Source organism: Bufo bufo, chromosome 2 (genome assembly GCF_905171765.1).
Source record: "Bufo bufo chromosome 2, aBufBuf1.1, whole genome shotgun sequence".
NCBI lineage: Eukaryota > Metazoa > Chordata > Amphibia > Anura > Bufonidae > Bufo > Bufo bufo.
In genome coordinates, this window is record NC_053390.1 from 510152808 (window position 1) to 510224896 (window position 72089).

The 72089-nt window shown below is 44.0% G+C and overlaps 1 protein-coding gene across 1 annotated transcript; it reads right to left on the bottom strand.

Moving 5' to 3' along the window:
* Nucleotides 1–24989: 24989 nt before the first annotated feature.
* Nucleotides 24990–43863, bottom strand: DUSP4 (dual specificity phosphatase 4). The gene is made up of 4 exons (XM_040417877.1): nt 43400–43863; nt 31869–32011; nt 28350–28569; nt 24990–27843 (listed from the first exon to the last, which is right to left on the bottom strand). The coding sequence occupies exons 1-4, from the start codon at nt 43797–43799 to the stop codon at nt 27467–27469; spliced, it is 1140 nt and encodes a 379-aa protein (XP_040273811.1). The 5' UTR covers nt 43800–43863; the 3' UTR covers nt 24990–27466.
* Nucleotides 43864–72089: the final 28226 nt, after the last annotated feature.

The following is a 72089-nucleotide window of genomic DNA, read 5'->3' on the forward strand; positions in this document are numbered from 1 at the left end:
AACGGAACAGATCAGGAAAGAAAAAACGGACGTGTGAATAGACCCTTAGAAGAGGAGACTCTGCCAAACTACTTCAGTGACCAGAAGAAGATGCTGAGACGGAGATACTCTGCCACAGACCTGGGTACCAGCCTTCTGAAAGAGCGGGACAGCTAGATCAGGCCTTTCCTCAGTGTCAAACTCTTCTTCTGCCAGGGAGGAGACTGGAGAAGCCAGCCCTATGCCTCGTCTGTATTGTTTTGCACCTGAATTCCTCCAGTAAACAAGCACACTGGTTTACAGCAGATCCTGACTTTCTAGACTTATTTCCCATTGGGGTGCACCACGACTTCCAGAGAGCAGCAACACGTGGTGATCCATCTGGTGTACAGTAGAACTGGTTTAGTTGCCCATAGCGACCAATCAGATTCCACCTTTCATTTTCCAAAGGAGCTGTGAAAAATGAAAGGTGGAATCTAATTGATTGGTTGCTATGGGCAACTAAGCCAGTTCTGCTTTATACCAGTTTGATAAATCTCCCCAATATATTTTTTTTAAGAATGTGAAGAAAAAAACTGCAGACCAGTTTACTTCTATTATTCATTTCTAGAAGTAGTGCTTCTTTAACGCAACAGACAGCACTGAGGACGGTGACCACATTTCCTCAATATAAACAATAAAGACACTAAATTATTCACAACTACATAAACATTGTCATTGTCACAAGCCCTAGCATTCAGTATTGATCTTGGGGAAAGTACATTTTCAGAACATGAAATCAGATGCATAAAAAGTGCTAGCCAAGTGAAATCTTGTACATAACGTCTTCTTTACAGTTAGAGGCCACATGACACACAATAAAAGCTTCTTTGTCATTCTGCAGCAGAGAATTTGTCGTCAGCTTGATCCCGGTTATGAAATAGCCCTGATTCTTTCTTATTTGAGTTACATAATTCCACATCTGCTGGCTCTGGTTAAGCACTACAGGCATGGTGTGATACAAGAGGGAGGAGGCTGAAGCAAGCAGATCATCCTAGCTTACACAAGAAATATCCCTCATGTCTACCACAATCACTTGTCTCACTCCAACCCAGTATCTACAGTTGCTTTAGGTTTATTGTACCATTTTCTACATACATAACTGCTAGAACATTATTAGTCTTTGTTAACAGCTGAATTACACAAGGTGCTTCACCCATAAGCATACACATCAAAAACGCATTTGCCTGTGCAAACAATCCAAATCCATAAAATTCAAACTTTTATTATTTCTTTAATTTTAATAAAATTAACGTGAAAGGATTAAAACATTTTATAATGTGTCTACTAGAGATGAGCGAATTTCATATTTTGAAATTCGTTCACGCTTCGTTTGGTGGTAAAAGGTGAACTGCGTTATGGAGTCCGTTACCACGGACCATAACGCAATTCTATACCTCTAAAGGCATTGCGTTATTCATTACGCCATAATAGAAGTCTACGGCCTACATAACAGATCTGTCCCGTTTCCGTTATGCAGGAGAGGACTCTCCTGCATAACGGAAATGGGACGGATCCGTTTTGCTGCCCATAGACTTGCGCTGACGGCAAATGTCAGCGCTAGAACTATACAGCTCTGTCCTCTGTGTAGTGGAAGTTGCTGATTACTACAGTACTGCTTCTATTTTCTTTAATAGAGGACCACTGAGGACAGTAATTACCTGCAGCGATCATGTGCCGTATCCCGTAACATCAACGCTGACAATTGAAACAGACCAGCACCACAAAGAATGGTGCAAGAGAAAGGGGTGAGTGTGAGTTGTTGTTTTTATGACAAGAAAGCCAGCAGAAGGAAGTAAACAATGTTTTGTACAGTGCCCAGGACCAGGGGTGCACCACCAATGAGGCCAGGTGAGGCGATCGCCTCCTGCAGCACCAGGTAGGGACAAGAGGAGGGGCAGTGAAAGGGCCATGGGCAATGAGCGCTTTCATTGTGGCATAGGGGTTAGGTTAAGAAATTGGCATGTGGGGGGGGGGCGCCGTTTCAGTTTTCGCCTCAGGCAGCAGAAAGGCTAGGTGTACCCCTGCCCATGACACAGTAATACCGAGAGTTATTTAGGTAAATCTTGTGGCTACTGTTTAGTTGAACTTGATACCTGGAATACGGTATATCTTAAATAATCATGGTTAAATTGTGAATTATCCATCATTAAGGCTACATTCACACAACTGTATGTGTTTTGTGGTCCGCAAATTGCAAAAAAAACTAATGACGTCAATATGGCATGCATTTTTTTGCGGATCCATTGTAACAATGCCTATCCTTGTCCGCAAAACAGACAAGAATAGGACATGTTCTTTTTTTTTGCGGGGCTACGGAACAGGCATACGAATGCGGATAGCACACAGTGTGCTGTCCGCATTTTTTTGCGGACCCTTTGAAAGGGTCTGTATCCTATCCGCAAAAAAAAACGGAATGGACAAGGAAACAAAATACGTTCGTGTGAATGTAGCCTCAGGCCTCATGCACACAAACGTATTTTCTTTCCATGTCGGTTCTGATTTTTTTGCGGACCGTATACGGAACCATTCATTTCAATGGGTCCGCAAAAATAACAGAAGTTACTCCGTGTGCATTTCGTTTCCGTATGGCCATGTTTCCGTTCTGCAAAAAAATAGAACATGTCCTATTATTGTCCACATTAGGATAGGATAGGACTGTTCTATAATGGGCCAGCCGTAAAATCCGAAATGCACACGGACGTCATCCCTTTTTTTTTGCGGATCTGTTTTTTTGCGGACAGCAAAATACATACGGTCCTTTGCATTAGGCCTAACAATGTAACAATAGGTAGTAGAACATGAGCTGTATGATAATCAAATACTTTCATTAATTTTCCTGCCTATGCTTGAGATTGAAATCTGCATTCTTTTTTCTATAATGCCCAGTGACCCTATAAGAAGACTGAGACTATTAAAGGGGTTGTGCCACTAATAACACAATACCTATCCACAGGACCTCCAGTGATCATGAGCATGGGGGGCCACAAGTGCAACCTAACTGCCCTATGAGAATACAGAGGTGTTAAGTCCACCACCCCATTCACTTCTATGGTACTTCCTGGTACAGTGCTCCTGGAAGTCCCAAAGAAGTGAGGGGATGTAGCAGTGCTGCATTTTCATGGGGCAGTTTTGTGCCACTTGAGGACCATCTCTCGTGATCAGTGAAGGGTCCCAGTGGTTGATCCTCCAGCACTTTTTCCATATTCTGTGTATAAGAAATAAGTGTTATTAGTGGAAGAACCCCTTTATGATTTCTCATGAGAACACAAAAAGCGTACTTGCTCACCAGGGATTGACTAGCGATGGAACCTACAGAAAATTCCTGGTGGGCCAATGCATATGGGCTACCAGAACCCTTCTCAGTTCCTTCCTGTTATTACTACTGTAATAGACCTTCCATGACTGCTGCCCAGGTACATAAGGACATGATCCTGCCAGCGCCATGACACGACAGGTCACAGGGTCCTGACATTGGTAGTGTATGGCAGTTGCAGTGCAGATGTGGAACTGATAAGGCTGACTAGTGACAATCCTTACTGTTTGCTTTGCCTCCCTCTACTATTGTGTTCCCAGTGCCTTGCGGGTCTCAGCTGCTTGGTGTGATACTATATGCTGTATAATACATATACTGTATGCAGAGTGAGTCACATCCAGAGACAAGACTACACTGACCTGACCTGACCTCATCTCTGATTTTGTCACACTCACAACCTGTGTCCAACCTGTGAAAATCCACATTGTATCTTGCTGAATTATGCTGGGACAAATCACGCAAACCGTGGATCCGCAAAAAAACAAAAGCCGCTCGTGTGCCTTCCGCAATTAACGGAATGGGCAGCCCATTGTAGACATGCCTATTCTTGTCCGCAAAACGGACCAGAATAGGAAATGCTATATTTTTTTTGCGGGGCCTCGGAACGGAGCAACAGATGCGGACAGCACATGGAGTGCTGCCTGCATCTTTTGCGGCCCCATTGAAGTGAATGGGTCCGCACCCAAGCTGCAAAAACTGCGGCTCGGATGCGGACCCGAAAAACGGTCGTGTGCATGAGGCCTTTTGCTGCAGATCATGACATTGAAATCCTTCTGATTTGCCATTGTATAGGGTGAAATCTGTGGTGGAAATCTGCAGCATGGTAATTTTATTTAAATCTGCGCCTTATATCAAGTTATCTGCAAACTGGATTTAGCAAACCTTCCGCGGTATGTGGATGAGCTATTTAAAATCTCATGCACATTGCTACTACTGTAAATACTGCAAAAATATGTATACATATATTTTTATTATTCATCTGAGGCAAAAAAAGCAAACAACAGGTATATAGCATTGATATTTTCCTTAATAAAATGAGACTGTTACACCACTTCAGTGCCTGTATACCTTTATGGGTATATTAGTTATCTTATTATCCTCACCCATAAAAACTGCTGCACACTGTTCCCACATTCTCTGGCAGAACACCCAGCCATATTTGTGAAACTAGCCTAAAAATAAGCTGCCAATAACTTCTAATTTCTTGGCATTTCCGCCAGAAGTGGATCTCTGTGCCTTCAGCTTTATTGCATCCCCACTAAACCATGGAATGCTCTGCAGATATTTTGTGAAGCTTTGAATGGGTCAGGTACAATCTTGTACTCATCCTATAATTTTCTTGTATTAATATACATTTTGCAGTTTTAGTTGGCATGTATTAATGGTGAGAGTTTATCCTCTGACCACTCCTTATCCATTTCTTCAGCCCACATTTTAATGTATGGAAATGTATCCAGAGGGAATGAGTAGATACGTCATGGATAGCTACTTCACCAGAAATCTTGGTTCCTTTATTCCCATAGCTAGTTTCTAGCCTAGTTTGGCAAATTCACTAACAGACTTAAATATGTTCTTGATTTTTAAGACCTTCTTTATGATTGTTTGGATAGTCCACATCATTCACGCATCAGTTCTGCGTTGCGTGAGAATTGCGGCATTTTCTATATTCTGCATTTTTCTCGCAGCCCCCTGACCTCATAGAAGTGAATGGGGCTTCAGTGAAAAACGCATTGCATCCGAATATAATCTGATGGTTGCTAGGAGATGTTGTTTGTAAACCTTCCGTTTTTTTTCACCCGTGTAAAAAAAAAAAATGCATCAAAACTGATTGCACCTGCGTGGAAAAAACTGAAACACTGAACGCAAATGCGGACAAAACTCTGTGAACTTGCGAAATGGTGCGAGTTTCATTGAACACATCCTGACACGATCCATATTGTCCATGTGAAAGAGGCTCAATACCTGACTGGGCGCCAAATAAATTAATAGCATTTTTAATACCATCAAATCTGGAATAGATAAATAGATATACGGAAGAAAAACTCCCTTACCAGGTCCAACCCAGGAATAAATCATATGTCAGTGGATGCGGCGTGTCACGGTGAGTGAAGACTCACAAAATGGAAAACAAGGATCCAGCACTGCCTTTCTCCGAACTGTAGACTTAAGAGATCCGTTTCAGAGCTCTCACAAGGGGCCCAAAACGGATCAGTTCAGCCCCAATGCATTCTGAATGGATAAGGATCATTTTGATTGGAGGTCGTTCCAACAGCTTCAATGGATGACACCTTTAAAAGAAGAGAATTACCGTTATGTGCGCATTCACGTAAGTACTTTACTTTAATTCAAGACATAATCCCGCATAGTAATCACATTCAAGTATTTATTAAGAAATCTAAAACCGACCAATTGGGCAAAGGAATCTGGATCAATTTGAATGAGTTTCAAGATTCGGTCCTTTGCCCAGTAAGGCTGCATTTACACGTCCGTGCTGTGTTGCGGATCCGCAACACACCCGCCCGGCACCCCTATAGAAATGCCTATTCTTGTCCGTAGCTGCGGACAAGAATAGGACATGCTCTATCTTTTTGCGGAGCTGCAGGCCCAAAGATCGGGGAGGCGCTCCGCAAATGCGGATGCGGACAGCACACTGTGTGCTGTCCGCATCCATTCTGTCCCCATAGAGAATGAATGGGTCCGCACCCGTTCCGCAAAATTGCGGAACGGATGCGGACCCATTTTGCGGACGTGTGGATGGAGCCTTAAGGCTATTTTGAAATGTTTAGCTATTAGGCCTATTTCATCTGGCCCCCTTTTCTTGCACGAGGATTTGTCCCCACTTACTAGATATCAGTTCAATTTTATTTAAAAAAATGTAAACAGCGTTTAGGTTATCTTTATTTTAAATTGTCCTCACACTCATTTTAAATCGGTGCAGCTACCCTAGCTGCTACAGCGGGTCTTTCAATTAATAAGATAAAGAATATAGGTAGATGGCAATCAGATAGATATAAACTTTACATCCACCCGGATCTATTATTATAATATATGTTGTTTCGATTCTTAGGTCATCTCAAGATAATTTGGATTTTGGGCGATTCATTGATTTCCCTCGCTCAACTGAGAGCATCAACCAGATTTAAGAATGATAAATTGGATCTGGAAGATAAAATTAGTATCTACTAGAAGGGCGTGGATGGACTCATGGTCAAGTATGTGTTATTAGAGTGTCAAAAAATGGAAAAGACTTGTCCTAGGCCAGATTTAATTATTTAGCATTTCGGGGTTCATGATGTAGGTATGTTAAGCACTCACATTTTGATTAATGAATTTAAGGTTAATATTAATCGTATTTTCAATCTGTTTGGTAATGTTAAGGTAATTTTTTCTGAGATAATCCGTAAGTTCTCTTGGGGTATGGCAAATATGAAATTTATGGATACAATTAGAAGGCGAGTTAATAAAAATATGGAAAAAAAATTGACCACAATACATAGTTTTTCGTATAGGCATGTCGAACTAAAGGATTTCCTAGTTGGGCTTTATGATAATAAAAAATCTGGTCTGTCACATATTGGTTATGATATTTTCTTGGTTGGTGTGCAAAACATGATTAAATATGGCTTGTGGTGGCCATTTTTCTTCGCTTATGGCGGTGGGGTTAAGTCGCTCATAATTGAGCGGACTGTTTATAATTTGTTTGTCATTATTGAGTTAGTTATATTGGTTGATAATAATTTTGGTAACATGTTAGCACCGCGGCCATATACTACCAAATATATAATTCAATGATTAATAAATAATGAAACTATTGAATAAAGTTGTTGTTGTTCTTATTTACTAAGATATAAGTTTATTGGTGTGTGAACATGGGGCCTATGATACCATGAATGCTAAGTGTCAAATCAAAAAAATTGACACTTGCTGCATCATAATTCAATATAAATTGCAAATTGCATTTATTATTATTTAGGTATGTTCCAAAAGTAAGGATATCATCCCGGCGACCTCCCCATATAATGAGGAGGTCGTCGATGAATCTCTCATACCAAATAATGGAAGTTGAAAATGGATTGTTTTCAGAAAAAAACAAAAAATTCTTCCCACCATGCAACGAAAAGATTCGCCCCGGAAGGGCGAGAATTTAGCCCCAATTGATGCCCCACGTACCTGGAGGTAAAAATCTTTATCAAAACTAAAATAATTATGTTTGAGTAGAAAATCCACTGCTAATAATGTGAATTGTTTAACTGCATCGCTGTAGGTACTATAACTGCTCAGATGATACGAGTGCTTGTAACGCTAAATTGTGTGGTATACTAGAAGATAGGTAAGTAACATCACAGGTAATCCAGGTGTAATCAGATTGCCATTGTAGGCCCTGTGAAGACTGTAAAACATGTTTACTGTCCTGCAGGTAACCTGGATGACGAGTGGCTGTAAAATTTTATCAACCCATTGCCCTAATCTTTCACTCAATGAACCAATGCCCGCAACTATTGGGCGCATAGGCGGGGGAAATATCACCTTGTGGACCTTGGGCAGTGAGTGAAAAATCTGAACAACTGGGTGCAAAACATGTAAAAATTCCCTCAATTTATCATCAAAAACCCCTAAGTATACACCTTCTGTCAATAACTCCACAAGTAAGGTCTTAAATTGAGAAGTAGGATCACACGATAGTTTGCGATAGGTGGAATCATCACTCAAAAGTTGTAAACTGAGTGTTTTATAGAGTCCCGAGTCTATAATTACAGTCGTGCCTCCCTTGGCGGCAGCACGTACTACCAGCCTATCATTCTTTTTTATATCATGTAATGCAGTTTTTTCATTTCTAGTTAAATTAGACTGAATTATTCCTCGACACATTCTTGTGTAAACGGACTAATTCTGCCTCAACCAAATCCTGAAAACTATCCATAACAGAGGTCCTAGATTGGATTGGATAGAAGTCAGGATTTGATATCTCCATTAATGGAGAGGGTGTATGATTTCTGCAGACTCCAACTGCCACAACATCGTGTTAGCTACTTCAACACTATAATATAGGGACTGTGCAAATAGAAATATAGAATGTGAAGCAATATTCAAATCAATACTTTGTTCATTCACTATCGATTCATAACACTGTTGTTTATCTACCATATCCATCAACAAAAAATCTCTTTTTACAGTGACCAAGCGTGAAAAGCGATTTTATGTCAAGACACGGAGGCTCATATTGCTTAACCCTTTCTTTACTGTCCACCAATAGTGATAGACCACCCCCATACCAAGTCCCAGTATAATAGTCAGCACCTCCCCATACAATTCCTCTTTCTTTGCTGCTACCAAACAGATAAGTACATGACTAATTTATTTTTCATATATTTATGTTTCTATACTTTATCCTATTGTGGATTTTATATTGTGTGTGTTATCCTTGAGCCCAGGGTCCCAGACATCTTTTAATATTATCTGTATCTCTTCTCTTGTCCGTTTGCCTTATCTTCTCAGGCTGGCTGTGACTCCATTGCTCCTTCTCCTGTCTTTTTGGCGCCCTTTGCGACAGTTTTTTCTCCAGCCGTTCGGCTTATTCTTCACATAACCTTTTCTTTTTTCGTTAGTTTCACTGACTTACAGCCTTGTTCGCCTCTTTATCGCGTTCGACTAATCTATTTACTTCGACAAATTTTTAGAATTTTGCCGCGAATTTAGCCGCAAATTTAGCGAGATTCCGACGGCCATTTCTAGCATCCTATCTTTCAGTCTCTTTGCTATTCCTCATGTCCTCTTCGTATCTACCCGTCTGGGCCCTGGTGAGCTCCCTAACTTTACCCTTTAATAGGTAACTATTCTGGGGTGATTAACTCCTGCTAGCCTGTGCTATCCCTGTCTTTTAGTTTTAGCTCTCTAATCCTTGCAGCATATATTACTTTTTATATTACTATTTTATATTTGGTGTCATTGGAATAAATCTCACAGCAATTTTATTGTGCCCAAATCCAAAGTGCTTGCCACCCCCCTGTAACCTGGGGAAATGGATTTACCCCATGTGTTGGATAACCTCCCCGGCCAGCTCGGGTCCCCCTTCCTCTGCAGGTGACCCTATGTCTGTACCTGATGATGCCCAATCCCTGACACTACGGCGCCAATCCAGGCACTTAAACCCTCCTGCCTCCAGAAACAATACGAATGGTGTGACTATTTCTAGTCAAGAGAGCCTTTCCGTGCCAGGCAGAACGGGTGCGGAAGTGGAAATGTGCTGGAGCACAACAAGAGAGTGACTCCGACTCACAAATCGGGTCTTGTGAGGAGGCTGATGCTGAGACCGTACGTGACTCCAATGATGAGAATGGTGGGCGGGACACTGACCCTTTTGCCTCTGCCCTATCAGGTTTGTTAATGAGCGGCTCTTGCAGCAACTCCCCCGCTACTACGGGTTACGCCCTCATGGATCCATCTGGGGAACCTATGTTTGATCCGGATGCTCTCCATCACCCGAGGTCGGCAGAATGGCTCCCAGCGGACCATGTGGCAAAGTACCTTGAGAACTGGGTACGGTGCTCCCTTAGCAAGGTGGCACGCAATAAACTCACGGAAGAATGTCCTAGACCCCTGGTTCCAAGTAGAGTCTGTGAGACCCCCATTGTAGATCCAAAAACTACCCAGTTTCTTTCCAAGATGGGATGGAATTCCCGCAAGGGTCTGGATTCCGCGCTAAAGTCATGCCAAGACAAACACCTGGACATTTTTGGTCCTTTGGCCAAATTGTTTGACCTGGCTGAACTAGCCAGAGACGAAAACAGGCAGGTCGACCCAGAAGAACTCCGTGGCTGGGTGCAGAGGGCGATCTGCATAACAGGCAGTGTGAACACCTCCTTGTCTATAGAGCGGCAAAAAGCCATTCTCTTTAAAATTGAGCCCAAACTGGCTAACCTTGCCCTCATTGAGGCGGGCAAAGACGCCCAGGGCCTGTTATTTGGGGCGCTTTGTGGGTGCTTTTACAGCCTTGGACAAGGCTGAATCCTCTATGAAGAGGGTATTTCAGAGACGAGTCTCTACAAGGGCTGGCCATTTCAGGTGCCGTCTGTCCGGCCAGTCTAATTACCACGCCTGCGGATTGGGACGAGGCTCCTACAACCAGAGCCCATCCTACCAGGAGGCGAGACACCAGTCCCCTTTCTTCCCCTCTTGTGGAAGACCATGGCGCTCCAGAGACTTCAGTGGGAACCCCGGTTCCAGACGCCCTTATGGTAAAATTACATCTACCTCATGCTTTTCGAATATCTATGTAGGGGGCAGACTCCGTCAATTTTTCCAAGCCTGGTTAGACATCACATCAGATGCCTGGGTTCTGTCCACAGTGAGGGGGTTTCACATAGAGTTGGTCGACACCCCGTGTCATATTCCTCCCCCTCACCCTATTGTACTTTCAGGGACAGACCGCGCCTTAATAGACAAGGAGCTATCGGCCCTCCACACGAAAGGGGCGATAAAATGGGCCCCTATGTCCCCCACTGGGGTTCTCAGCAACATCTTCCTTGTAGAAAAGAAAAGCAGGCAGATGCGCCGAGTTATCAACCTCCGGGCCCTGAACACTCTGGTGCGCTACCGCCACTTCAAGATGGAGGGCATTCATCTCCTGCGGGATTTACTCCTTCAGGGAGACTGGATGGCAAAATTGGACCTCAAGGATGCATATTTGACGGTCCCAATGACCGAGACTTCCATGGACTTACTACGCTTTATCTGGAAAGACGACACTTGGCGCTTCACATGCCTCCCTTTCGGACTCTCGTCCGCTCCGTGGTGCTTCACCAAATTGATGCGCCCTGCCATGGCTTGGTTGCGCAGTCGAGGAGTACGACTGATAGTCTATTTGGATGACATCCTCCTCATGGCACAGGACCGCTCGGTCCTCCTGAAACACCTACAGTGGACGATGGCTCTCCTCTCTCGCCTGGGTTTCCTCCTCAATTGGAAAAAATCCTGCCTGTCCCCCTCCCAACGCATGTAGTTCCTCGGGTTCACGGTGGACTCAGAAGCAGAATCTCTCAGCCTCCCTCCGGCCAAGATACGCTCCTTCCGCAAGGAACTAAGACGCACCCTAGCGCGCCCCCAGCTGTCGCTGCATCACCTGGCACGAATCATCGGCCTACTGCCCTCCTCAATCTAGGCGGTGCTTCCAGCCCCTCTCCATTATCTTGACCTCCAACACCTGAAGATCGCACATCTTCGCAAGGGGGCATCATATGCAGACATGGTCTCTCTGGATTCCTAAACCCGAGACGAGCTGACATGGTGGATCCACAATCTATCCGCTTGGAATGGCAAGGCCATCTTTGGTTCCCAACCGGAGTTTACGGTGGATTCAGACGCAAGTTTCCACGGTTGGGGGGCCCACTGCAACAGTGTGACTACCAGGGAACACTGGTCGGAGGATGAATCCCGTCTCCACATCAATGCCCTGGAACTCCTGGCCGGCTCCTTTGCTATCCGGAGCTTCGCGAACGGGACCGCCAGTGTGTGCATCAGACTGCGCATGGACAACATCTCAGCAGTTCGCTATGTCAATCACATGGGCGGCACGCATTCGGCTATGCTGGCCCGCTTGGCAAAGGACTTCTGGGTCTATTGTCTGACTAGGAATCTGATCGTTCAGATGGAATACCTCCCCGGTCTCCACAACACCCATGCGGATTGGAGCTCACGCTATCTATCGGACAGCAGCAATTGGAAATTGGATGTAGAGGCGTTCTCCACTATCTCGTCTCTCTGGGGACCTTTTGCCATCGACCTCTTCGCTTCCCAGCTCAACGCCCAGCTACCTCGGTTCTACAGCTGGCGCCCAGACCCAGCCGCGAGAGCAGTGAACGCCTTCCTGCAAGACTGGACTGTCTCGCCCCTTTATGCCTTCACTCCTTTTGCCATGATCCCTCGGGTTCTACTCCAAGTACGACGCCAGATGGCCGACTTGGTCCTGCTGACCCCATTCTGGGGTACCCAATCATGGTTCCCACAGCTCCTGGAACTGGTGATAGATGTACCCAGACTTCTGCCAGCCTACCAGGATCTTCTGCTGGACCCATTGGCCAACGCACCCCCTCCTACTGGACGGGTCGTGGCTGCTACTCGCATAGAGGATTTCGGGGACCCCTGGGAAATCCAAGGAGTTTCGGATGCAACTCGACGCCTCCTGGCTGACACATGGGCTCCCGGCACTAGACGATCATATAGGGCAGTCTGGAGAGCTTGGTCTGGCTGGTGCCTGGCTCGGGACATGGATCCCGTTTCGACACCTGTGACAGCGATACTCCAGTTCCTCACTTCGTTATTCGAGGCAGGTCGGGTGTACCGCACGATTAACCTGTTCAGATCAGCCATCTCTTCGGCTCACCAGGGTTTCGACGGCTGTCCAGCAGGCCAACACCCCTTGGTGTGCTGCTTACTTTACGCCTATCGCGTCCCCCCAGGCCTCGATACTCGGCTACATGGGACGTTTTCTGTGTCTTGTCACTGTTTACTTCCTGGCCTCTTAATTTGGACCTCACCCTGCGACAGATGTCGGCCAAATTGGTTTCTCTGTTCTGCCTCATTTCCTGCAAACGGGCCTCGGATGTACGGGCCCTGGACTACGATGCTAGGTCTTTCACTCCAGATGGAGTGACTTTTAACATCTCCAGACGCACTAAGACGGATATACGTTCGGTCTCGTATCCGAGTTTTCCAACTTCCCCGGCGTTATGCCCAGTGACCTGTTTGAGGGAATATGAACTTCGGATGAAGGCCCATCGTTCCGTCTCGTCCCCTCAGCTCTTTCGATTTGTCAACCCTTCGCCCGGTGTCCAGCACTACCTTGGCTCGTTGGGTGAAATGGGTGATGTCACTGTCTGGCGTGGATACATCCATATTTAGCACTCACTCCGCACGAGGGGCATCAGCCATGTCCATGGTGGCTTCGGGAGCACGTCTGGAAGACCTGATGAGGATGGTGGACTGGTCCCGCGAATCCACCTTCAGAGAATTTTACTTTCGGCCTCCGCCACGTTTTCTCTTCTGTTATTGATTAGCTTTAAACTTGCAATATGAGCCTCTATGTCTTGACATAAAATTACATGATTTTGCTATTTCATAACGAAAAGTCATGATTTTATGAAAGACACGGAGGCGAGTATTGTCCCACCCTATTAATTTTCTATCATTGCATTTCCCCCCCTGTTGTTTTTTATCTCAGGTTGGTAAGTATTGCATTGAGCTCTGCATGATATGGCCTATTATGTGCATCTGAACTGTTAACGTTATGTTTGCCTGGTGGTTCTTAGTCTGACATTATGGACACTGTGTTGTTTCAGTTTTTTAAATACATTATGTCTGGGCAGACGCAATTGGTTTAAGTACGGCTTTAACGTTTGGGCTAATGTTTTTTTAATATCTCCACAGATTGATTCTGCGCTGTTGGTGCTGTATAGAGACACTCGCTTCTTCCCAAGACTTCACCACATTGACTGGAGATCTATGGATGCTGCTGAGATGGACTCCCTGTTGTTGAGGCTTTGTCACCCATTGATGGTTTAGTCCCAGTACACAGATGGTTCCTGATAAGTATCCGGCTGGATTTTGGGATGGTTGGTTCTACGGTGCTCTGGACTGTTCTTCGGTTCCCGTTTGCTGGTTTGGTGTCACATCTCCAAAGAAAGAGGAATTGTATGGGGAGGTTCTGACTATTATACTGGGACTTGGTATTAGAGTGGTATATCACTATGGTTACCGTTTTCTTACTGTTTATATTCTTTGCTGCTATTGGTGGACAGTAAATACTCGCCTCCGTGTCTTTCATAAAATCATGACTTTTTCATGAAATAGCAAAATCATGTAATTAACATCTACAATAGTAGCAAATAAATCAAAATGACAGTTTGGAGAAAAGCCTAAACCTTTGGATAACAAAGACAAGTGACCACTGCTCAAAATTTGGGCAGAGATATTCAATACATTATTCACTTGCGTTTCCTTGTGGGATAACGCCTTCTCTCCCCCACCTGGTGTTTGCGTCCGGATCTGCAAATGCGTTTTTTGCCTGCGTTGTCCTAGTGGGGGTGGAATAGAGATTATTTATAAAAATAATTATATCATCTGTGAAAGCTGACTCTGCAGTCAGTCCTGGGGACCTAGAAAAGAGGCCAGGACTGTAAATTCAGTAATCCCACGGTGAAAGCACACTAGTGTTGTCCTAATCACAGCATGTGCCACAGAGACGCAGAGCATAATGGTACAGCATACAGGAGACATGTCAATCAAAAAGCAAAAGTTATGGCTGTCATGTTGATCATGATGTTTAAGATGCAGGAAACATGTTATACAGCAGGAGGAAGAGCAGATTGTTATGAAGTTTTATCGGAAAAGATTCAGTAAAACTTACATTGCATTTTCATAGTGAGAGGCAAAAACTGAGAGAAAAAAAAAAAGCTGGTCTCTAAGGGGTTAATAAACCTTCACTCGTTCACTGGATTTTTGCAACTTTCATTCATTTGGAAGATAGATAGTTATCCATCATTAAAATCCTGCTTATGATAATGAGATTGTTTAAAAGTGATGTTTACAGACCAAAAACTGGTGCCTATTATTAGGCTTAGTGACCAGTGCAAAGTTATGGGATTGTATTATATATATATATATATATATATATATATATATATCATGGAAAATTAAAGATAACATAATAAAAAATTCTTTAAAGTGGTTGTCCAGCCTTTTAACGTGATAGGCGGAACTATAGTTAGGATAGGCCGTCACCTGCAGATCAGTGGGGGTCTGACCCCCGCCGATCAGCTGTTCCGTGCAGCTCCATCAGACGAAGTTGGTGCGGGAACTACATAGCACTGTTAACACTGTAGTGGACGGCTCTCGTCCTTGCAGCACTGCTCTCATCAAAGTGAATGCTGTGAAGTTCCGATGCAGATTTCCACTACACAGAAAGGCTGATTGTCAGGGAGGTGGGGGTGTTGACTGATGAGCGAGTCATGGCCTATCCTGAGGACAGGTCATCACTTTTAAAAAATGGACAACACCTTTAGTAATATCTGTAACATAGAAATTGTATTTAAATAGGTCACCTTCTTGGTTTTTGGAAAATAGTATTACAAATGAATAACCTCTCTCATATCATAAGAGGAAAATGACATCTTCCTCACCAGACAGCTGCCTGTAGGTTTTCAAAAACCTCCTGAGTTACTAAAAAGCTGGTCTGTGAATGAGACTCATGCTGTGGTAGGGGGTGGCAGAGAGAAGTGAACTGATTGGCACGGGGTACACAGCATCACACCAGAGGACAAATAGGACGTTACAGAATGACGCTAGAACACAACACTGCAGTAAATATCTCATACACAGCTACAGCTGCCTAAAGACAAGCTTTTTATTTTTGCAACAAAAAGTACTCTTCAATGGCAATAAGCACTAATTGACCTTGAAGAATTGAAAGTGATTTTGCTTTTCTTCATGGGTCAAAAATGAACCAAAATTGCCCCAAAGTTTTACTTAGCTTTTTTGGGTTAAAAAAACAAAACAAAACTTGGAGCGTGTTAGAGGCTGACCTTGCTGAAAAAAAGTTTTTTTTTTTTATTATTTACTTCCTTTTACAGCCAATTGCCCAGATTTACCGATGAACTTGGACACGGTGTCTAGACCTGAGCCAGATTTATCACAGTGGCTCAGGCTGGATGATCAATCTGGTGCAGGGACCGAAATTTTGCCGAAAAAAATGGCATGCCTCCTTTCTACAAAACCGAACCCACTACCACTTAGCGCACCCCCTTGTCAAGCATGTTGGAAAAAAGTGTAGAAATCCTAGATTCGCCGGTTTGTGCCACTTTTTTAACCCCTTAAGGACCGGGCTCATTTTCACCTTAAGGACCAGGCCATTTTTTGCAAATCTGACCAGTGTCACTTTAAGTGCTGATAACTTTAAAACGCTTTGACTTATCCAGGCCGTTCTGAGATTGTTTTTTCGTCACATATTGTACTTCATGACACTGGTAAAATGAAGTCAAAAAAATTATTTTTTTTGCACAAAAAAATACCTAATTTACCAAAAATTTGGAAAAATTTGCAAATTTCAAAGTTTCAGGTTCCTCTACTTCTGTAATACATAGTAATACCCCAAAAAATTGTGATGACTTTATCATTCCCAAAACAATTCAAACATGAAGTAGACATATGGGGAATTGTTTTGGGAATGATATTTTATTTTTTGGGGATGTTACAAGGCTTAGAAGTTTAGAAGCAAATCTTGAAATTTTTCAGAAATTTACAAAAACTCAATTTTTAGGGACCAGTTCAGGTCTGAAGTCACTTTGCGAGGCTTACATAATAGAAACCACCGAAATGATCCCATCTAAGAAACTACACCCCTCAAGGTATTCAAAACTGATTTTGCATACATTGTTAACCCTTTAGGTGTTGCACAAGAGTTATTGGCAAATGGGGAGGAAATTTGAGAATTTCATTTTTTTGTCTAATTTTTAATTTTAACCCATTTTTTCCACTAACAAAGCAAGGGTTAACAGCCAAACAAGATTGTATCTTTATTGCCCTGACTCTGCCGTTTACAGAAACACCCAATATGTGGCTGTAAACTACTGTACGGCCACACAGCGGGGCGTAGAGTGAAAGGTGCGCCGTATGGTTTTTGGAAGGCTGGTTTTTATGGACTGGTTTTTTGACACCATGTCCCATTTGAAGCCCCCTGATGCACCCCTAGAGGAGAAACTCCCTAAAAGTGACCCCATCTAAGAAACTACACCCCTCAAGGTATTCAAAACTGATTTTACATACGTCGTTAACCCTTTAGGTGTTGCACAAGAGTTATTGGCAAATGGGGATGAAATTTGAGAATTTCATTTTTTTGCCTAATTTTCAATTTTAACCCATTTTTTCCACTAACAAAGCAAGGGTTAACAGCCAAACAAGACTGTATCTTTATTGCCCTGACTCTGCTGTTTACAGAAACACCCCATATGTGGCCGTAAACTACTGTATGGCCACACAGCGGGGCGTAGAGTGAAAGGTGCGCCGTTTGGTTTTTGTGCCATTTGAAGCCCCCCTGATGCACCCCTAGATTAGAAATTCCATAAAAGTGACCCCATCTAAGAAACTACACCCCTCAAGCTATTCAAAACTGATTTTACAAACTTTGTTAACCCTTTAGGTGTTGCACAAGATTTAATGGAAAATAGAGACACAATTTCAAAATTTTACATTTTTGGCAGATTTTCCATTTTAATATTTTTTTTCCAGTTACAAAGCAAGGGTTAACAGCCAAACAAAACTCATTATTTATGGCCCTTATTCTGTAGTTTACAGAAACACCCCATATGTGGTCGTAAACCGCTGTACGGGCACACGGCAGGGCGCAGAAGGAAAGGAATGCCATACGCTTTTTGGAAGGCAGGTTTTGCTGGACTGGTTTTTTGACACCTTGTCCCATTTGAAGCCCCCCTGATGCACCCCTAGATTAGAAATTCCATAAAAGTGACCCCATCTAAGAAACTACACCCCTCAAGCTATTCAAGACTGATTTTACAAACTTTGTTAACCCTTTAGGTGTTGCACAAGATTTAATGGAAAATAGAGACACAATTTCAAAATTTTACATTTTTGGCAGATTTTCCATTTTAATATTTTTTTTCCAGTTACAAAGCAAGGGTTAACAGCCAAACAAAACTCATTATTTATGGCCCTTATTCTGTAGTTTACAGAAACACCCCATATGTGGTCGTAAACCGCTGTACGGGCACACGGCAGGGCGCAGAAGGAAAGGAATGCCATACGCTTTTTGGAAGGCAGATTTTGCTGGACTGGTTTTTTGACACCATGTCCCATTTGAAGCCCCCCTGATGCACCCCTAGAGTAGAAACTCCAAAAAAGTGACTCCATTTTAGAAACTACGGGATAGGGTGGCAGTTTTGTTGGTACTAGTTTAGGGTACATATGATTTTTGGTTGCTCTATATTACACTTTTTGTGCAGCAAGGTAACAAGAAATAGCTTTTTTGGCACGTTTTTTTTTTTTTGTTATTTACAACATTCATCTGACAGGTTTTATCATGTGGTAATTTTATAGAGCAGGTTGTCACGGACGCGGCGATACCTAATATGTATACTATTTTTTTTATTTATGTAAGTTTTATACAATAACTTCATTTTTAAAACCAAAAAAATGTTTTAGTGTCTCCATAGTCTAAGAGCCATAGTTTTTTCAGTTTTTGGGCGATTATCTTGAGTAGGGTCTCATTTTTTGCGGGATGAGATGACGGTTTGATTGGTACTATTTTGGGGTGCATATGACTTTTTGATCGCTCGCTATTACACTTTTTGTGACGTAAGATGGCAAAAAATGGCTTTTTTTACATTGTTTTTGTTTTTATTTTTTTACGGTGGTCACCTGAGGGGTTAGATCATGTGATATTTTTATAGAGCCGGTCGATACGGACGCGGCGATACCTAATATGTATACTTTTTTTTATTTATGTAAGTTTTACACAATGATTTCATTTTTGAAACAAAAAAAATCATGTTTTAGTGTTTCCATAGTCTAAGAGCCATAGTTTTTTCAGTTTTTGGGCGATTATCTTGGGTAGGGTCTCATTTTTTGCAGGATGAGATGACGGTTTGATTGGTACTATTTTGGCGTACATGCAACTTTTTTGATCACTTTTATTACCTTTCTTGGGAAGTAAGGTGGGCAAAATTTCAATTTTCTCATAGTTTTTATTTTTTTATTTTTATGGCGTTCACCGTGCGGGGAAAGTAACATAACCGTTTTATAGATCAGGTCGTTACGGACGCGGCGATACCTAATATGTGTAGTGTATTTTATTTTTTTTATTTTTATTCAGTGATAAATGTTTTTTTTTTTATCTTAACTTTTTTTTACATTTTTGTGACTCTTGAAGATCCAGTGGGTCTGATGTCTGTATAATACAGTACAGTACAATATATATTGTTCTGTACTGTATTTTACTTACACTGAACAGATCTATGCTTTTAGCACAGATCTGTTCAGCACCATGGACAGCAGGACGCCTGAGAGGCGTCCTGTTGCCATGGGAACCTTCCCCGTCTGCTCAGAACTTCGCAGACGGGGAAGGGTAAGCACGAGCTGAGGGGGGCTCTCTCCCTCTCCATCGGGGGGCTGCAAAGGCACAGCAGCCCCCCGATGGAGAGGGAGGGAGCTCCCTGACCGATGACAGTTAACTTTTTCCATACAGCGGTCCGTACGGACCGCGGTATGGAAAGGGTTAAACGGCTGACATCTGCACAGATGTCAGCCGTTTATACCAGGGTGCCAGCAATGTGCTGGCACCCTGGTATAACCCACTAGAAGCCAACGATCGTTCATGGGGAGGCGGGCGGGGGATCGCGATCCCGCCTGCCGCACCGCCCGCCTCCCGCAACGCCCCCACCGCCTGCGACCCCCCCCCCGCACCACCCGCCGGCATAAAATCGTGCAGGGGTGCAGGGGGGGGTGAAAAATATAGATTTTAGCCACTCTAAAGTTTCTGATCCCCGCGGGCCCTGACCGCGGGGATCAGAAACTTTAGAGTGGCTAAAATCAGAAACTGCAAGCGCAGCAAACCGCAGGTCTGAATTGACCTGCGGTTTGCTGCGATCGCCGATACAGGGGGGTCAAATGACCCCCCCCCTGCATTGTTACGGGATGCCGGCTGAATGATTTCAGCCGAAATCCCGTTCCGATTAACCCCTGGGGCGCCGGAATACAGATTTTAAGTCAGGACGTACCGGTACGTCCTTGGTCCTTAAGGACTCGGGAAATAGGGCGTACCGGTACGTCCTTAAGGGGTTAAGGCAAATTTTGGCACAGACACCTTAGCAAATCTGGATCAATGTATTTGAAAAAGTCTTGTTGACTGTATGTGTCAGGGTGCCATGTGCGTTAGTGGCCGTGGGTAGTACTTTCCAAGTTAGGCCTCATACACACGACAGTGATTTGGCTTCAGTGGTCCATGTCCGATTTTGCTTCAGTTGTGTTTCCTTGTGTCTTCCTTTTTTTTGTCTGACAGGGGGAAAAAAAGGAAGGTTAATGAAAAGTGTCATTTTATTGCACCAAGGTCTTGTAGAAAAAAAACGGACACGGATGACATACCAGTTGTGCATCCGTTTTTTTTTTGACGGACCCATTGACTTGAATGGGTCCGTCCTCCGTTTTCCACTGACAAGAATATGACAGGTTATATTTTTTTGTCGGACTGGAATCACGGATGCGGATAAAAAACGGAGGACTATCAGTTTTGTTTCACAGCTCCATAGAAATGAATGGGACCTCCGCTAAACTGTGAAAAATGATGGAACGGATGCGGATGCACACAACGGTCGTGTGCATGAGGCCTTACCAGTAACTGCTGGCTGCACCTGGACTTGCTACGATAGCAAGCGTTACCCATGCCCAGCAACACAATTGAAACACCGCTCTAAAAAGAGTGTAACAAATTTTGAAAATCCACCTAGAAAGGATGGAAAGTGCATGGTTTTTATGTTTGTTTGTTTTTTTAAATACCAATGGGTGTTTAAGTCAATAAAACACTACATTTTCAGCTCGTGGAATTCGTATTCGCACCACAAAGAGCAGAAAACGTGGGGACATGTAAAGAGTTTTTGATGTTTTCAATTAATTTCGATGGGGGATTTAGAGCGGATTCCGCCCCAAGAAAGGGCATGTCGCTTCTATTTTCCCAAATGGGAAAAAAATGCAAATGCGGCTTCCCATTGGAAGGAGTCAAAATCAACACCAAAAAATTCAGTGTGCATAGGGTATTAACCCTAAGGCTACATGCACACGTTGTATATTACATGTGCTTTTTGTGCAGTATAATACAGTACCAAAGTAAATAAGATTTGCCAAATCTCACGCACACGTTGTGTTACAGATGTAGCAGGGGTAACACACAAACTCTTAACTCAAATTTCTTAACTCATCGCGTTATCTTGAAACAAAAGGCACTGAAAAGCAATTGCATAACGCATTTAGTTTAGATAACACGTCTCCTAAAGCATGTGTGTTAACCCTGCTACATCTGTATGTATGCACAAACTGCTTTTTTTTCCCCCTCCAATTGGGCATTTTTGTTTCAGGGATTTTCATCCCCTTCTCTATAGAAAAAATAAAAAAAACAGCACAAAAAAAATGCTATAAAACCATATGCAACATGCAAAAAAATTAAATAAGTCATCAAGTGATTTTTTAGCAGTGAAAAGAACTGAACAGCAATTTTACATGTAAAGGAAGTCTAAATTTGGTTTCAAATCGACCACAATCATTAACTAACCCTAACCATTAACTACGGTAGTCCAGGCAGTGGGGTGCGGGAGTTTCATGACCTTACACTAAAACACCTTTGTTTGTCCCACTAAATATATTGTATATTTTTCAAACCAGCACCTGGATCTGAATACTTCTGCAATTTTAAATTTATCATGGCATAACCCTTTTAAAGGGGAAGCTGTCAGCTCACAATCCTGTCCTGACTGAGGGCATAGTGTAGCGACAGACCCAATGATTTCAGCGGTCTGTCACTTCTGTGGTGGTAGTCAGTACTGACCTTCCTAAGCCCGCAGCAGATTGCTTTTTTTTTTCTGTATGGAAAAAACTCAGAGTAATACAGTACCGGCAATGTGTATGAAATTAAACAAATTTCATGTACACTTTGCTTTTCTCTTCTGTGTAGAAATTGACCTAGTGTACCATGCATGTCAATTGTTGTGCAGATTCTACCCTTTGCAATGCAAGTGTGAGATCTGTGGCAAAACGCACAGAAAGCTACATAGAAATCGGTGTAGATTTTCTGTTTGCAAACGGGTTCCCTTTCAAGGGGTTATCCGGTGAAAAATATTCTGCAGTTTTCAAACCAGTACCTGGATCTGAATACTTTTTGCACATAGCCACTGACTTATTCAGTGAAATATAGCGCCACCTGCTGTTTGTTCTTTTCCTTATTTCTTTGTCCTGCTCACTGAGAAGGCCGGACATGCTCAGTTTCATCCTGAGCTGCGATAGGGAGAGCTTTGACACGCCCCCTGAGCATCGGCAGAAAAAGACACTCCCCTTGAGCGGTCAGCTTGATATAAATCTAGCAGAGCAATGGATGTGGAGATCTCTGGATCCATGTGAGGTACATGGTTGATTCTAGCTTTGTTAGAAAGAGTGGTATGTACTATGTGATGTCCGATTTTCTTTTTTTACATTAGTCATAGGATAACCCCTTTAAGAATGGGAATTTGTACTACAAGAAGTAGTCTGTTGGAAAATTGTGCAGAAATCCACACTACCAAAATAATACTGATTTTAACTGAGGTACGGTTATAAAAAGTCAATAGGAGCCACATTTTTTAAAATTGTTTTATTCTTCAATCAATCTCTCAGGCAATAAATTAAACATTTTAAATATCAGAAAACATATATACATACAGCTGCCCTCATACTGAATAAAATAATCCACTTTAACCAAAGACAGGATATTTACAATTAAACTGATAGAAATACACTATTGCATTGATTTTATAAAGTCACACTTCCAGTGGTAAAGACTATCCATCCCTCCCTCCCATACCGACGCCAGCCAGCATGTTATGATGTATATTAAAAGGCTTTTAACTTTAAATTGTGAAAAACGAAACAAAGACAGATAGAAGACTACATTGTCCAAAACTAAACTACTCCTATGATGCATATTGGCAGCTGGTGGTTGATTCATATAGGCAATCCCATGCTGCCTGATGGCGATAAATGCAATTAAATATTTCTACTTGTGAAAATTAAAAGTAAAGCTAAAATGTGTCACTTTTTTCTTAAAAGGGAACCTGTCAGCACCAAAATGGATCATTAACCGCCAGCAGTACCTTAAAGCCGTTAACATCCGGCTTCTAATGAGGTTCTTGTGTAAGATGTCTGAGGCGCATGATCGCTGGAAAACAACTTTTATTCCCCCGCAGGTCGTATGTAAATGAGGCTTCCTTGCTTCGAGTCTAGGTAAGCACGCACCTAACCGTCCCCTCTTTTGTTAGATTGTCAGCCTGCAGCACGGCCGGGATGACACAAGTCTCGAGCATGGGCAGTGCGCCGCTGAAACCAGGCTAACAGCGGCAGCCGGAGACAGGATCGCGTCTTACCAAGGAGCGCACCGAGCATGCGCGAGACTTATGCGATCCCGGCCAAACTGAAGGCCGTCAATCTAACAAAAGAGGGGATGGTTAGGGGGCGTGCTTACCTTGACTCGAAGCAAGGAAGCTCACGCAAGATTTTATCTGCAGGGGCATTTCTTAGGCGGAGCTTGACTGAGAAAATATGACTCTTCTCTGGTCAAGCATGTAAGATATGACTCTTTTCAGTCAATTAGCATTAAAGGCAGGAAAGCGTTACAGGGCGATAAAAATAGGACAGGTTAGTCCTGAGAAAATTATCGATCGATCGCTGGGAACTATCAGGGTAAGGGATCGTTCACACAAACGTGTGAAGCCCATGCCCGTGCTGTGGACCGCCAATTGCAGTCCGCAATGCACGGGCACCGTCCGTGGGGCAGGCGCATGGGGATCGCAGACCCATTCACTTGAATGGTTCCGCGATCCTTCTGTTCCACAAGAAGATAGAACTTGCTCTATATTTTTGCAGTGCGGAAGCACGAAACAGAACCCCAGAAAGCACTTCGTTCCATTCCGCATCTTTGGATTTGTGGACCCATTGAAATAAATGGGTCCGCATCCGTGTGGCGGAATGGCCACAGAACGGTGCCCGTGTATTGCGGATCCGCAAATGCGGTCCGCAATACGGCAACGGGCATCACATGTTCGTATGAACGATCCCTAAACAAGCATTAAGGTACATTTGGTTTTATATGTCAGAACATGGCAACAGGTTCCCTTTAAATAATGTATTGATCCATGAGTGCAAGTTAGAAATAAAACGTGTCTAGTTATTGATGGGAATTGCTAAGCCATATACAATGCCTAAACAGGTTTTCTATTGTGCAAAAGCTGAAAAGTCACAAAATAGGGGAAGTTGTGAGTTTAAAGAGCATCTGTCAGCAGGAACAAGCCCATTGATCCTGCTGATTAAATTGCTATATCTTGTGAAGATCGGTTACAGGGTTCCTGGAGGAAAAAAAAAGACTTGGGGAGATTTATCAAACTGGTGTAAAGTAGAACTGGCTTAGTTGCCCATAGTAACCAATCAGATTCCACCTTTCATTTTCCAAAGGAGCTGTGAAAAATGAAAGGTGGAATCTGATTGGTTGCTATGGGTGACTAAGCCAGTTCTACTTTATACCAGTTTGATAAATCTCCCCCTTATTTCTTTATATAACAGAGTGCTTCAGTGGAAAAAGGGGAGGACCTTGCTCCTCGGTGCACCTCAGCTTTACAGGGCTGGCCACGCCCCTCAGTGCACTGAAGCCCCCCACTTGCATACAGAATAAAAGTCTTTTATTTTAGAACTGCCACAACCAATTTTCAGAAGACAGGTATCCTTTTAATCAGCAGGATCATCTTTACCAGACAGTATGCCTAGTTTATTAGAGTTGATCCAGCTGACAGCTGTTCTTTATCTGCCCTCCAATTTTTCAGTTTTGAATAGTGTTAGACTTGAAACTGAAAAAACAATAAAAAAAATAAAAAAACACTATGTAAAGAATATAATGGGAAGGGTCTTGCTTAATTGACAACAGTGCGAGTGCAGTGACCTACAATACAGAACTGACCTATGCAAATGAAAATGGAAGACTGATGGCCAAAATAAGTGAGGCCCATCACCAAATGAGTATATTGCCACACGAGTTTTGCCCTTTGTGCTTTGAAAGGAAGTTTATATGGTAGACTGTTTAAGCAGTCCTTTGTGACCCCGAAGTATAGTAACACAACAATGGCTTAGCTTTTCACTGCTCAGTCTGCAGAGCTGCTGTAGGTTCTCAGTAGTAGAGGCTTTCATTTGGGCAGGAATGAATGATTAATGACTTGCTAATCATATGATTTAGAAGCTTCCTGTGGCATTTCCGAGATGAATTCAGAGTTATATTTATCAGCGCACTCAGAGTGGTATGAAAAAGAGAGTAAAAGTCATAGTGAAATGGGAAGACAACACTTAGCCACAACTGAGAGACGTTTCTTGCTCTGTGACTCTGTCACAATTACAATTCACAAATATAAATTAACGGGAACATAATAGACCAACAGTGGAACTGAAATTCTAGTTTAAAGCTTGAGATTTTATGGTGATCAATACAACACTCTCACAGTCTGCAAAAATACAGATCTAAAGTCATTCTAATCAACAGTAACATCTAGTGGATCCTTTTACAAAGTGCCATCCATTCCATGAATGGGTTTTCTGGTACCTCTACCCTAATGGACTAGCTCAGGACAGGCCACCACTATCTGATCGGCGGGGGTCCAGCTGCACCTCCACAGCTCGGTGTTCACTTCAATGGGAGCAGTGCTGCAGTAACCAGCTTCATCCACTACACCATGGACAGAGCGGTGCAATTCAGACACTGGATCATCTTCTGAACAGCTGATCAGCTTGGGTGCGGGCTCTCAGACCTCCACCAGTTAGATATTGAAGGCTATCCTAATGATAGAAATGTAAAAATCCTGCAATACCCCTTTAATGAGGACATGTAATCTCAACAATGGTGGCTAACCCCAAAAGTGCTGTATAGCATAGTCGACATGCATTTTACAGCATCGGTAACCTTATCACAAGGGCAAAATGGTAAGCACAGAGGTGGTGGTTTTGTGCAGAGTTTATTGAAACTACTATCTATATATATGCACACTCACCAGTATATGAAATAGCGAAACAAAATATGCTACCGTAACAAGTGCCTTCTAATGAACATGGGAGGCTGTGAGTTTCTAGACTGAGATCCCCTACAAGGTTGTAGAATTATACATTTGCAGTCCCTATCCATAATGTATAAAGGAAGGGCTATATTAAAGGTATTCCAATGCCACACTATGGCCATTTATCACTGCTACTCAATAAATGGCATACTGGGTTTAATGTGACACTAAATACACCAGGAGGATAGCTACAGGTCAGGCTGTAAAATCTGTCGAGCAAATACTAAATCTGACTGAACCTACATGCACATCGACATTGTACATGATCTCCTTGCTTGCCCTTGACAAGAGGCATCAATAGGGTCATCTGAATACTGAGATCACTCCTACATTGCCATAACTAATGTAGAAAGAACATTTAAATCAGAAAACAAAGCACTCATACAAATACAGTCAAAACATTGTAGAGTAGGAGGCATCATATCTAACACTCAATGTTTTACAGCTGGCTAAAAGTTTAAATACATTTTTTTTTAAACCAGTATACTGCAAGCTTATTTCAGGAGAATAATACATCCAGTGCCATATTTCAAGCCCAATACCCTGGGTATCTGGGTAAAGAGAAACTGAGAACATCAATAATCCATTTATCTTCATGGGTACGAAATACTATAATGGTGCCTAATTAACGCCACTTTACATCCTGTGTCCAGCTATGAATGCCAAAAGTTCAATCCAACCTCTCTCTCTTGTGCTCTTCATTAGATTATATAGAAATATTGATGTTCTGGAAATGTTGCTCTTTCTCTTATTGCATTTTGATACCTTGGAGGACAGTGTTCAGATACAAAAAAAGATAAAATAATAATAAAATTGCAGACTGACGTTGGAGGGAACAAAAATCTAAAAAATAAAAAATAGGCACTTTGGGAAAGTTAAAAATTTCCCAAACTTTATTTTGCTTGAAACTAAAAAGTTGCCCTGAAGCCACTTTGTAATAAAAAAGTAATAAATACAAGTTGAACATGAAATATCAATGTTACTATATAAATATTTATAAAAACAAAAAAATTAAAAATAAGAGCAGGGAAAACCAATTAAAACCTTCAAATAAAAAGCAAAACACTAGAGCTCAAATGGCTTTGGAGATGGAAAACTGTTACAATATTATTATTGCTTATTGGGTTTTACCACTTTCAGAATTTACATATTCCTTGATGAAAGTTCAGCTTTCTATATAAAAGATCTTTCGACCTAAAATGGCCAAAACTAAGTAAAGTCAGTTGCTTTGTTTTCCACACTTTCAGCAACTGGGTGAAGTTGTGATGGGACTATGAAGATAAGGAAGGCTGTTGGTAGCTGCTACTGATACTGGAAAGCTGAAGACAAAAGGAGATGTAGGTGAAGAGGAATTTTTACTTCGCTCTAAAAGAGTAGCTGACGGGCTAGAAGCCTCGGTAGCGCACGTAGTGGTCATGACCTGAGATTCAAACTGCAACAACTGTCCCATGAAGCTGAAGTTAGGAGAGATTATGCTCCTGCGCTGCTTCACAAACTCAAAGGCTTCTTCTAGCTTTACCCTCTTCTTCATCATTAAATAGGCTAAGCAGATGGTGGCAGAACGAGAAATGCCAGCTTGGCAATGTACAAGTACACGTCCATGATTATCCTTGATTGAATCTGAAAAATAATTAAAAAAACTTTGACCCACTGACATAAAAAAGACCAAAATGTAAAGTCAGATTTTACCCACACAAATATTTCTATGTATTTTATATGAAGACATACTTTACATTACAGAGACCTTCCCCAAGGGCGCTGCTTTATCAAACTTACTGAAAGATCATGGACTTTGTCGTTACTCTTTAAGGGAGTTCCACAAACCAGTTTCCTGTCCCTTAATATATCTACAGTCATTTCCTTAATGAACCCGTAAACCGCAATGTTCTCAGTTTTGCTCTATTTATGGTGACTGTTTGTAATGAGATATATTCTTTAATTTTACATTTTCTACATGTTGTTCATTTAGCTACTTATAATGTACTAAACAAAAGCATTATACAAGGTTTAAAAAAAAACAAAAAAAAAAACACATTTTTATAAACAACCAATAATGGAATAAATGTAAAAATACTGTATTGTGTTAAAAGGAAACCAATGCATATATAGTGTGATAAAATACCTACCAATATATTCTATTGCTTCCATGAACCAAGAGCTAATATCCGCTTTATGATTATCTTCCACCGGTATACATTTATACTGAAAGTGACCTTCAAAATGGTTTGGACAATCTGAAGATACATTCAGTAAGGCTGTGATACCTAAGGCATCCAACATGTCCCTTCGAGCAGCATGATAGGCACTGCCAAGGTAAAGGAAGGGCAGGATCTCCACTGGACCACCCTGTTCCAAAAAAAAATAAAAAATATGATAAAGTAAAGTAATAGGCAGGAAAAGCATTGTATATACATCAGACATTTCAGCCAAATGTATCAACTTTAACCCCCTTCTTTAAAGATAGCGCCTGCTCAGCTTTACACAGCAGACACTCCTCAGATGCAGTGTTCAATTGCCTGAAACGCCACACTCCTGATGCCCAAACAGCTCCCTCGCAATGAGATCGTGGGAGACGTTCAGTTGCTATTGCAGGTTCCGAGGCCTGTCAAAGCAAAGAACGTAGTGATTCTCCCATAGACAGCTATGGTAAATCATTCCAGTCTATGGGAGAAGTGATCAGACTAGAGTTGTTGCGATACCAAATTTTTGATTCGGTTTCGATACCATGAAAAAGTATTGCGATACTCGATACCATTCGATACCACGCGAAAAAAATAAACAAAAAAAGCCACGTGCATTCCTCATTTTTAAAAATGGCGAATCGCGCAGTTTTTATTTTATTTTTTCTGTTCCAGCATTCACCACCTAGATTTTTTTTTTATATTTTAATAGTTTGGACTTTTCTGACGTGGCGATGTAATATGTTTATTTATATATTTTATATGTGAAATTGGGAAAAGGGGGGTGATTTATACTTCATATTTTAGTGGGGTTTTTTTTTCCACTTTTTATTTAATAACTATTTCCCCCCTTAGGGGCTAGAACCTGGGATCTTTCATCCCTTTTCCTATTCACCCTGATAGATCTCTATCAGGGTGAATAGGACTCCACACTGTCCCTGCTGCTCTGTGCTTTGTGCACACAGCATCAGGGATGTTACTATGGCAACCAGGGCTTCTGTAGTGTCCTGGCTGCCATGGTAACCGATCGGAGCCCCAGGCTTACACAGCTGGGGCTCCGATCAGAAGCTGCCACTGCACCACCAATGAGGGGGAGTGGAGAGGTCCCTGTGGCCACTGCCACCAATGATTTTAATACTGGAGGGTTGAGAGGGGCCGGCGCACTGTGCCACCAATGATTTTAATGGGATGGGGGGATTGAGGGGGGGGGCACACTGCACCACCAATGATTTTACCCCTTTATACAGGAGGCGGGTACTAGCAGATCAGCGGCAGTTAACTGCCGCTGATCGCAGCTCCCTGTCAGGGGCAGGGTGCCGGCAATGCGATTCTGCTGCCGGCACCCGCCTCCTGTATGTGTTAAAGACTGACTACTGTATATGAGTCCAGACTTTCACTATTAGGCCACACAGAGCGGCGCCCAGCGATGTCTCAGCACTCACCATTTAGTCCTGGGCGCCGCTCCGTTCGCCCGCAGTGCCCCATTACTGTCTCCTCTCCTGCTCCACATGCTGCTGATTACTATCGGAGCGATGGGAGGAGACATCAGCTTCACTAGTGGGCGTTCCTTCTCCCTGGCTGTAGCGCTGTCCAATCGCAGCGCAGGGAAAAGGAACGCCCACTAGTGAAGCTGATGTCTCCTCCCATCGCTCCGATAGTAATCCTATCATTGGTGGCGCAGTGCGCCCGCCCCTCCTCCGCCCCTCTCTTCTCATTGCCGCCCCTCCTCCACCCCCTCTCTTCTCATTGCCGCCCCTCCTCCGCCCCTCTCTTCTCATTGCCGCCCCTCCTCCGCCCCTCTCTTCTCATTGGTGGCAGCGGCAGCAGCAGCACAGGGGGAGGGAGGACAGCTTCCTTCTCCCCGTGCTGCTGAGAGAGAACATGAGCGCGCCGATAGCATCATGTTCAGAGATACTAGACTGCGCAGAAGCGCAGCCCAGTATCGAAAAAACGGAAATCCCGGTATCGTATCGATACCGGGACAAAAGTATCGATTGGGTATCGAAATTTCGATACCCGCAACAACCCTAGATCAGACAATTGCATGCTAATTAAAAAAATAATAATTAGGAAGACAAAAAAAAAAAAAAATACACACACATTAAAAAAATAAAGTTTTTAAAAATATTTTAAAAAATAGGTAACGGTGCATCCCAAAATGCTGGTAATATAAAAATATTTATCCCATACACTGAATGGTGTAACGAAAAAAATATAGCAGATTTGCTGTTTGGTTGCTTCACCTCCCCAAATTTTTTTTATAAAAAGGTGATCAAAAAGTCATTCACATTCTAAAATGGAATCAATGAACAATACAGATTGCCCTGTAAAAAACAAGCCATAAATATAAAAACATTATGGTGCTCAATATATCACGATGCAAAGAAAAAAAATTACCGTACTTAGAAGAAAAACCATAAAAATGTGGCATTGTTGTAATCGTACTGACCCAGAGAATGAAAGTAACGTCACTTTTACCTTATAGGGAAGCCACAAAGCTGTAGCAGAATTGTGTCCCCCCCCCCCCCCCACCTTTAGAATTTTCTTCTAGGTGATCCTTTCTGGCTGACTTGTTCCATTTTGCTGTTGAACAGCTGGTGGGGCGGAGCTTAGAGGTTCTCCAGGATTTAAAATGGCTGCCAGCCTCAATGGAAAACTCACCAACACGTAGTATATGCAAGAGTGAAGCCCCGCCCCCTCACACCTCTATGCAGCCAGTCGTGCTCACGTTCTAGGACGATTCCTGAGAAGGGTTATTCCCATCTTAACCTTTAGAGATTGTCATAACCCTCAGAGACAGCGGCTAGGGGTGGCTGGAGTTACGGAAACTGCAAAGCAGGCTGGGTTACACTGTTACTATAAGAAGTACATGGGACCTACACGAAGAGCTTGGCTCACCATGCTATGCCGATTCACTGGTATGGGAGTTACAGACACAGCACAACACAGTAGGCTCTGCTGTTCCCATATCTTCAGTCACCCTTGGCTGCTTGTGTACAAGGGTTATTCACATCCTGACCCATCACGGTTGAGATCAGAATAACCCAATCTTTGCATTCTACTGCAGACAGGACATTGGCACCTGCTACAGCCAGAGACAGTATAGTGAAGAGGATGGGTATGAGCTCAGACACAGAGACGGTGGCCACCATTGTGGCAAATGCACCTTTGTGTATAATCGCTGCCCCTTTGACTTTGATGGAGATCAGTAAAAATGTCAAATCAAAGCCAGGGGCACTGTTTATGGACAGCATTTCCACACAAAAGCAGGAGGACTTGCTGCGCTGGGGGCTACCCGCCCCGGGCACTTGCCACCTCATTTTCATAAAGAGTAAAAGTTCTGTTTCTTGCCAGTAAGAAGCCGCTCAGAAAGGTATGGATTTACAGAGCATATACAACCTGGCAGACCCCTTTTAACAGGAGAGATGCTCACTACCATTGTGTCCTGTATAAATGATTAGTTACCTGATCATGCAGTGGGGTTGCACATGAACTGCAGCCCGTGCCAGCCGACTCAATGCTGGTAGAGGCAGGTAGAGAAATACTGTTTATGGATTTTGATTTTGCACAGAATTCTGGGTACTCGGAATGAAATCTCTCATAGCCTCCTGTAGAAAAAAAAAAGAAATTTTTTGATAAAAGAAACTGCAAGGCAAAAGAAAATCAAATTTGGTGTCTTAAAGGGAACCTGTCATCTGGATTTTGTGTATAGAGCTGAAAAAAACAAAAAAATTTTTTTTTTTTTTATCAATATGCAAGTTAACCTGAGAGGAGTCCTGTACGTGGGATGAGTCAGGGACAGGACTCATCTCAGGTTAATTTGCATATGGATAAAATTTTTATTTTTTACACAATAAAAGCACACAGAGCTATGGGGGCCATCTAGCAACCCATATCCTCAGCTCTATACACAAAATCCCGTTGACAGGTTCCCTTTAAAGGGTTTATACCCTTCTCAGACATTAATCACTAGTATCTAAATCTGACAGAAGTGGGGACCCGCACCTATCTCCAGAGAGAGACAAAGTGAAGGGGGCGCTCTGCGCATGCACATCTCTAGGGGACTGCTGGAAACAGTTGAGCCAGTGCTTGACTATTTTCAGAACTCCCATAACAGTAAATGATGGGTGGCTGCGCTTGCATGGTGCGCTCATTTTCACTTTGGGGGTCCGATTCTGGAGACAGGAGTGGGTCCCAGAGGTGCCGATATGCTACCAATGTCCGAGATGAGACAACCCCTTTAATGCACATTTAAGGTATATTGTATAACAACATTCATGAAAGGCGACAAATCCAATGACAAATGGCATTGAGGGTTAGAGCCCTCCTCTGACACAATAAATCACCCTACAACACTACGGTAGACATTTCACCATCAGAACTCCCACCGAGGAGTAAAATATACTGTCTACCTACAACTCTGGCCAAGGCTGGGAGACATTGATTTTTATGCCGCTTTCTCCTTGAAATCGATGGCTTTTTCAAATAAAACAATGTGATTGAGGACCAGAAATAATGAAATTTTCTGCCAGATTATTGGGATCATTTTCATTTAGAGATCTATGGGGTCCAAAGGAAATCTTTAATACCGGTGTCAGACAGCCATGACAGAATGTAGCCCACACAAGTTCTACCACACTACTCATATAACCCTGTATTATCCCATATTTCTGTAAAACCTAGGAGAGCGATGACAATTTGAACATCTAACGGCCATACATCTGACCAATACACCTTGGTATCAAGAAGAACGATATTCCTTCCCTTGGAAATCTCTTCCCACCCCCACAAGCATTATAGAAATGTACAGTGGTTTGTGCAGAACTGTGTGCACATTTGTGAATGAACTGAGGGGAAAATGTGAGTGGGAGGCAAGATTAACACCTCCGCTACTCAGGAAGGAAGCTGCGCAGCTGCCGTGCTTTAATTTCCCAAGGGTGGCTCCGAGTTTTCTGAATGGATCCAGGTTGCAACTGCATCCAAGGAAAGACTTCCCACGTCCATTTATTCTCATTAGTATGCCTGCCGCCAGGAGCCGTGCTGACAGTCTTATCTGTACCAATCACACAGATCAGTTTCTATGGCAGCAGGCAGTGTATATGAGCATTACCACAGCACCCACACTACGCAGGGATGGGGAGGAAGAGATTCGGTCTTCTGGGGTGTATACCCATATCTGTTTTATGCAGATGGTCCTACTTTCTTAATACATGAAGGAAAGCAGAAAAGGAAATGCTCCTGGACTACTCCCCTCCATCCTAAAGATCACCGGGGGTCCCAGCCATCAGACCCTCAACAACCGCTAGTGAAGGCATATCTTGGTGATTTGCCACTATTTTCGGAAAATCCTATAAAAATAAAATAGAACAGACGTGAAATAAAATTGCCCACCCTCGATAGGGCAAAGAGACCCTATGAGCAGAAAAAGTAGTCAGCAGTGAGGCGATCCCAGGTTGTCAGCATACAAATCAGACATGCTGGTTACTAGGCCTGTGCCTCTAGACACTGGATGGCAGAATTAGCACTGATGCCTTCTGCACGGGGGTTATCCCATGATTAATGCGTCATATAGCACATGACAATACACTTTCTATAGCTGTCGGCTGACAGCTATCCCTTCTGACCAAGGCTGTGTGTATACCATGGGGACAGCAGGGAGCCGCTGGTGGCGGCTTATCTCTCAGGAGAAAAGAACATTCTTTTCACCCAATCCTTCTCTCCCCGACATCGTCTGTCAGGAGCTCCCAACAACAGACTAATTTCCATGGGGGTTTTAATGGGTTTCTGTCACCTGAAAAATGGGTATTAAGCTGGCTGACATTGGCAATGTGCTAATGTCAGCTGAACATAACTATATTGGTTCCATCTCATTCTGTGGCGCCGTTAATGAGAAAAACGAACTTTTATAATATGCTAATTAGCCTCTAGGAGCAGGGGGGGGGGGTTGCACCTGGTCCTAGGCTCCGTTCTCGCACCTCTGGCCACGCCCTGCTACACTAGATTGACAGGGCCAGGCTGTGCTGAATACTGAAGGGCACGAGATTTACACTGCAGACAGGGCCGGAGGTAGGAGACCAACGATGCCTGCCCCTGTCAATCTAGTGTAGCAGTGCGTGGCCAGAGGTGGGAGAACGGAGCCTCTAGGAGCAGGGACAACACCCCCCCCCCCCCCCCCCCGCCCTTAGAGGCTAATTAGCATATTATAAAAGTTTGTTTTTCTCAATAACGGCGGCAGGCAGTGAGATGGCACTAATATAATTATGTTCGCTAATGTCAGCCAGCTTAATACCCATTTTTCAGGTGAAGATCTGACTCCAAGCAGGGCAATATTTGCAGGTTGTGTGTTGGCCCATAACTGAAGACAGACTGTACAGATGGTCAGCACTATACACGGCTTTATGTTAAGTAAACCATGGGCAGGGTTGTGCCATTCAGTCCTCCATCAGCCTCCTGACCCTAGCCCCAGTTTCCTCTGTGCACGGAAAGACAAGGAAGGGAGAACGGTAAGCTTTTGATTTGGGACACCTACCCTGCATCGCATCCTGCTTATTTTGAAGCCGATAGACTCCCTTTGGCTATTTGTGCTACAAAGATTCATAATTGCTAAAGAGGACTGGGCCATCAGTACTACACTCAAGCTCCTGCGAGACATCAGCATGAGAAGACGACAGACTTCTGCTAACCGTGTACCATCATATCCAGACACCCCCACCAGTGCAGTGGCGCTCGTGCGAGCATTGCTTCTTTACAAATTACCTGCGCGTCATCTCTCTTGTAGAGGAGGTGCAGTGTAATTACAACCACTCATCCCATTTGGGCAAATAGGACAGGCATTTGTAAGTACACTGCGCTACCAATGAGCTCCTGCAGTGTTAGTGCTCGATACTAGGGTCGGGTAAAAATCAATGTCACTATTTTGTTAAAATCTAAAAATCGATTTATACTAAAATGGCAATTAATCAAGTCAATTTGATTAATCGCCCAGCCCAAAGTGGAAACAAATCCTTGAAACCAAAATTGCAACCTAAACCGTCAAGTTCCACTGCGTGCACAGGACCTACTAATCTAGCAAAAGCCATATGCATCTCTCCCGGTCCTGTACTCATAACGCACAATGACCAATACTGCATGGCAGGGCATAACATCGAACCAGAAGAATAAAGAGGCTGTATTTCCCAGATGACTTGAAGATCAATAACACAATTTAGTAGTTTTAGACAAATCTGTGAAGCCATGGACATTTACTGAGCTGAATGTACCACAATTCTGCAAAACACTTTTACATGCTTTTCAACACACGTATTACACGGTACTGTAGGTATAAAGTTAGAAAAACATTAGTCTGAACATGCACCAAATTTACTATCCAGCATCAGCCACTGTGATAAATGTGCCACAACTTTAGACTATCTAGTCTAAGTATAAGGCCTCATGCACACGGACAGCCATTAATATAACTGTCTATTCTTGTCCGCAAAACGCGGACAAGAATAGGACAGGTTATATTTTTTTTGCGGACCATGGAACGGAGCAACGAATGCGGACAGCACACGGAGTGCTGTTTGCATCTTTTGCGGCCCCATTGAAGTGAATACTGCGGCTCGGATGCGGACCAGAACAACGCCCGTGTGCATGAGGCCTAAGGCTAACTACAGTACAGTGAGGGAGATTAGACAAATGTTGTGTACGCTGTGGAAACTGACCTGCTGTGCGGATATAGAAGTCTGCACCATGTCCTTGGTGAAGATTTTATCCTTTTCAATGGAAGGGGGAGATATGAGGCAAAATCGGATCTGCAATCTACATGTAGGTTTTTGTGGGGGAAACACCCAGAAATCCACATGGAAAGCTTGCAGATGTTCACCCGTGTGCAGGCACCCTTACACTGGATTAATAAATCTGACCCAATTCATTTTTGCCAAGTTTAAATTATTTTTTAACCAACTGAAGACCAGGCCATTTTCCTCTCCATGACCATGCACATTTTTGCTTTTATGTTTTTTCCCCATATTAAAAAGTTTTTTTATATATCTGTTTTTATTATTTTATACATTAAGGCCATAAAAGAGCAGTTCAACACACTAGCTTTATTTTTATTTCCCCTGTAACTGGGGCTGACGTATTAGCCCTAAATACATGTTTGCAGGGACTGCCAGCCTGTGTATACAGTGATCAGGAAGGCAGGGATAGTAATAAAAAAAATATATAAATCTCTGCTTTCCCGATGGGAAATCCAAGCGTCTATGACAGCCGGCTCTTCGCTCCCGTACACTTTCCATTCAGTTGCAGATTAGCAAGGACTCTATAAAAATCATACATAGATCAGTAAGACATTTTAAGATGTTTGGTAGTACACACAAAAAAAATAAAAAAAATCTTAAAATAGATTTTTCCTTGTGTCCTCTAGCATCTAACCTTTTTTGATATACGGTATAACATGACCTAGTTATTCAAACTGCATCGGAACAGGGTTTTAGACACTTCTGTGGAATATACCAGTAATTCATTTTTTCTTAATTGTTTATAATTTTTCTTATATAATTATTTGGTTTTATTTTTACTTTTTTTGCTTTAACTTTTCCCACCAGAAAGACCTTCTGATGACATGACTTATTTATACACCGCATACATCCCCTGTAACTGTGGTCGCCCTGATGATTTGATAATCGGGACTAAGAGCCAGTACACTGCTGCGGGGTCGTCCAGTACTAACCATCCATTTTATGGTCGTAACAATTTCATTACGTTGTCAGAAAATTAATGTTAATGACCTTTGACCTCCCTATTCACTGACCTGTGCCTTCCACATATACAAGTAGTGAACAGGGAAGTTTGTGACATCCACTGTCATTCACTTTGTCCTTATTTTAAGCCACTGGCTGCAGGGGTTACACTCACTTAGGAGTGCTAAACAGGACCCATAGGGAAAAGCAGATGGTGCAGCGTATAGTCCAGTGCACAACCGCCTCTGTCCTTGTGGGTGTGAATAGCTGCATTGTGAAGTGTGCCCTCTCCAATCTGGTTTCTTAGGGGTAAATTATCTGTTATCTGTGTGCTCCTTAGTTCTGCTATTTACTTCCTGTGCTCTGTTTTGGGGAAGTTAGATCTGAAGTGTGTAGCCAGACCCTGGCTGTTTAACAATGTTTGCTTCAGAAGTCTCAAGCTAGTTCCTGAAGCTTTGCCTTGTATATGCCTGTTCCTGCCAAGTGTGTGTGGGTTCCTGAAGTTCCATGTCTGATATGTTCGGGTTCCTGAAGTTACTGGTCCCTACAGTTATTACCGTTTGGACTGGTCTTCTGTGATAGGCCTGGATTCCTTGAGTTACTAGACCAAGTTGGAATGAGTTCTAAGTCTATGTCTCTGTGCTCCTGGGTTCCTGAAGTTACTATTGCAAGTCTGAACATGTTCCTAATCTGTTCAGTCCAGAGTCCTTCTCTGCCAAAGTGTCTGTCCTTGTATCTGGAAACTAGGGATCGACCGATATTGATTTTTTAGGGCCGATACCGATAATTTGTGAACTTTCAGGCCGATAGCCGATAATTTATACCGATATTCTGGGAATTTTCATTTTTGAGAAAAAAAAATAAATTCCTACACAAATCTGCTGAAAATTAATATGTTTATTGTTAATGTGTATTTTTTTGTTTATTGTTAATGTGTATTTTTTTTTATAAGTCTTTTTCATTTATACTTAATATTTTTGTGTTTTTTTTTTTTACTAACTTTTAGCCCCCTTAGGGACTAGAACCCTTGTCCTATTCCCCCTGATAGATCTCTATCAGGGTGAATAGGAGCTCACACTGTCCCTGCTGCTCTGTGCTTTGTGCACACAGCAGCATGGAGCTGAACATGGCAGCCAGGGCTTCAATAGTGTCCTGACTGCCATGGTAACCGATCGGAGCCCCAGGCTTACACAGCTGGGGCTCCGATCGGAGGAGCAGGGGAGAGGGGATCCTGTGGCCACTGCCACCAATGAGTAATACTGGGTGGGGGGGCGCACTGCGCCACCAATGAAGATAAGTCTCTCAATCATTCATATACAGGAGGCGGGAGCTGGCTGCAGAATCACATAGCCGGCTCCCGACCTCTATGAGCGGTAGCTGCGATCCGCGGCACCTGAGGAGTTAACTACCACGGATCGCAGCTATCGCTCATAGAGGCCGGGAGCCGGCTATGTGATTCTGCAGCCAGCTCCCGCCTCCTGTATATGAATGAATGAATGGCTTATCTTCATTGGTGGCGCAGCGGCCACAGCCCCTCCCCTCCTCTTGTCTTCTCTTCTGTCATTGGCGGCAGCAGCACAGGGGGAGGAGACACTGCTTCCTTCTCCCCTGTGCTGCGGAGGGAACACAGAACGCGCTGAGAGCAGCGCGTTCTGTGTTCCCCATACGTTATCGGTATATCGGCAAAATAGATGCCGATACCGATAACGTTCAAAATCCTCAATATCGGCCGATAATATCGGCCAAACCGATAATCGGTCGATCCCTACTGGAAACCACCCTCCTGGTTCCACTAAATCCGTAAAAGCTATAGGACTTCATTTGGTCATTAGAAATCCCCTTAGGTTATGTTCATGGGGCCAAAAAGAACGCTGTATGTTCTGCTGCATAAAATGGGTATTTTGCACAGGGTAATACAAGTTCAAAAGCGTCATTGTTTGCAGTGAGAAATATGCATATTTTATGGAACAGTTTAAAAAAAGAAGACACTTCAAAAATGACATCACTTCTTGAATTGTAAGAGGTTAAAACACTGACATTTATTCAGCCTTTATGCCGACAAAAACATCCGTTCTCAGAGGTAGATTCCCTTCTGATCTGCCAGTGGGTTTTTTTCAGGACACTTTGTCATGTAAACAATAAAAAAAGGCCCGCCATAAGAATCCACACATTAATGCAAATGAATAGGGTCACAAAGCGACACCAGACAACAGTCATGTGTGTTGGTCCTTTAACAGAGAACATTTGCCTTGTTTTAAAAGGCTTGCAAATACTAGTTCCAAAGGTTGGCAAACAGGCTGCGGGACAACTGCCAGAAAAACAGCAAACCAACAGCAGCTGACTGATCAAGTGACCAAATAAGAAATGCAAGATACAACCCAACAGGATATTGTCAGCTTACATATTAATGTGACGGCGGAAAAACAGCATCAGGACACGGAGAAGAGACCACAACGCCCTAATGTGAAGTATATTAGGAAGGTTCATTTATCTACTCTCCACATGAAAGTCATACATTCATTTTTGAAGGCTAGAAACACCTAAATATAACGGCAGCTATGGTAAAGAGATTATGCATCAATTCTCTAGCTAACATTTTGGAAGGGAGAATAACCACTAGTCTCTTTATATGATAAAACTAACAGGTGCCATTATGTTCTCGCCAATGCTTTATGAGGAGAAGTGAAAATTAAAGGGGTTATTCCACGAATTTAAAACTGTTTTTTGGAAGACTTTCTGTGGGTGGGCTACAGCTAATGAAGCACCGGCATCTCCCAGGACGCACTACAATCAGCTCCTTAACCCCTTTCTCCCCTGCCTAGAAAACAATCCCCGACATATGGATACATATGAAGGACCAGAAGAACAAACAGAAGGGGGCGCTAGCAGACAGGAAAATGTAATGTACATAAAAAAATAAATGATAGATTAATTATATATATATATATATATATATATATATATATATATATATATTTATATTATTTTATTTATTTTTTATTATGTGTATACTGCAATAATGCTTTATCCGAAATGCCCTATTCATTTATTAGTACCACTTTTTGTTGGATAAACCCCTTTAAGCTAGACAGTGGAAGAACACGGGTGTGCACAATTAGGGCTCTTTCACACGAGCGGATGCCGTGTGGGTAATCCGCTACGTGAAAGACAGCCAAGCCCCGTTCTGGACAGCAGAGACAGGGAGCAGTAGCATGATTGACTGACCTTTTTATTACAAAATCACGGTGACAACTTTATCTCACTGTGATTTTGTAGTAAAAAGGTCACAGAGAGGCACAGAGCATTATCAGTCATGTTACTGCTCCGTGTCTCTGCTGTCCGGAACGGGGCTTGGCTCTCTTTCACGCAGAAGATTACCAGCACAGCATTCGCCCTTACACATTAATCTCACCCCTAAGACTTGCTCACCCATCTACTGCAGCATTATTATTGCTTTTCTTAGTTCTTAAGACTACATACACAGCAATGAGCAGCAGAGCAGGCAACAGAATCGGGACAGCCAATCAAATGGATGGAGAGAAGAGTATGCCACCTAGAGGAACCTACAACTTCTACCGAGGAGGCCAAGTATGGACGACTCATCTAAGTTAACAGGGGTTGGTCACTTTCTGGTTACTGTTGACCAATGTGTAAGTAAGATGACTATATGGCACTTACTAATATAGCTATTGTTGATATTCTGAGCCATTTGTTAAATTTAATAAAGCCATGTCTACTTGTTTGGTGAATCTTCTGTGCTGTCCGCATAGAGGGCCCGTCCATAAGATGATCGCTGATGGAGGGTCATGTGACCAGACACATCATTCAGCCTCCTCCGTTTAAACACACTGGGGGAGATTGATCAAAACTGGTGTAATGGAAAACTGGCTTAGATATCCATAGCAGCCAATCAGATTCCACCTGAAAAATGAAAGGTGGAATCTGATTGGTCACTATGGGCAACTAAGCCAGTTTTCCTTTACACCAGTTTTCATCAATGTCTGCGCTAAACTTAAAAGTGCAGATGGTAGGTGTAGTGTATTTGAAAAGAGGAGGCCAAGTGATCTGCCTGGTCACACAACCTCTAGAAGATTTATGAAATATAGGAAACAGAATATGGTCAACAGTAACCAGAAAGAGGCCAACCCCTTTAAGGCTACAGTTATTTGGTGATAAAGAACTTTCTACCGATCATACTGAGATACAAGCCCCTTGCTTTAGGGTGCGACGCGACTATAAAATTACCCTGCATCTTTCAGTCAAATCCAACCCTTAAAAAGGGAATTTCTACAGATCTCAATTCCTGGAATGAAGAGTTTGAGGTGACTGGTGACACACTGATGCCTCCTCAGCACTGGTCAAACGTTACAAGAAAAACAACAACAATAATAATAATAATAATAATAATAATAATAATAATAAGAAACTTCTGCTTCTGAAAACGATTGCAGTCTTGCCTCGTTCCATGAGAGCCCGGCACTGAGTGACTAACAGCCGGGATCAAAGAACTCCAGTCCTGGACGTTTAACTCCCTAGATGCTGCTATCAACAGCAACCATGGTATCTAGGCAGTTAGACAGGAGGAGAGGGCTCCCTCGGCCCCGCTGTGAACGCAATTGCGGAGTGTCAATGCACTGCCTTTTTTTTTTTTTTTAATAAACTCTTAACTATTTATTAACTACACAAAATCACTGATCAAATACTAAATGTGTGAATAAGGCCTTAAATTGTATCCCAAAACGTCACTAAAAAAATACAATTCATCTGGCAGAAAACAAACCCTCATATAGCCACATCAACATAAAAAAACAAAATGCCACCAAGTGTCTTATGTTATACTCGTTGGCTGAATATAGTATTTTACTCTTCTGGTAAAATGTGGTGCGACCTCTGGCTCCCGTCGTTGACACTATTCAGTAGATAACTGAATGTATGGGGGAGGGGATGGCCTGCGTCACTACTCCACTTTATGTACATGGATTCTGTAGGTGGCAGCTAAATAATGTTTAAAAGGCAAAAGACAACCGAGCTGAAAATGTGCTAAAACCTGAACGATTTCATGGCTTCAGTGAAAGTCAATGTTCTCTGGAATTTTAGTATCAGAGGAAAGAAATGAGTTTGGTTCTGTAAAACATGAATGGAATGCGGGAAGGAAGAGGAAGACAAGGAAGGAAGTGGCTCGCCACACACAAGTACATGGCAGCCACTAGCCTCAGGACTTCTCATCCTTCAGTTCCCTGGACTATCATTTACATTATTCTGACTACCATGTCCAGACAAGGAAAATTGGCAGTGCACCCTACAATAATGGTCATTCAATACTTCATATAGAACACTACGCCTGGCACTAAAAGATGGGTGCATTTTCTTTGTTCCCACTGCTGTATTCTGTCACCCCCTCCCCATTCAGAAATAAAAGGCAGCCATTCCTCTAAATATTGACCCCGTGTGACACCAACCTGCTACTCCATAATGAAAAGGATGTAGAACGGCACCTCACAATAAGAGGAGGCTAATTGCCTTTCCATTGGCTAATACCAGGCTGAAGGTGTGGGGGTAGTCGAGAGCGCATAATGCCCATTCACAGACAAAAGACAGGGATTAGAAAACTGAATGAACATATTTCACCTCCCAAAAAAATGCATTAAAAGGCAGTTTATGCAGAGTGTCATGGAGGGTGGAAAAATAGGTCAACGTCGTGATCAGAAGGAAAATTCACAATGGAAATGACTAGCTATCTTCATGAATTTATGAATGGAATTCGAGGGCTAGGAGAAAGAAAGCCCAAATCCCTTCTGTGGCCAATAGGTGTTGTGCTTATTGTGAGAAGCGGCTGCAATAAGCAGCAAAATTACCACGTCACAACATTGTTTTTGCAAATCATACAAGTTTTACTGATAGCGTTATTATTTGTATTTTTTACAGCATTAAAAAAAAAAAAAAAAACACAATACTGGACAAGAGCAAAGATAAGCAGGGGAAATAGACAGGCGTCTTATAGGAAATATTACTGGCAAGTACCATCCCAAATACTCGCCAGTAACAGTTCACCAATCCAATAGGTATGTTATGCACTATACTGGATATTGTAGACTCTGTAAAAAGTTGGATGACAGGTGAATATCGGTGTGGTGGCTCTAATAAGGCTTTGGTCATGAGACACGCTGACTGAATGAAACAAATGACAGCTGTTGTGAATGGAGGCTCTGCTATGACACCCTGTCAGTCAGCCATCTTTGCAGGTGAATAGCAGCTACCTGGCGGCCCCATTACCTTTCAGCAGGCAGATGTCGGCGCTGTCCGTGTCCTTGCGCAGAGCCTGCACCACCAGGGACACGGTGCTGTCCTCCCGCAGGGACTCGGCTCGGGGGCTCCTCTCGTCGTACACGATGATGGCAGAGTAGAGCCCGGAGCGCAGCCTGCTCAGCACCTCCTCCTCGTCCTTACTGCCCGCGGGCAGCATCTGCTCCAGGCTCACCGAGCCCTTAGCCCTGCGCCGGACTATCGTGTTACAGCGCACGTTAACGGAGCCCTGGATGAAGCCTGCGCTGTGCGCCAGGAAGGGTCGGCAGTCCAGGAGCAGGCAGCTGCCCCTGTGAGGCAGGGCTTCCCTCTTCAGCAGCCTCTTCAGCACGCTGCAGTCCATCTCCCTCAGCTCCTCCATGGTCAGCATAATACTGTGCAGGGAGTACTGGCTGCACCGCGGACAATTGGGCAGACGGTTGTGCTGCTGCACGTTGTCCCTCTCCCCGCCCCACAGTTGTGACGGCTCCACGGCAGCAGGAGGGAGGGACAGAAAGCCCGAACACAAAGGGGGAGGGGGAGTGGACGGAGCTTGAACCTTCACCCTTTACACATCCTGCTGTCAGCCCGACCAATTCCTTTCCAGCTGACAGCTTTCTACTGCAGGGTAGAAAATAAAGGAGTCACCTGATAGGTTGCTATGGGCAGCTAGTGCACAATCAGCAATAGAGGCTCTTAAGGGGGTTTTCAGAATGGGGCCATATGGCTAGGATACACCCTCATTGTCTGATAGGTGGGACCCGCACCTATCTCGAGAACGGTGTCGGCCACTGCCAAGCGTTCCTATTGGCCCGCCGAGGATAGGTCTTCAGCATATAAATCTCGGAAAACCCTTTTAAAGGTTGGTGGGATTCTGTCATGAGATTTGAGCCCTATAAGCTAAACATATGGCCAGGTCCGTACTAATAACATGAATCCTAAAACTGACCTTATTAAACCTGCTTGTGGCTCTATAAGCCCAAAAAACTGGTTTTTATAACCTGTCAATCGCCTACCTAAGGTGCGCAAGGGGAGGTCTGTTAATACAGGGTGCCCGGCCGTCTGGTGCCCAGCGCCGCCCTCCCTGTCTACAGTGCCGCCTTCCTCACCTCAGCGCCGCCTTCGCCAGATCCGGCCGGCCCTCTGCCAGATCCAGCGCCTGCGCACTATGCTCAGCCTGATGCGCCGCGGACTCCTGGCAGCGGCTTCATTGAGTGAAGTGCGCATGCGCACCAGGCCGGGCGCATCCGCACTTCGCTCAATGAAGCTGCTGCCAGGAGTCCGCGGCGCATCAGGCTGAGCATAGTGCGCAGGCGCACCCTGTATTAACGGACGTCCCCTTGCGCACCTTAGGTAGGCGATTGACAGGTTATAAAAACCAGTTTTTTGGGCTAATAGAGCCACAAGCAGGTTTAATAAGGCCAGCTTAGGATTCATGTTATTTTTTTTTACTACAGGATTTTTTGTTTTTCTTGAGTCTTTTAAAAAAAATGCAGCATGTTGAAGCTTTTGGCATTTTTACGCCTTCTCTATAGGGCAAAAACAACATAAAGAAAATGCCACTGAAGAAAACACAACTGTTTGCAAAGAATGCCACAAAAAGCAGGTGGGCCGAACATGGGACTATCTCAGTGTTTTCCAGCCTTAGAGACTCCAGCCTGGAAGGGCTAAATGGCAGGAGCCACATTCAGAAAACGCGCCACCATCTTAACTGACACATTTCGTTGCCTGCACCGCTTTGAAGCATTTCTGCCAGTAAGATTTGTCTTGATGCGACGGGACAGTCAAGAGACTGGTGAGACTGCCCGGTTACCCCAGGGCCAGATACAGTGGGGGAAATAATTATTTGACCCCTCACTGATTTTGTAAGTTTGTCCAATGACAAAGAAATGAAAAGTCTCAGAACAGTATCATTTCAATGGTAGGTTTATTGTAACAGTGGCAGATAGCACATCAAAAGGAAAATCGAAAAAATAACTTTAAATAAAAGATAGCAACTGATTTGCATTTCATTGAGTGAAATAAGTATTTGAACCCCTACCAACCATTAAGAGTTCTGGCTCCCACAGAGTGGTTAGACACTTCTACTCAATTAGTCACCCTCATTAAGGACACCTGTCTTAACTAGTCACCTGTATAAAAGACACCTGTCCACAGAATCAATCAATCAATCAAGCAGACTCCAAACTCTCCAACATGGGAAAGACCAAAGAGCTGTCCAAGGATGTCAGAGACAAAATTGTAGACCTGCACAAGGCTGGAATGGGCTACAAAACCATTAGCAAGAAGCTGGGAGAGAAGGTGACAACTGTTGGTGCGATTGTTCGAAAATGGAAGGAGCACAAAATGACCATCAATCGACCTCGCTCTGGGGCTCCACGCAAGATCTCACCTCGTGGGGTGTCAATGGTTCTGAGAAAGGTGAAAAAGCATCCTAGAACTACACGGGAGGAGTTAGTTAATGACCTCAAATTAGCAGGGACCACAGTCACCAAGAAAACCATTGGAAACACATTACACCGCAATGGATTAAAATCCTGCAGGGCTCGCAAGGTCCCCCTGCTCAGGAAGGCACATGTGCAGGCCCGTCTGAAGTTTGCCAATGAACACCTGAATGATTCAGAGAGTGACTGGGAGAAGGTGCTGTGGTCTGATGAGACCAAAATAGAGCTCTTTGGCATTAACTCAACTCGCTGTGTTTGGAGGAAGAAAAATGCTGCCTATGACCCCCAAAACACCGTCCCCACCGTCAAGCATGGGGGTGGAAACATTTTGCTTTGGGGGTGTTTTTCTGCTAAGGGCACAGGACAACTTATTCGCATAAACGGGAAAATGGACGGAGCCATGTATCGTGAAATCCTGAGCGACAACCTCCTTCCCTCTGCCAGGAAACTGAAAATGGGTCGTGGATGGGTGTTCCAGCACGACAATGACCCAAAACATACAGCAAAGGCAACAAAGGAGTGGCTCAAGAAGAAGCACATTAAGGTCATGGAGTGGCCTAGTCAGTCTCCGGACCTTAATCCAATCGAAAACCTATGGAGGGAGCTCAAGCTCAGAGTTGCACAGAGACAGCCTCGAAACCTTAGGGATTTAGAGATGATCTGCAAAGAGGAGTGGACCAACATTCCTCCTAAAATGTGCGCAAACTTGGTCATCAATTACAAGAAACGTTTGACCTCTGTGCTTGCAAACAAGGGTTTTTCCACCAAGTATTAAGTCTTTTTTTGTTAGAGGGTTCAAATACTTATTTCACTCAATGAAATACAAATCAGTTGCTATCTTTTATTTAAAGTTATTTTTTCGATTTTCCTTTTGATGTGCTATCTGCCACTGTTACAATAAACCTACCATTGAAATGATACTGTTCTGAGACTTTTCATTTCTTTGTCATTGGACAAACTTACAAAATCAGTGAGGGGTCAAATAATTATTTCCCCCACTGTATATCTATGGGCACCTGTCTGAGAATGCAGGAATGTGAACGGCTACTGCCCTTTAGTCAGGAATGTGCTGGCCATGGCCTCTACAGGGAAATGTCCCAGGGGGCTGATGCCTGGGGGGCAACTGTATGGCCGCCCTCAGGACAGTGATAGCTGAACACTATGGCGCAGTTGGCAGTATTTCATGCTGCACTGTGGTATTGCTGGCATCACCTACTTGTGTTGCCACAACTTCTGTCAATTTGGACTCGCCTACAACATGGGGCCACTTTCAGCTTTTTTTTTTTTTTCCAGGGCCATTTTAAGTCCTAGTCCTCTCCTGATTTTAGCAATGGGGGCATATGTTTAGGCAAACACGTACCATCATGTGTGCACGCACTGCAATGGATGAAATAGCGCTCAAAGGGTTCATCTCTGACTGGCCCTGCTTTTTTATGGACCGTCCACTGCCTTAGGGCTCGTTCACACGGCCTTGTGGTTCCGTGGCTGTATTGTGGCCCGCAATATACGGGCACTGGCCCGTCTGCACTCAGCATAACGGAAGTGGAACGGAAGCACTACGGAGTTGAATGGGTCTCGATCCGTCCCACGGACGTTGCCCGTGCATTGGGGGGCTGCAAATTGCCGTCCGCAACACAACGCACGGAACGGAACCACAACGGCCGTGTGAATAAGCCCTTATTCTCGGTGGCAGAAAAACAGAATCCTGCGAGCTGCATTTGACACATTAAAAGTGAATGCACATCAAGCGTTTACCGCCAATGTTGAGCTAAACCGCCATGCGGCCTCCGCCGCTCCATACTGGAATTGTTCTGAGGCTATTTTTCTATTGAGAAAAACACTGGTAATCAGCCCCTCACTAAGTGTTCTAGTGCCAGGCTGCCCACCCCCGTCTCTCATAGGGCTCGTGGCAGCTCCATGTTGCACAGAGGTGTGGTAGTGCTAACAATTTCATACCACGCCGATACAGGCAGGACATTTCCTGTCAGATTCAGTCCAACTGTGGCGTGCTCCCTCGGACGCCATATCTACGGAGGAATCCTCCCCTAGTAGCAGTGTTCTCCTTGTGCGGGTGAGGCGGGCACCCTGTCACAGGCTATGGCCATCTATATGGGGGATACAGCGCTGTGTGGCCACTGCGCACTCCCTTTGTCTACAGGCAGCCTCTTTGTCCGCACATCCATTTAGGCGCTTGTCACCCCTCCCCTCACAACAACTTGGACGCGCCCATCTTTCCGGTTTTACTGAATGAAGGCGCAGGGGAGGCGGGGCTGGGCTCATTCATAACAGCGTGTGTGAATGGGGGAGCGGGCTCTGCGGTAGTCTCCTAACGTCACACGTGCTATGTCTGTGCCATTGAGAAAGCGAGAGACAAAGGCAGGCGGGTGTCAGGTTGCTGCCCGTGTACAGGAGCCAGGTCACGTGATTAGCCTAGTGGTTCTGTTGCCTGCTGATTTGCATAGACTACTTCTTCTAGCGTCAGCCGCTTTGCACATGACGTCTCATTAGCGTTTACAAATAGTATAATGGCCCTCATGCAAATCTTGAAGCGTCGCCTTTCACCCGTTTGAGAGCCTCCCATTGTAGCCTTCATTCACACACAGCTATACTGCTTTGCATAAGCAGACCTTAACCCCTTCAGAACCAAGCCAATCTTGATGAGCGATTTCATTTTTTATTGGCACCATATCTAATGTATATTGCAAAACGGTAAAAAAATAATTCAGCCATTTCATTTTTGTTCTGTTTTTGCAGAGTTCACAATGCAGCAAAATGACAATGACAGCCCTATTTTTCAGGCCAGTACGAATATGGCGACGCCACATTTGCATTGTTTTACGATAGGCTGGGGACACTTGTTTTTTATGGAGTTTTTTTTCCTGACTTTTGTGTTTTATTTGCTGCACTTTTTTTGTATGAGAAAACACCATGGTTTAAGGCCTCATGCACACGACCGTAGCAGGTCCATATTGCGGCCCACAAACAGCAGATCCATAATATACGGACAGCGGGCGTGTGCGCTTTGTATCACGGATGCGGACCCATTGACTTGAATGGGTCCACAATCTGGAGGTGTGGAACGGAGGCACAGATCGGAAACCCATGGAAGCACTACGTGGGGTTTCTGTTCATGCCTCCGCACCGCAAAAAAGTAGTGCATGCACTACTTTTTTGCGATGCGGATCACGGACACCATTCAAATGAATGGGTCCGCCTCCACAGATGGCGGGCACATGGTCGGTGTCCATGCATTGCAGACTGCAGTTTGCAGTCCAGAGCACGGCCGGCACACGGTCATGTTCATGAGGCCTAAAGGCTATGAGAATTATGAAAAGCAGTCTACACAGAAAAACCGCCATAAAAACGCATGTAACAAGAAAAAAACCACATGCAAATGTATGGCTTAGCGACAAAAAACAACAGCCGAAATTTATGTGTAGGAGCCCTTAGGCCCCTTTCACACAGGCGAGTATTCCGCGCGGATGCGATGCGTGAGTTGAACGCATTGCACCCGCACTGAATCCAGACCCATTCATTTCTATGGGGCTGTGCACATGAGCAGTGATTTTCACGCATCACTTGTGCGTTGCGTGAAAATCGCAGCAGGCTCTATATTCTGCGTTTTTCATGCAACGCAGGCCCCATAGAAGTGAATGGGGTTGCGTGAAAATCGCAAGCAAGTGCGGATGCGGTGCGATTTTCACGCACGGTTGTAGGAGACGATCGGGATGGAGACCAGATCATTATTATTTCTCCTTATAACATGGTTATAAGGGAAAATAATAGCATTCTGAATACAGAATGCATAGTAAAATAGCGCTGGAGGGGTTAAGAAAATAATAATAATTTAACTCACCTTAATCCACTTGATCGCGGAGCCGGCATCTCTTCTGTCTTCATCTTAGCTGTGTGTTGGAACAGGACCTGTGGTGACGTCACTCCGGTCATCACATGATCTTTTACCATGGTGATGGATCATGTGATGACCGGAGTGACGTCACCACAGGTCCTGTTCCTGCAATGAATGCTCACCACAGGTCCTGTTCAGCAAAGAAGGAGACAGACGAGAAGCCGGCAGCGCGATCAAGTGGACTAAGGTGAGTTAAATTATTTTAAAAAAAAATTTAACCACTCCAGCGCTGTTTTACTATGCATTCTGTATTCAGAATGCTATTATTTTCCCTTATAACCATGTTATAAGGGAAAATAATACAATCTACACAACACCGATCCCAAGCCCGAACTTCTGTGAAGAAGTTCGGGTTTGGGTACCAAACATGCGCGATTTTTCTCACGCGAGTGCAAAACGCATTACAATGTTGTGCACTCGCGCGGAAAAATCACGCGTGTTCCCGCAACGCACCCGCACCTTTTCCCGCAACGCCCGTCTGAAAGAGGCCTTAGGCTTCTTGCAGACGAGCGTGACGGATTAGGTCCAGATGCGTTCAGTGAAACTCGCGCCATTTTGCAAGCAAGTTCAGTCAGTTTTGTCTGTGATTGCGTTCAGTTTTTTCCGCGCGGGTGCAATGCGTTTTGATACGTTTTTCACGCATGTGATAAAAAACTGAAGGTTTACAAACAACATCTCTTAGCAACCATCAGTGAAAAACGCATTGCATCCGCACTTGCTTGCGGATGCAATGCGTTTTTCACTAAAGCCCCAGTCACGTCTATGGGGCCAGGGCTACGTGAAAAACACAGATTATAGAACATGCTGTGTTTTTCACACAACGCAGAACTGATGCGTGAAAAAAATTCATGTACACAGACCCATTGAAATGAATAGGTCCGAATTCAGTGCGGGTGCTATGCGTTCACGTCACGCATTGCACCTGCGCGCCTTAGGCCTCTTTCACACGGGCATCGCGTGTGAGGGCCGGACAAGATGCGGGTGCGTTGCGGGAAAATGCTCGATTTTTCCACGCGAGTGCAAAGCGTTTTAATGCGTTTTGCACCCGCGTGAGAAAAATCGGCTATAATTTTCCCTTATAACCATGTTATAAGGGAAAATAATAAAGACTTAGGCCTCTTTCACACGGGCGTTGCGGGAAAATGTGCGGGTGCATTGCGGGAATATCTGCGATTTTTCAGCGCGAGTGCAAAACATTGTAATGCGTTTTGCACGTGCGTGAGAAAAATCGCGCATGTTTGGTCTTGGGATCGGTGTTCTGTAGATTGTAATATTTTCCCTTATAACATGGTTATAGTAAAATAGCGCTGGATGGGTTAAAAAAATAAATAAAAAATAATTAAACTCACCTTAGTCCACTTGATCGCGCAGCCGGCTTCTCTTTCTGTCTTCATCTTTGCTGATTGCAGGAACAGGACCTGTGGTGACGTCACTCTGGTCATCACATGATCCATCACATGATCCATCACCATGGTAAAAGATCATGTGATGGATCATGTGATGACCGGAGTGACATCACCACAGGTCCTGTTCAGCAAAAAAGGAGACAGAAGAGAAGCCAGGCTGCGCGATCAAGTGGACTAAGGTGAGTTTAATTTTTATTTTATTTTTTTAACCCCTCCAGCTCTATTTTACTATGCATTCTGTATTCAGAATGCTATTATTTTCCCTTATAACCATGTTATAAGGGAAAATAATAATGATCGGGTCTCCATCCCGATCGTCTCCTAGCAACCGTGCGTGAAAATCGCACCTCATCCGCACTTGCTTGCGATTGTCACGCAACCCCATTCACTTCTATGGGGCCTGCGTTACGTGAAAAACACACAAAATAGAGCATGCTGCGATTTTCACGCAACGCACAAGTGATGTGTGAAAATCACCGCTCATGTGAACAGCCCCATAGAAATGAATGGGTCCGGATTCAGTGCGGGTGCAATGCGTTCAACTCACGCATCGCATCCGCGCAGAATACTCGCCCGTGTGAAAGGGGCCTTAGACTTTCTTCACACGCAGATTTTCAGGAACAGTCCCGGCAAATGCAGGCGGTCCCGGACTGAAAAAGTGGGTGTTTCCAGGGACGGGGTTGCCCAGACTTTGGTAAGGCCTCTTGCACACGGCCGTTTTTTTTCCATGTTTACTGGCCGTTTTTTGCGTTCAATATACGGTCCGTATACGGAACCATTCATTTCAATGGTTCCGCAAAAAAAACGGAATGTACTCCGTATGCATTCCGTTTCCGTATTTCCGTTTTTCCGTTCCGTTTTAACATAGAACATGTCCTATTATTGCCCGCAAATCACGGTCCGTGGCTCCATTCAAGTCAATGGGTCCGCAAAAAAAACGGAACACATACGGAAATGCATCCGTATGTCTTCCGTTTCCGTTCCGTTTTTTGCTGAACCATCTATTGAAAATGTTATGCCCAGCCCAATTTTAGTTATGTAATTACTGTATACTGTATATGCCATACGGAAAAACGGAACAGAAACGGAAACACAACGGAAGCAAAAAACGGAACAACGGATCCGTGAAAAACGGACTGCAAAACACTGAAAAAGCCATACGGTCGTGTGCAATAGGCCTAAGTATGCAGTTGTGTTTTTATGCTGTTTTGTTAGTGCCATTTTTATGTTGAAGTCTTATTCCAATCTCGACCTTCCTTGGCCGGTGGTAGAAGACATCGAGTTATGGCAACAGTCAGGGAGATTTATTAAAACTGGTGTAGAGTAGGACTGGTTTAGTTGCCCATAGCAACTAATCAGATTCCAGCTTTCATTTTTCAGATCTCCTCTGGAAAATAAAAGGTGGAATCTGATTGGTTGCTATCGACAACTATGGCGGGTCTATTTTCCACCCGTTTGATACATCTCACTGTGCTGATTACGTAGCTCCCATTCACTGCTGTGGGAGTTATGGAAACAGCGAGTGCCAGACGCTCAGATTTTTCCCCTGGCTAAAACCCATAGAGAGAAGAACACCCCTTTAACACATGACTGAATAGGGTGTTTTTCAGACTTTTTTTTCACTGCTCTAGCCCTAGCAATGCAAGGCTTGCCTGCAGGGTCTCCGAAACCCATGTCATGAAGCTCTGGGAGCACAGTTTTTGTGCTATGGTTAATGCCAGAGGAGGTTTCAAACTCTGCATTTATTAAATCAGCAGAGCGTTAGTGACTTTTATGTACAGCACTATGCCCCTCAGCACTCAGTGACCCTGCTCTGTGACTTTACCTGGTCTGCTACTTTCTGGCTGAGCTGTTGGGCTTCCTAAATGCTTCCACTTTGCAATAATACCACTCACAGCTGAACATGTGTTACACTGGCAGACTGTGCCCGCTGCTATCCCATCCCTCAGAATGGGCATGGATGCGTCACTTACCCAGCCAGCTTGTCCACCGGCAGCAGGCCCAACCACCAGCATCCTACATGGCTCTCCCTGCTGCAGCCTGCCTTTCCCTGTAAGGCCCCTCTACTTTGTTCCTAGGGCACACTTGCGCTCTCTTAAAGGACCTGCACAAGCACCTTATTCTTTTCTATCCAATGGCTGGACACCTCAGGGTATTTAACTCCTTAAGGACACAGCCTTATTTCACTTATTTTTGCAAATCTGACCAGTGTCACTTTAAGTGGTGATAACTTTAAAACGCTTTGACTTATCCAGACCATTCTGAGATTGTATTTTTCTTCATATATTGTACTTCATGACACTGGTAAAATGAAGTTAAAAAAAATCATTTTTATTTATAAAAAAATACCAAATTTACCAAAAATTGGTAAAAAATTGCAAATTTCCAAGTTTCAATTTCTCTACTTCTATAATACATAGTAATACCTCCAAAAATAGTTATTACTTTACATTTCCCATGTCTCCTTCATGTTTGGATCATTTTGGAAATGATATAAAATTTTTTGGGGATGTTACAAGGCTTAGAAGTTTAGAAGCAAATCTTGAAATTTTTCAGAAATTTTTTAAAAACCCAATTTTTAGAGACCAGTTTAGGTCTGAAGTCACTTTGTGAGGCTTATATAATAGAAACCACCCACAAATTACCCCATTCTAGAAACTACACCCCTCAAGGTATTCAAAACTGATTTTACAAATTTTGTTAACCCTTTAGGTGTTGCACAAGAGCTATTGGCAAATGGAGATGAAATTTGAGAATTTAAATTTTTGAGCAAATTTACCACTTTAATCCATTTTTTCCAGTAACAAATCAAGGATTAACAGCCAAAAAAATGCTATATTTATTGCCCCGATTCTGTAGTTTGCAGAAACACCCCATATGTGGCCGTTAACTACTGTACGGGCACACAGTAGGGCGTAGAGGGAAAGGTGCGCTGTATGGTTTTTGGAAGGCAGATTTTGCTGGACTGGTTTATTTACACCATGTCCCATTTGAAGCCCCCCTGATGCACCCCTAGAGTAGAAACTCCATAAAAGTGACACCATCTAAGAAACTACACCCATCAAGGTATTCAAAACTGATTTTACAAACGTTGTTAACCCTTTAGGTGTTGCACAAGAGTTATTGGCAAATGGAGATGGAAAATTTGCCAAAAATTCTTAATTCTTAAATTTCATTTTAATCAATTTTTTTCCAGTAACAAAGCAAGGGTTAACAGCCAAACAAAATGCTATATTTATTGCCCGGATTCTGTCGTTTGCAGGAACACCCCATATGTGGCCGTAAACTACTGAAATTCTGAAATTTCATCTTGTGGAACACCTAAAGGGTTAACGACGTTTGTAAAATCAGTTTTGGATACCTTGAGGGGTGTAGTTTCTCAGATGGGGTCGCTTTTATGGAGTTTTTACTCTAGGGGTGCATCAGGGGGGCTTCAAATGGGACATGGTGCCAAAAAAAAAAGGCCATCAAAATCTGCCTTCCAGAAACCATACGGCGTTCCTTTACTTCTGCGCCCTGCCGTTTGGTCATGCAGCAGTTTACGACCACATATGGGGTGTTTCTGTAAACTGCGGTATGAGGGTAATAAATATTAAGTTTTGTTTGGCTGTTAACCCTTACTTTGTTATTGGAAAAAAACTGATTAAAATGGAAAATTTGCCCAAAAATTGCTTTTTTTGCACCATTTTTCTTATTAATTTTTTACCGTGTTAATCTGAGGGGTTGGGGGGTATTTTGTATAGAGCAGATTCTTACGGACGCAGTGATACCTAATATGTCTGCTTTTTTAATTTTATTTATGTTTTACACTAGATTATCTTTTTATAAACAAAAAAAAAACATTTTAGTATCTCCATAGTCTGAGTCATTTTTTTTTTTACTTTTTAGCCGATTATCTTAGGTAGGGGCTAATTTTTTTGCGGGATGAGAGGACGGTTTTATTGGCACTATTTTGGGGGGCATATGACTTTTTGATCGCTTGCTATTACAATTTTTGTGATGTAAGGTGACAAAAAAAATACCTTTTTTTGCACCATTTTTATTTTTTACCGTGTTCATCTGAGGGGTTGGAGGGGTATTTTTATAGAGAAGATTCTTACGGATGTGGCGATACCTAATATGTCTACTTTTTATTTATTTATGTTTTACACTATAATATCTTTTTCTAAACAAAAAAAAAACATTTTAGTATCTCCATAGTCTGAGTCATTTTTTTAAAAGTTTTTAGCCGATTATCTTAGATAGGGGCTAATTTTTTGCGGGATGAGAGGACGGTTTTATTGGCACTATTTTGGGGGGCATATGACTTTTTGATCGCTTGCTATTACAATTTTTTGTGATGTAAGGTGACAAAAAAATACCTTTTTTTGCACCGTGTTTTTTTTTTACTGTGTTCATCTGAGGGGTTAGGGGGGGCTATTTTTATAGAGCAGATTATAACGGACACGGCAATACCTAATATGTCTACTTTTTATTTATTTTAGTTTTACTAAATAATATTTTAGAATTTTTTTTTTTTTCATTTTTGTGTCTCAAGTCTGAGAATCAGTTTTTTTATCCGATTGTCAGTGGCTAAATTGGGATATAAATTCAGTAATCCATGGAAGTGTGGTACTCCCTGAAGCAACCGTCAATGCAGAGGCCCGGATGATCGGGGCATGTGTCACACTGAGTAGTGGTGTCCTTCCGTATCCCCCTCCTGCGACACATTCTGCACTTTTTTGGGGTCCGTCCCTTCTTTCCAGTATGGGGGACCACACCTGGAAAGTGTTGGCCAGGGACAAACTGGGCGCCTTTAGTTCCCGAGGTACTCCGGCCTGCTCTTTCCCGGTCAGAAAAGATCAGGGCCTTGAGGACTGTCTCATAGAACTGAAGAAATGTACCTGTGTTGCCAGCGCTCCGGACAGCACAAAAGAGTTGTACAAGGCAACCTGCACCAAGTAGACCGCAACTTTTTTGTACCATGCCCGGGTTTTGCGCATGGCGTTATATGGCTTGGGGACTTGGTCAGAGAGATCAACTCCTCCCATATACCGATTGTAGTCGACGATACAATCGGGCTTAAGGACCGTTGCCGCGGTACCTCGCACAGGGACAGGGGTGATGCCGTTACCATGAATTGTGGACAGTACAAGGACATCCCTCTTATCCTTATATCTGACCAGCAACAGGTTTTCACTGGTAAGGGCACGGGTCTCACCCCTGGGGATAGGTACCTGGAGGGGGTGGGCAGGGAGGCCGGGTTAATTTTTCCGCACGGTCCCACAAGCGGACGTGGATCTGGCGGCGAGGGACTGGAACAAGGGGATACTAGTATAAAAGTTATCCACGTACAGGTGGTAACCCTTATCTAGCAGTGGGTGCATAAGGTCCCACACAAGTTTCCCGCTAACACCCAGAGTGGGGGGACATTCTGGGGGTTGAATGAGGGAATCTCGCCCCTCGTACACACGAAACTTCTAAGTGTACCCTGAGGTACTCTCACAAAGTTTGTACAGCTTCACGCCATACCTCGCCCGCTTTGAGGGAACATACTGGCAGAAAATGAGTCTTCCCTTGAGCGCAATGAGAGACTTATCAACCGCGACCTCCCTTCCAGGTACATAGGCCTATACAAATTTGGCCATCTGAATAATGCAGGCATTTCCGGATGGCCTCAAACTGGGTACGTGTCATGGCCCTACTGTAAAGTGGGGTCTGGTAGAGGACATCCCCACTCCAGTAATGCCTGACACTAGGTTTCTTGACTAGGCCCATGTGCAGCACGAGGCCCCAAAATGTCCTCATCTCGGCTGCACTGACCGGGGTCCAGCCCCTGGGCCTAGCCAAAAAGGAGCCCGGATGTTGAGCAACAAACTGTTGGGCGTACAGGTTTGTTTGCTCCACCATTAGATTTACAAATTGGTCACTGAAAAAAAGACTAAAGTAGTCGTATTTAGTGAAGCCCACTGTGGAAATCTGGATTCCTGGTTGGCCTACAAAATCAGGAATCACGGGCTCAAATCGCTCTGGGGTACACCAGACAAGTTCACCGGCAGGGGGCCCTGATGGATTTAACTGGTGGGCCGGAAAACTAGTACGAGCCCCAGAGCTGCTCGTACTAGGGTGGGTCACAGGGTCCCTAGCATGGCGGTCCCCTTGCTCCGCCTGGCGGCGTCTCTGCCGCCTTGGGGGCTCATCATCATCGCTGGATGATGAGGAGGACGCGAATGACAACAGGAAAGTGGGGTCATCCTCGTCCTCACTAGGACTCTCGGACTCCGGACTCGGAGGCAAGCTGGGCGTATGCCTCCTCGGCCGAGGACATCCGGCGGGCCATAGGGGAGTGTGTGTCTGCGTGTGTGTGTGCGTGCGTGTAAATCTTTATTCAGTGTGCGTGTGTGTGGGGGCACAAGTGTTTGCGAACTCACCCTAAACCTAACAGACAAAAAAAAAATAACAAAAAAAATGGCAAAAAATAAAAAATTCAAAGCCGCTGATCAACTGTCCGAAGTTGATCAGCGGTGGGGTGTGCGATGCGCTAACAGTGGCCGGACGCTAAGAGTACCAGCCACAGTCAGCGTACGCACACAAAAAAAAGTTGTGGGGGAGGGGGGCAAGCTGCAGCACCCCTGGGGGGGGTCTAAGGTCACACAGCTGTGCTGTGGACCCAGACACCCGATTTAGGGTGATGCAATCACAAACTTTTTTTTTTTATTACTTCCACTAACTTTCTCTTTATATCTCTGCCTAACCCAACCTTTCCCTAGCCTTTCCCTAAGTACCTGATTGAACAGATGGGGGGTGCTGGGGCACAGATCGGGTGCTGGGCAAAGATCTGGTGATGCCTGGACAGATGGGGGTGCTGAGATCTGACGACGTGCAGCGCTCCTCTCTCCTCTGCTCCCTGGACACAAAAGGAGGAGGAGAGGAGCGCTGCTCTAATTTGAACCGCCCGCCCACCTACCAATCAGAGCCGATCCTGAGAGGTGATGTCACATCACCTCTCAGGATCGCAGGATGGTGATTGGTGGTGTAATATTACACCACCGATCACCATCCTGTTCCGGGTTATCGGGTCCTCAGAAAGACGAATAACCCGGAAACGCAGCAAACCGCAAGTCTGAATTGACCTGCGGTTTGCTGCGATCGCCTACACGGGGGGGTCACATTACCCCCCGATGCATTGGCCCCGGGTGCCTGCTCAATGATTTGAGCAGGCATCGGGTTCCGATCACCGCCCGCCGCGCAGCGTTGATCGGAAATACACAGGGCGTACGCCCTGTGTCCTTAAGTACCAGGACATCAGGGCGTACTTGTACGCCCTGTGTCCGTAACAGGTTAAGGCCTCTTTCACACTTGCGTTGTCCGGATCCGGCGTGTACTCCACTTGCCGGAATTACACGCCGGATCCGGAAAAACGCAAGTGTACTGAAAGCATTTGAAGACGGAACCGTCTTCCAAATGCGTTCAGTGTTACTATGGCACCCAGGACGCTATTAAAGTCCTGGTTGCCATAGTAGGAGCGGGGAGCGGGGGAGCGGTATACTTACAGTCCGTGCGGCTCCCGGGGCGCTCCAGAATGACGTCAGAGCGCCCCATGCGCATGGATGACGTGATCCATGTGATCACATGATCCATGCGCTTGGGGCGCCCTGACGTCACTCTGGAGCGCCCGGGGAGCCGCACGGACGGTAAGTACACTGCTCCCCCGCTCCCCGCTACACTTTACCATGGCTGCCAGGACTTTAGCGTCCCGGCAGCCATGGTAACCACTCTGAAAAAGCTAAATGTCGGCTCCGGCAATGCGCCGAAACGACGTTTAGCTTAAGGCCGGATCCGGATCAATGCCTTTCAATGGGCATTAATTCCGGATCCGGCCTTGCGGCAAGTGTTCCGGATTTTTGGCCGGAGCAAAAAGCACAGCATGCTGCGGTATTTTCTCCGGCCAAAAAACGTTCCGTTCCGGAACTGAAGACATCCTGATGCATCCTGAACGGATTTCTCTCCATTCAGAATGCATTAGGATAATCCTGATCAGGATTCTTCCGGCATAGAGCCCCGACGACGGAACTCTATGCCGGAAGACAAGAACGCAAGTGTGAAAGAGCCCTAAGGCAGAGGGGAGGGTGCCTGAGCTTTAGGTTGTCAAGCTTGCTAGGTCCCTGTGAAGGTGTGCTGATCATTTTGCCCATGCAAAGACCTCAGATTTAGAACTTTAGGATTTTTGGATCCCGGACCCGAACTTTTCAGTAAAAGTTCGGGTTCGAGTTTCCTTGTTCGGCGAGTTAATAGCGCTTTTTGAAAGGCTGCAGAGCAGCCAATCAACAAGCGTTTAACTTGTGTGCCCTTGAAGCCATCACAGCTATGCCTACTAGTGGCATGGCTATGATTGGCCAGTGCAGCATGTAACCCAGCCTCTATATAAGCTTGATTCACGTAGCGCTGCACGTATCTCTGCTCTGATTAGTGTAGGGATAGGATGCTGCTGCTGTGAGGGAGAGAATAGGAAAGAAACTGTTATCAGAAACTGTTATCAGCGATTTTGTTTTGTGGGTGCAGTGCACCATTTTTTTTACCCTGCCCTGAGCCCAGTGACACAGAAAAATAACTTTTATCCGTCTGTTAGGTGGGCGTCGGCGGCCATTTTGTGCAAGTTCAGTGCACCAGCACAGCATATGTGTATTTGTGACAGTCAAATACAAGGTTTAAATACTGCAGTTATATTCAGGGTTTAAAAAAACACCAATTTTTTGGAAGATAATACATTTTGGGTCCTTTGCTGCATTTCTGACTGTCCAATACAAGCGTTAGATACTGCTGTTATATTCTGGTATTAAAAAAACACCCATTTTGGGCAAGATAATACATTTGCGGCCTTTGCTGCATTTCTGACAGTCCAATACAAGCGTTAGATACTGCTGTTATATTGTGGTATAAAAAAAACACCCATTTTAGGCAAGATAATACATTTGCAGCCTTTGCTGCATTTGTCACAGTCAAATACAAGCGTTACATACCGCTGTTATATAAACCCTGAACATAAACCCACACCAAACATTAGTGAGGTTGGGTACATAGAGGATACAAGGGAGAAACTGGAAAGACCTTGATGACCACAAGGGTGGCCCTCACTGGACAGATGGTAAAGCCAGGAGCAGTGAACCACTAGCACACACCAAGCCTGGAGGAACACTGAGCTACAGGCTTCCAGTAGAAGCTAAATAGCCCAAAGCGACCACACCCAATCAGGGGGTTAACCCTTAAAGCACCAGACAGGGGAAGGCTACAACTTAAAAGGGAAGTGCACACACCAGCCACCACGTTACTACCGGCAACAGCATGTCACGGCACACATATCCAAAGCCAAGACACTGCCACCACATGCCATAACAGCAACACGTTGCCACCGGCAACCGCAAGCATGGCACCAGTGTCACGGCGCATATAGCAAAGGCCGTGACAGCAAGACACTTCATTTGGGGCCTTTGCTGCATTTGTCACAGTCAAATACAACCAGTCAATACTGCAGTTACATTGTTGGTTGACAAATTAACATTTTTTGTGACCGTGAAGTAATTGCATAAAATTCGCCTGTCACACTGTTGTGTGACCTTAAGAAATGTTTCCTCTTTATGACACCGGCACTGCCTTACTCTCAGTGAACTTAATTGTTGACTATTGGCGGTTACATTGTCACCTGACATAAACCATCTGTTAATTTGGTGGGTGAACGCAAAGAATGAGGAGAGCGTCAAATAAGGGATGTGGCCCCAGTCGTGGTGCTGCTGGTGGAGCTCCTGTTGCAGGGAGAAGATGTGGTCGATCTGTGCCAGCTACATGCACAAGTGAAACACCTTCCTCAGGTGCGAGTAGGCGACAGAACCTTCAGCGTTATTTGGTAGGGCCAAATGTGGCTCTATGAATGGTGAGGCAAGAACAAGTACAGGCGATAGTAGATTGGGTGGCTGACAGTGCCTCCAGTTCCTTCACATTGTCTCTCACCCAGTCTCCTGCTGAAAGATCACAGTTGGCACCTGCAGCCCATGGCCATCAGTCTTTCACCTCACCCCCTTGCAAATCAGCCAAGCAGTCTGAGCCCCAAGTCATGGAGCAGTTTCTTCTACTTTTTGATGACTCTGCTAGCAGGGGTTGCCAGAGCCATCCACATAGCCCTGCCCCAGAAGTGGGAGAGATCGAGTGCACCGATGCCCAACCACTTATGTTTCAGGATGAGTACATGGAAGGACCACTGCAGCACGTCTCGGATGATGACGAAACACAGGTGCCAACTGCTGTGGCTTTCTGCAGTGTGCAGACCAACAAGGAGGACAGGGGTGAAGATTGGGTGAAAGATGATGTGGAGGATGATGAGGTCCTCGACCCCACAAGGAATCAAGTTCATGCGAGAGGCCTGTGTAGTTAGGAGGAAGAGGCGGTGGTCGCACAGAGCCACCAGCACAGCAGAAGAGGGAGCAGGGTGCAAAAGCGGAGCGGCCTTCCCATTGTACTCCTGCTACTGCCCACCACACCAAGGGAACGAGCACACCAAAGCCAGATCCAAGGAGTTCCCTGGCGTGGCAGTTCTTCAGACAATGTGCTGACGACAAGACACGAGTGGTTTGCACGCTGTGCAATCAGATCCTGCAGCGAGGCATAAACGTTCTCAACCTGAGCACAACCTGCATGACCAGGCATCTAAGTGCAAAGCACGAGCTGCAGTGGAGTAGACGGCTCAAAAACAAAGAAAGGTCTCTGGCTCCTCCTTCTTCCTCTTCTGCTGCAGTCTCTGCCTCTTCATCCCCCTCTGAAGTGACAGTGGCACCTGCCACCCCACAAACAGAGGATCTACCAGCAACGCCACCACCTGGGTCACCAAGCATCTCCACAATGACCCATGGAAGCGTTCTGCTATCTCCCAAACACTGGAGCGAAAGAGGAAGTCCCCCCCTACCCATCCCTGGCCTTGAATGCCAGCATTTCAAAATGACTGGCCTTTGAAATGCTGTCATTCCGTCTGGTGGAGACAGAGAGTTTTAAAAGCCTTATGGCAGTACATCATGCCCAGCCGCCACTACTTTTCCAGGCGAGCCATCCCTTCCCTGCACAACCAAGTGGGGGACAAAATCAGGTGTGCACTGTGCAACGCCATCTGTGGCAAGGTCCACCTAACTATGGATACGTGGAACAGTAAGACGTGATACGTGGACCAGTCAAGGACGTTATATCTCCCTAACAGCACACTGGGTAAATGCAGTGGCGGCTGGACCTGAGGCTGATAGTTTGGCGCATGTCCTTCCACCACCAAGGATTGCAGGGTGCTTCTATTTGCCTCCTGTTGCTTCCTACTCCACTTCCTCATCCGGTCAGCGTAACACCCTCACCACCAATTACGATATGTCAGAGCTGCTGCATAAAGTGCGGTGTTCTTACCCTGCTGCTCGCCTGTCAGCGCTGCAGCGTAACTTCGGCCTTCCTGCTCACTGCCTCATATGCGACCTGCCCACAAGGTGGAACTCCACCTTGCACATGCTGGCCAGACTGTGCGAGCAGCAGCAGGCGATAGTTGAGTTTCAGCTGCAGCACGTACGGGTGAGTCGCTCTGCGGAACAGCACCACTTCACCACCAATGACTGGGCCTCCATGCGAGACCTGTGTGCCTTGTTGCACTGTTTTGAATACTCCACCAACATGGCCAGTGCCGATGATGCCGTGCTCAGCGTTAATATCCCACTTCTATGCCTCCCTGAAAAAACGCTTCGGGCAATGATGGAAGAGGATGTGGCACAGGAGGAGGAGGAAGAGGGATCATTTCCAAGGGTTTCTGGCCAGTCATTCACAATTGGCTCTGAGGGTGGGTTCCTGCACCTACAAATGCCAATTACACAATTGTCCAGCAAGGGCACAGTTCTGGAGGATGATGAGGTTGAGGAGGAGGAGGAGGAACTGTGTTCACAGCAGGGTGGCACCCAAACAAGCTCATGGCCATCAATGGTGTGTGGCTGGGGGGATACAGAGGACACAGACGATACACCTCCCACAGAGGACAGCTTGTCGTTGCCTCTGCGCAGCCTGGCACACATGAGCGATTACATGCTGCAGTTTCTTCGCAACGACCGCCGAGTTGGCCACATTCTAACTTGTGCTGATTACTGGGTGGCCATGCTGCTGGATCCCCGTTACAAGGAAAACGTACCGCCTTAATTCCGTCACTGGAGCGTGATCGTAAGATGCGCGAGTACAAGCTTGCGCTGGTAGACGCGCTGCTAGTTGCATTCACACCTGACAGCGGGGGCACAGTGGAAGTGCAAGGCGAAGGCAGAGGAGGAGGAAGAGGTCGCCAACGCAGCTGGGGCGCCACCAGCACCTCAGAAGGCAGGGTTAGCATGGCGAAAATGTGGAAAAGCTTTGTCAGCACGCGACAACAACCAGCACCACCAACTGATATGGAACATCTTAGCAGGAGGCAGCATTTCAGCAACATGGTGAAGCAGTATGTGTGCACACGCCTACACGTACTGAATGATGGGTCTGCCCCCTTCAATTTCTGGGTCTCCAAATTGGGCACATGGCTTGACGCCTTGGAGGTGCTGGCCTGCCCTGCAGCCAGTGTATTGTCTGAACGTGTGTTTAGCACGGTAGGGGGCGTTATCACAGACAAGCGCAGCCGCCTGTCCACAGCCAATGTGGGCAACTCACGTTCATTAAAATGAACTAGGCATGGATCCCACAGGACTTGTCCGTACCTTGTGCAGAATAGACATGTATACCGGCCTTACCCAGCCATTGTTATACTCCAGCACAATTGCTCATTGTTGTATTTTTTATATTTCCCACTCTTTTGGGGTGTACCCTAATTTAAAAAAAATAAAAATAAATTAAAACCAAAAACCAGTGTTGGCTACCTCCTCCTCCTCCACCGCCGCTTCACCCTACACCGATACGTCCACCGCCTCCTCAACCTCCTACTCCATATGGACCTCCACCTCCTAGATCAAGATTATTATTTAAAATTTTTACGTATTTTATTTTATTTTAAATCATTTCACTAATTTGTCTGATACATTGTTGGGTTACATATCCCAAATGTTTGGCTGTGATATACCCCTGCTCTACCTAGTGGACAGGGAAATACATTTCACTAATTTGTCTGTTACATTGTCGGGTGAAATTCACCAATTTTTGGCTGTGATATACCCCTGCTCTACCTAGTGGACAGGGAAATATATTTCACTAATTTGTCTGTTACATTGTTGGGTGACATTCACCAATTTTTGGCTGCGATATACCCCTGCTCTACCTAGTGGACAAGGAAATACATGTCACTAATTCGTCTGTTACATTGTTGGGTGACAAATGCTCATCTTTTGCGCTAGAAAGTACATTTGCAGCCTACACTGCATTTAGGACAGTACGAATGATGAGGCCAGAACAAGTACAGACTATAGTAGATTTGAGGGCTGACAGTGCCTACAGTTCCTTTCCATTGTCTCCCACCCAGTCCCCTGCTGAAAGATCAGAGTTGGCACCTACAGCCTATGGCCATCTGTCTTTCAACTCACCCCCTTGCAAATCAGGCAAGCAGTCTGAGCCCCAAGTTATGCAGCAGTCTGTTATGCTTTTTGATGACTCTGCTGGCAGGGTTTCCGTGGACCATCCACATAGAAGTGGAAGGGATTGAGTGCACTGATGCACAACCACTTATGTTTCAGGATGAGGACATTGGAAGACCACCGCAGCACATCTCTGATGATGACAAAACATAGGTGCCAACTGCTGCGGCTTTCTGCAGACCGACAAGGAGGGCAGGGGTAAAGAGTGGGTGGAGGATGATGAGATACTAGACCCCACATGGATTTAAGGTCATGCGAGTGACCTGTCTAGTTCGGAGGAAGAGGCGGTGGTCGCACAGAGGCACCAGCACAGCAAAAGAGGGAGCAGGGTGCAAAAGCGTCTGTTACATTTTTGGGTGACATTTAACCATTTTTGCCATAAATAAACCCCTGCTCTGCATAGGTGACAGGGACTTAAATTTCTAAAATTCATCTTTAATTGACGCGCGCCACCTCCTTTCATTCGATACTTCCACTTTAGCAACTTGTCCCACTGTTTCCGCTCGATCACATTTCAGCCATTGACCTCCCTTGGATGTGGTATCCCTTTCTCACGCTCCCTCTCTGGCATGGAACCCTATTCACCGCTAACCGTGATAAACATGGTAGGCGCATAAAAAAACATCGAAAGTTGATAGAGCAGATATCCAATTGGATCGTGGACGTCACGGGAGTCAACAAAGCGGCAGCAGGGCCTCTCCTGGCTAACGTTTCCAAATCCCAAATACCCCAGTGACAATTTTTTATTAATCATTCCAATAACAGTGCATCTTAAGAGTCTTGTATTGTTATTTATCGTCACTAGCTCCCTGAGTCGGGAGTGGGTAATTGCCACGCGCTCCCTCCTTTACTTGAAAGCTTCGGCTTCAATAATTTGTACCACATTTCCGCTTGATCACATTTAATTTCATCCATTGACCTCCCTTGGATGTGGTATCTCTTTCTCAGGCTCCCTCTCCGGCCTGGAACCCTGATTCCCCGCTACCCGTGATCACTATGGTAGGCGCAGAAAAGAACATCGGAAGTTGATAGAGAAGATATCTAATTGGATCATGGACGTCACAGGGACGTGCAACATGGTTGAGCAGTATGTGTGTACACACCTACAAGTACTGACTGATGGGTCTGCCCCCTTCAACTTCTGGGTCTCCAAATTGGGCACATGGCCTGAGCTTGCCCTTTACGCCTTTGAGCTATTGTCTGAATGTGTATTGTCTGAATGTTTGTTTAGCACAGCTGGAGGGGGTTATCACAGGTTATATTTCCCAATGTTTTGGGGTCTACCCAAATTTAAACAAAAAAATAAAATAAAAAACAAAACCAAAAACCAGTGTTGGCTACCTCCTCCTCCTCTACCGCCGCTTCCACTGCCTCCTCAACCTCCTACTCCATATGGACCTCCTCCTACTAGATCAAGATTATAATTTTTTATTTTTACGTATTTTATGTTATTTGAAGTAATTTCCCTATCCACATTTGTTTACAGAGCACTTGCCATGCTCTTAACTAGTGATGAGCGGCAGGGGTCATATTCGAATTCGCGATATTTCGCAAATATTTCGTAGAATATTCGTTGAATATTCATAAAATTCGAATATTCGTTATATTCTACGATTTTTTTTACTCAAAAAATCGGCAAGGTAATGATCGTGTAATATGCAAATTTTCGTATTCGAATTTTCGAATTTTTATTGCGAATTTTCCAACTTTTAGACAAGGAATATTATAGCACTATATTAGCTAAATTACTCTAAATTCGTTTATTTTTTCGAATATTCGCTATATTGCTAAAACAAGAATATATAGCAATATAGCGAATATTCGAAAAAAAAAGAATATAGAGCAAAATTTGCAAACAACACTACTCCTAAAGTCAAGTATATTGCAGCCTTCTTATTGGCCCACAAGCTAGAAGCAGGGAGGGATCATGTGTACTGATAAAAAAAAAAATAATCGAATATAAAAAAAAAAAAAATCGAATATTCGAAATTACGAATATATCACTATATTCGAAATATTCGCAAATTTTCGAAGTACCTATATTCGCGATAAAAATTCGAAATTTGAATATTCGTGATCAACACTACTCTTAACCACATTTTGCTGCCATTTGAAGCCCTCAAGTCTTTTCCATGACTTTTTTAGAGCCATTTTAGTGCTCAAAAGTTCGGGTCCCCATTGACTTCAATGGGGTTCAGGGTCAAGTTCGGGTACCGAACTCGATTTTTTTTTTTGAGAAGCCTGAACATCCAGGTGTCCGCTCAACTCTAAATATGACCCCATTCTAAATTTTACCATGGAGCTTCATGGTTACTTATGCTGTTTGCAATTTCCCCTATTACTTTTAAAAAAAAATTTGTGCTATGACATCACTACATTTTTCCTGTACTGTGACATCATATGTGCATTAAATTTGCTTGTGACATCACTGTTTGCATTATTTTAGTGTTGTAACTTCACTGAGCACATCACTGTGTGTATTATGGTAGTATTGTGACATCAATGTATGCCCTATTCTGATACTGTGACTTTGCCGTGCACATTATTCCATCAGTGTGTGTCCCTGTATTGTGACATCACCACGTGCATTATCAATCTACTGTAATATCAATATGTACCTTAGCCCTGCACATTGGGGAGGCCAATCATAAGCTTTTCTGGAAATTTAGCTGAAAGTGGTCATAGTAGGATGGGGCCCCATTCCAGGTTTTGCTGTGCGGCCCCATGGTTATTTGTTACACCCCCGAGTTAGACATACTGTACATATACACATGGATACATGCAGCATAAATGACATATCTGCAATATGATACTCCTTATGATCCAATGTCTTGTGTTCTTACTGTTCTCTAGCTGAAATATCCATATTTACTGTGATACTGTTTCTGTATTCATGTAGAGTACAATGTACTGTGGTGTATATCGTATAGCAACGTTGTTAACGTGTGTCCTTTGTGTTTTTTGCATTAGATTCCTTACATTTTCTTTTTTTTATTATTTCAACCCAATCATGTGATTTCTCTTGCTTTTATAAAAGAAGTGTTTTTTGTTTTGTATATCGGGCTATAACTAAGGCACGCGTATGCATGGTTCCATGATGGATTTTATCACATTTTAGATACAATAAACTGATGTTTTATCAATTCAGTCAGTGCCGTACCTTCAAGTTTCTTCTGGAAAACAAATCAAAGGTGTGTTCATAGCATTTTAGTGAATCTCCATGTTTTATCTTCATGTCATTCTCTGGTCCAAAATTCTAAGCTTTATCTATCTTTATAGAGTTCAAAAATAGATTTTTCTGAAACAGATCACCAAATCCTGTGCATAGACATAGATTGAAAGGAATTCTGTCAGCATCTCTTACCCCCACAGCCTGCTGTGACCAATACATTGTGTAAAACAGCGTTTCTCAACATTTCCAAGCCACGTACCTCCTGGTGACAAAATGTTTAAAACCACATACCCCCTGGGAAAAAGTCAGTAATAAATGTTAACAAAGTCCCACTCAGTTCACATCGCCATCATAGTCTCTGTCCAGAGCATATGTCAGCACAATCTCTGTTCTGAAGGGAGCAAAAATAAAATGGCATAAAAACAATCAACAAAGTGTTTTACTAATGCCTCTCCTATTTGCATAGGACACCCCCCAGCCTGTGAAATTTGACTCACAAGTAGTGCATGTGACCCCTCACCCCCGAAAAAATGAATAAAAAGTTATCAAAAAGTCATAAGTACCCCAAAATGGTACCAATAAAGCTATAGGTGTCAGGGTATGGCGATGTAAATAACATTTCTTTAAAAAAAAAAAAAAAAATTTAAGTAGTAAAACAATTACAACTACTGACTGACAGAACACATTTGTCATGTAATTTTTATTGAACAGTGAATGCTGTAAAAACAAAACCCAAAAAGCCATAGCAGAATTGTGTAATTTTTATTTTTTAAATTTTCACCCCACAAAGATCCCTCCCCCCATTTTCCACTACCAGATATGGTAACTTAAAGTTGTACCTATGAAACTGACTGACCTGTTACATGTGTGCTTGGGAGCTAAAGACATCTGTGTTGGTCCCATGTTCATATTTACGGCACGCATTCGCTGTGGCATTGTTTCGATAAGCTTCTGCAATGTCACAAGATTTATTTCCATCCAGTGTTGTATTAATTTTTCACCAAGATCTTGCATTGATGATGGTAGAGTCTGACTGCTGCAGCGCATCCCAAAGATTCTCAATGGTGTTAAGGTCTGGACTCTGTGGTGGCCAATCCATGTGTGAAAATGATGTCTCATGCTCCCTGAACCACTCTCTCACAATTTGAGCCTGATGAATCCTGGCATTGTCATCCTGGAATATGCCCGTGCCATCAGGTAAGAACAAATCCATTGATGGAATAACCTGGTCATTCAGTATGTTCAGGTAGTCAGCTGACCTCATTCTTGGAGCACATACTGTTGCTGAACCTAGACCTGACCAACTGCAGCAACCCTATATCATAGCACTGCCCCCACAGGCTCGTATAGTAGGCACTAGGTATGATGGGTGCATCACTTCATCTGCCTCTCTTCTTACCCTGATGCGCCCATCACTCTGGAACAGGGTAAATCTTGACTCATCAGACCACATTACCTACTTCCATTGCTCCAGAGTCCAATCTTTATGCTCCCTAGCAAATTGAAGCCTTTTTTCTGGTTTGCCTCACTGATTAGTGGTTTTCTTACGGCTACACAGCTGTTCAGTCCCAATCCCTTGAGTTCCCTTCGCATTGTTCGTGTGGAAATGCTCTTACTTTCACTATTAAACATAGCCCTGAGTTCTACTGTTGTTTTTCTTCAATCTGATTTCACCAAATGTTTAAGAGATCAACGATCACGATCATTCAGGATTTTTTGCCCGCCACATTTCTTCCTCGAATAAGATGGGTCCCCACTATCCTTCCAGTTTTTATTAATGCGTTGGACAGTTTTTAACCCAATTTTAGTAGTTTCTGCAATATCCTTGGATGTTTTCTCTGCTTGATGCATGCCAAATACGATGCTAAATAACTTATTGCCAGCTGAAAGATAATCGCCCATGCAGTAATTATCCAATAGGAGGCTCATAAATATTTGCTTCGTTAAATCCAGGTGGCGACTTTTTTTTTGGACAGGCAGTGTATGTGCCTGCATTCTTGAGAAAAATTGAGTTTTAATATATGCAAATGATCCTCTAGTAGCAATGGAGGCTTTGTGTTTACACCTAGTGGCTCTGCTGTTATGTTATAATAAATGTGTTGCTGATTCACCTAGAGGCTCCGCTTTCTCTGCAACTGCCCCATCCTCTGCACTTTGATTCTTTGATTGGCTGGGCCAGGCAGTGTAAACGTCATCACTGCCTGGCCCTCTTAATAATAGTGAAGAGGGTGCGGCAGTTGCAGAGATAGCAGAGACTCTAGGTGTAACGGCAACACATATATTAAAACATAATTTTTGTCAGCAACTAAAAAATCTAAAAACTTTTTGTCGTATTAACCCTTTCCTGATGCAGCAATTTTCTGCTTTTGCATTTCCGTTTTTCGCTCCCTGACTTCCCGTAGCCATAACTTTTTTATTTTTCCGTTCACATAGCCGTATGGAGGCTTGGTTTTTGCAGGACAAGTTGGACTTTCTGGAACCATTTCATATTGCATAGAATGAAGTGGGAAGCTGGAAAAAAATTCCAAATGGAGTGGAATTGGAAAAAAAAAGCATTTCCACCTAGCGTTTTTTCGATACCAAAATTTTGATTCGGTTTCAATATCATAAAAAAGTATTGCAATAATCGATACCATGAGAAAAAAATAAAACACCAAAAAAGCTGTGTGCATTCCGCATTTTATGGAACGTCTGGCCCATAATTGAACAGTCCTATCCTATTTTTTGGAGGGGCAAGGTGGCTAAAAAAAAATTGTGAATCGTGCGGTTTTTATATATATTTTTTTCTGTTATGGCAGTCACCGGATAGGAGTTTTTTTTTAAATATTTTAATAGTTTGGACTTTTTAGACGTAGCGATAAGTAATATGTTTATTTATTGTTTATATATTTTATATGTAAAATTGGGAAATGGGGCGATTTATACTTAATAATTTGTTGTTTTTTTGAAAACTTTTTAAAATTTATTTAATAACTATTGCCCTTAGGGGCTAGATATTTTAATCCCTTGTCCTATTCACCCTAATAGATCTCTATTAGGATTAATAGGACTTTGCACTCTCCCTGCTGCCCTGTGCATAATGCACACAGCAGCAGGGAGCCTACCATGGCAGCCAGGGCTTCAGTAGCGTCCTGGCTGCCATGGTAACCGATCAGAGCCCCAGGATTACACTGCTGGGGCTCTGATCAGAACTGCCACTGTACCACCAATGAGGAGGAGGGGACCCTGTGGCCACTGCCACAAATGATTGTAATACTGTGGGGGGGGGGGGCGCACTGCGCCACCAATGATAATTAACCTTTAATACAGACGCAGGAGGCGGGTACCGCCGGAACCCGCCTCCTGTATTTGTATTAAAGGTTAATTACAGAATGAAAAAAATAATATAACCGCTCCACTAATCAGTCCAAGCACAGTTTGTTCAGACAGACAAGGACAATGCAATTTTGAACAAATTGTGTGGCTGCAGGGGGATGGGAATCTTCTGACGACTCTCTGATTGTCATACATAGAGCTGGTCTTTTTTTCTAGAAATGGAGTGATAAGATGAGCTCTAAAGCCCGCCCATTAGTGCCAATGTTGTCACCAGGCTCACTGCTAGGCGGAAGCCTCTGCCTAGCTTACCATGGAGAGCCCGGTAGGGCACCGAATCTCCCAAAAAAAACTTTGAATGAAACGCACAGGACAAAAGAGAGCATCAGAGCATGAAAACAAAATTAAAACAATCAAAATGGTAACAATGAAAGCTAAAATATCATCCTGCAAAAAGCAAGCCCCCACACAGAAAGGCTGTCAAAAAATGAGTCTTGGAATTCTCAGCACAAAAACATAATTTTGTAAATACAAGTGTTTTTGTTATATAAGTATTATTATTAAAGCTACATAAATATGCCATTCCGACTGATCCACAGAATAATGTTGTTATATTATTTATATCACACAGTGAACACTGAAAATAAATGTAAAAAAAAAGTTGAAATGGCTGTTTTTTGATCTTCACCCCCCCAAAGAAATTACTAAAAGTTATTTAATACATAATACGTAACCCAAATTAGTTCCTAGACCTTGTCCCACATATTTCAAAGTCTCGTACAGCTAAACTGAAGTAAAAATATAAAATTTATGACCACAGAGGGGGAAAATGTTACTGGTCCTTA

Bases quoted from the DNA above. Each gene is read 5' to 3' on its own strand.
- DUSP4 (XM_040417877.1), bottom strand. From the start codon at position 43,799: ATGCTGACCATGGAGGAGCTGAGGGAGATGGACTGCAGCGTGCTGAAG. The intron at 32,012-43,399 runs GTAATGGGGCCG...TTTTTTCTACAG, and splicing joins CGACATCTGCCTGCTGAAAG to GAGGCTATGAGAGATTTCAT. The intron at 27,844-28,349 runs GTAGGTATTTTA...ATTATTTTTCAG, and splicing joins GGAAGCAATAGAATATATTG to ATTCAATCAAGGATAATCAT.